The sequence below is a fragment of the Podarcis muralis genome, chromosome W (genome assembly GCF_964188315.1).
Source record: "Podarcis muralis chromosome W, rPodMur119.hap1.1, whole genome shotgun sequence".
NCBI lineage: Eukaryota > Metazoa > Chordata > Lepidosauria > Squamata > Lacertidae > Podarcis > Podarcis muralis.
In genome coordinates, this window is record NC_135674.1 from 2,310,869 (window position 1) to 2,382,713 (window position 71,845).

At 49.7% G+C, this 71,845-nt stretch overlaps 1 long non-coding RNA gene across 1 annotated transcript; it reads right to left on the minus strand.

The window, feature by feature from the left end:
- Positions 1-18,354: 18,354 nt before the first annotated feature.
- LOC144326294 (uncharacterized) lies at positions 18,355-23,056 on the minus strand. The gene is made up of 2 exons (XR_013391476.1): positions 22,729-23,056; positions 18,355-20,396 (listed from the first exon to the last, which is right to left on the minus strand). It is a non-coding gene; the product is annotated as an uncharacterized LOC144326294 (long non-coding RNA).
- Positions 23,057-71,845: the final 48,789 nt, after the last annotated feature.

The window sequence follows — 71,845 nt, forward strand, 5'->3', positions numbered from 1 at the left end:
GCTGGAGAGAAGGAGGGAAACCTTTTTAGACTCTGTCTTCTTGGAGTCTTCCTCATATTGGGGGGGGGGGGAGCATCAAATACATGTCATTCTCTTGAAGTTCTAGTGAATGCATGTGTTAGCTTAAACCACTTTTGACAATCAAGCAGCGTATCAATTTTACCCCTGGATACCTCATGCAACCTCTCCCTCACCGCAATTGCCTTGACGGCCATCTTCTTGGAGTACCTCAACCTGTCCTTTTCTCTCTGGCGGGCCTCCGAGCAAGTGGCCAGCACGCAACAGAGGAACATCTCATCCTTCTCCAGTTGCTGAAATGGCAAGAGTCAGGCTGTCAGTTCATGGCAGGAGGGCTTCTCTGCATCTGAGACCGCCAAAATGGGGGGTGAGGGATTTCGTATGTACTGTGCTGTTTTCTCAAATACTAACCACAGGCGATGCCCAGACCCTGCCAGTCTCTGAACCATCTGCAACAAGAGAAGAAGGAAAGGACATGGGGGCAGGTTAGTTCATTTCTACTTATTTTCCACAGTTGAGTATTAGAGCATTAAGGCCACCCCTCCTTACGCTCCAAAATGAAAAGGAAGCATTTGCTCACGTGGGCCCACAGCAACCCTGGACTTCTTGGGGACTTTGCGGGTCCCCTTCTTCTTGCGGGCTGCCATGTCCCTCAGTCGCCTGAACCTAGAAGAGAAGGAGAGGGGCAGACCTTGTTGTTGTTGTTGTTATACCACCCTATACCCACAGGTCTCAGTTACAACCAGTGCTTTTTTCTGGGGGGATGCAGGGCTACGCACACCCCGAAACATTTTGTGAATCTTTGCACTTTTCTCCATTTACTGTACTGCATTTATTTTCCCCGATTTGAACTATAAAATGGTGATTTTCTTGAGTCAAAATGAGAGTACCCCAAACACTTTTTTAATAGAAAAAAGCACTGGTTCCAACATAAAAATCGCAACCAAAATGGGGTGTGTGTGTGTAAGAGAAGGCAGGGAGTCTTTGCAGCATAGCCATAACACAAATACGGGTGGCCTAACAGTTGCAGGCAGAGCCGTGTCATTTCACACACTACTTCGGCTGCGGGACATCGTATCAACAAGGAAAGGAGCATTTGGTGTTGTTGCATCTCCTCGGGTATTTGTTGATTTGTCGCCACGAGGGGTTGTAGTTGTGGAGGTATAGTTTGAGGAGGTTTCTGGTTATTTGTACCCTAGGTGCCCACTCACACACAACAACAAATCTCCCTGCAGCCAACCAAAGACCACCAACCACACCCTAGGTCACCCCCCAACCTCTCTCACCACCAAGGAAATGCAACAAGGGAAGAGTAAGTGAACCCACACAAGTGATGCTGACACAAAACCCCACACATACAGGGGAAACTCGGGAAATTAGAATATCGTGGAAAAGTTCATTTATTTCAGTAATTCAACTTTAAAAAGGTGAAACGAATATATGAGATAGACTCATGACATGCAAAGTGAGATATGTCAAGCCTTTATTTGTTATAATGGTGATGAATATGGGGTACAGCTGATAAAAAATCCAAATTAACAATCCCAGAAAATTAGAATATTGTGAAAAGGTGCAGTAGCTATTCAATCCATAACACCTGCAATGGGTTCAGTAGGAAGCACTAATCCTGGGGAAGGCTGCTGACCTGACAGTTGTGCAGAAAGCCATCATTGAGACCCTCCATAAGGAGGGAAAGCCTCAAAGGGTAATTGCAGAAGAAGTTGGATGTTCCCAAAGTGCTGTATCAAAGCACATTAATGGAAAGTTATGCGGAAGGGGAAAGTGTGGAAGAAAAAGGTGCACAAGCAGCAGGGATGACCACAGCCTGGACAGGATTGTCAGGAAAAGACCATTCAAACGTGTTGGGGACTTTCACAAGAAGTGGACTGAGGCTGGAGTTAGTGCATCAAGAGCCACCACACACAGAAGGATCCTGGAGCTGGGCTTCAAATGTCATATTCCTCTTGTCAAGCCGCTCCTGAACAAGAAACAACGTCAGAAGCATCTTGCCTGGGCTAAAGAAAAAAAAAAAAGAACTGGTCTGTTGCTCAGTGGTCCCAAGTCCTCTTTTCTGATGAGAGCAACTTTTGCATCTCATTTGGAAACCAAGGACCCAGAGTCTGGAGGAAGAATGGGGAGGCACACAATGCCAGATGCTGGAAGTTCAGTGTGAAGTGTTGATTTGGGGAGCCATGCCATCAGCTGCTGTTGGTCCACTGTGCTTCATTAAGTCCAGGGTCAACGCAGCAGTCTACCAGCAGATTTTGGAGCACTTCATGCTTCCTTCTGCAGACAAGCTTTATGGGGATGCTGATTTCATTTTCCAGCAGGACTTGGCACCTGCCCACACTGCCAAAAGTACCAAAACCTCGTTCAATGCCCATGGGAATACTGTGCTTGATTGGCCAGAAGACTCACCTGTCTTGAACCCCATAGAGAATCTATGGGGCATTGTCAAGAGAAAGATGAGACACATGAGACCAAGCAATGCAGAAGAGCTGAAGGCTGCTGTTGAAGCATCCTGGTCTTCCATAACACCTCAGCAGTGCCACAGGCTGATAGCATCCATGCCACGCCGCACTGAGGCAGTAATTGATGCAAAAAGGGCCCAGACCAAGTAGTGAGTACATATGCATGCTTCTACTTCTCAGAGGTCAAATATTGCTCTATTTGCAATCCTTGTTTTGCTGATTTCATTTCATATTCTAATTTTCTGAGATTGTTAATTTGGGGTTTTCATCAGCTGTATGCCATAATATCACAATCATAACAAATAAAGGCTTGACATATCTCGCTTTGCATGTCATGAGTCTATCTCATATATTAGTTTCACCTTTTAAGTTGAATTACTTGAATAAATGAACTTTTCCACGATATTCTAATTTCCCGAGTTTCCCCTGTACACTAAGTAGAAGAGAAGCATTGCCACCCGACCCCACCCTCCCCCTCTTTCCCCCTCTGATCTTCCTAACCCAACACTGCATGCAACACTAATGTCTCACAACAGATGAAACTGATCTGTAGAAAACACAACTTGACAAAAGAGACAAGGCACGGTTTTTTTGTAAACTAAGAAATCTTTAATCATTTGTTTGTTTGTTTGTTTGTTTGTTTGTTTGTTTGTTTATTAATTATTTAAAACACCAACAAGGAAAGGAGCAGGAAGGAGTTATCCAAGATGATCGTGGCCTTGGAGAGAAAGCAGATGGAGGGAGAGCTTTGAATCAACTCATTTGAGAATGCTGGTAGGAACTTCTTCACATCATGTTTACTCCGTTGCTGAAATTTGCAGGCAGCCGATGCTACAAGGACAAGTAGCCTGCAGGACTGGGAAGCAGATTACACCAATTGTTGGAGGAGAACAACAGCATCTCTTACTATTACTCAGCATAGCAATATAGAGCTTCCAGGAACAGAGGCACTCTACCTCTGAAGCCCACAGCTAGAGGAGAAGCAGCAGGAGTGGGCTTGTGAGTTTGGACTAGACGGGCTTTTCCTCTGATCCAACAAAGCCACTTCCGCCTACAAAGGAGGTGGAGTTGCGGGCGACTGAGGGAATCCCCGGCCGCGTCAGCCCCTGGACAGCCAATCAGCTGGCTCAGGGGGCGTGACCAGCCCTATTTATCGCTGACGTGGCTGGGGATCTCCCTCTTTTGCCGGACTTGGTTTCTCGCCTGGGGGGGGGGGGTAGCGAGTTGATGTGCATCAGCAGGACTCCCCCTACTGGTGGTTAACCCTTCCCGGACCTCAAGCGGACGGGCTGAAGCCGGATAGTCGGTTAGGACCAATGCCTAAGCCAATACCGCTCATCACCTGTAACCAATAAAGTTGTGGCCATATTTAGCCCATTAACCTGAAATAATTGTGTCATGTGTCTTTATTTCCACTTGGGGGCGGGGGGGGGGGCGGGAACTCGCCACACAACAGGGCTCTTTTTGTGTTTTTATGCACCCACAGACCCCAAACGGCTCTCCACAGGAACACAGTGGTGCATCTCATGTATGTGTGTGTGTGTGGGGGGGGGGATTCCAACACTCCCCCCACTCCCAGCAAAGCAAAGATAAGGGAAGCATTTCCAGCATTTAAAAGAGCCCTCAGCATAATGCTTTTAGGACAGCAGCCCTGCCTGGAGAGGGAAGGGGGCTGCTAGGAAGGTCGTCAAAGCATCAAGGCATAGATGAGCCAAAGAATGCAATGAAAACTCTCTTAGAGCCAGAGTGACTGACAGGAAGACTGACAGAAGCCCTGTCTGTTGCAGTTGATGGCTGAAGAGTTGAGAAAGGGAGAAGGGGTAGAGAGAGGGGGGGTGTATAGTGGCTAGAATTCTGGACTAGGAGGACCTGGGAGATCCGAGTGCAAATCCCCACTCAGTCATGAAGTGCACTGTTTGATGTTGGGTCCAGTCTCTCTCATCCTAGCCTGCCTAACAGGTTTGTTGTGAGGGGGAAAACGGGGGGAAAGGCAAGCCATCAATGCCACCTTGAACTGCTTGGATGAAAAGTGGGCTATGAATGTAATAAAAAGCATCCCCAAATAATGATCCTGGTAGGTACCCTGGGGATCATCTAGTCCAGCCCCCTGCAATGCAGGAATATGCAGCTGTACCTTATGGGAATCGGACCTGCAACCTTGGTGCTATCTGCAGCTCCCTCTAACCAGCTGAGCTGCAATGAGATTTGAGGGAGAATGGGAAGGCGGGTGGGAAGAGAAGTTAAGCTGTTCAGGAAAGGGTTGAATTCCATGGGGATGCTGGCCGTGTGGGGGACCCCAAGCCCTCGCCCCAGAAGATTACAAAAAAGAAGCAGACGGAATCCTACTTACAGATTCACGATGCTGGCCATCTCTTCATCTGAAATCCCCTCCTGTTTAAACTCAACTGCTTTAAAATGCTCACACAACACTAACTCTGAACCTTGCCTCTAACCCTATTGCTACTCCTCTCTGTCTAAAATATACAGGAAAATATGTGCACAAAATATACAAATGAAAATGAAATGATAAAGTGAAAGCATTTGCTGAAATACAGTAGAGAACTGACGCCTCCCGAGTTGAGGGAGGCCTTGCTTTGCATGCAGGAGATCCCAGGTTCAGTCCAGGATCTCCACCAGACAGGGCTGGGACTGTCCCCTGTTTGAAAACCCTGCAGCGCTGCTGCCAGTCAGTGTAGGCAGTGCTAGGCTAGATTGACTCTGTCAAGTGCAACTTCCTATGAATGCTCCTCTTATACGATTTCTCGAAACACAAGCAAGCTACCTTATCAACGAGTTGTGAGAGTTCATTCATGACTTTTAACAAACAGCAGAAACCCTTTTATTATTTCTATGTGAGTACAGAAATCCTGAATATGAAAAGAAGGAAACTTCCTGCCTCTGCAATAAAGGCAGCTGCACTGCTAGGTGAGCTGTCCCGATGCCAACTGAAACAGACCCTCCAAAGATTCAAAGGTGAAAAGGGAATTTTGAGCATCTGAGCACAACTGGGCCGTCTTCTGCGTTAACGTGAAGTGCAGGAAGTGATTGCCTTGAGCAGGGGTAGGCAACCGAAGGCCCGGGGGCCGGATGCGGCCCAATCGTCTTCTCAATCCGGCCCACGGACAGTCCGGGAATCAATGTGTTTTTCCATGAGCAGAATGTGTCCTTTCATTTAAAATGCATCTCTGGGTTCTTGGTGGGGCATAGGAATTTGTTCATTCTCTCTCTCCAAAATATAGTCCGGCCCCCCACATGCTGTGAGGGACGGTGGACCAGCCCACGGCTGAAAAAGGTTGCTGACCCCTGGCCTTGAGCCTCCTCAGGACTGGCGCAGGGGCCGTGCATTTCAGGGTGCCAGCCAAGGCCCCTGCCCCAGTACTGATTGCTGATTCTACTGAGTCCATCAGTATATTGTTGTGAAGTGACCTGGCATTTTTAATGAAGTGCAATATAGGCTTGTCTTACATCTTTAACAACAACAGCAACAACACAGTAAATTGCACAGAAGAATTCCATGTTGCCTGTGGGAGCGGCTGGGTAGACCTCTTTGCAGCTGCATGATCCACGCATTTGATCTATAAGCAACTGGTCAATCTTCATAATTGGCTCTGGCTTCGTGTAGGAGATCGAACGCATCCTTCTATTTCTCAGCCCTGTATTCCACCCCCACCCCCCTCCTCCTATACTCGGACGGTGCCGACTACTCATCTCTACAGAGTGAAATGTTTATGAGTCCTGCAGATCTAGTCTCAGACGTCAAACCTCTACCCCAAAGACGGGGGAGCCTGTGACCTTCTAGAGCATACATTTCTTTGGACTGCTATATGCTGAAGTGAACAAATGTTTTGTCTGAAACCCTTGAGAGCTTCTGTGGGCCGCCCTAGAGAACACTGGGCTAGAGGGATCATGGGGATGACTTGTTCCACAACAGCAGATGGCATGCAGAAATTTAAACTGTAGCAAAGGGAGGTAAACTGTCTAGCTAGCTAGCTAGCTAGCTATGTCTTGCTGAAAGTGCATGCACTCCTCTTAGCCAAAGCCCCAATAACTGCAAGCGTCGAGCCACACAAACACGCCTGATCTCGACACTGTCTTGGGGGAAACTCCCGATGCTGGAAAATTCATGTGCTCAATTTCTGCACATTGAGACAGGAGCCAAAGAAAGCAGTTAGCTTCAAGCACACGCAGAGTAGGGGGGCTCATAAAAAAGGTTTCTTTCTCCGATGTGAAAGCTAAAGAGCAGGCCTTCACAGAGAAAGGAGCAGAGTAAGGCGGAAACTACTGGGACCCGTGCTTTCCAGGCACGCTGACGGGAGGGATGAGTCCAGCATTGCATTGTTGGGTCGTATTTCCAGTGACAACTATTTATGACAGAGGTTTACAGAAAATTGATCTAAAACCTCTGCTTGTAAGAGGCTATGGGCATTTGAAGAAGCCCATCATAATCTTTACATGAAATGTATCTTTAGAACACCGGTGGCGTCATGTCCCCATTTGTTGCCTTAGTTTCTCCATCAATGCACCACCCACAATTTGCCATCATATTGGCATCAGGTGTTTTCCAGGCCAGTGAATGTCAGCAACCCCTTCTTCTAAAGCTGCTTCCCCAGTTTCATCCAAAATAGAAAGAAATGCCATTTGGTAGCCCATTGAGAAGCTTTGGGAAGTAATGAAATACATTTCTGAAAGTTATTTATGGATGCACAAGGTCACCACATCTTTGCTTAAGGTGAATGGAAAGGAACATTTCCCCAGGCGGCACACCACTGTCCCCGAATCTCGTCCGCTGCTTGGTCATTTCAACAGATGGTGTGTCTTAGTAAGATTTTGTACATTTCAGAAAGCTTTCCCTTGCCTACAAATGAAGTGCATGATTTTTCAAAAACTTATTAATGCCCCGTGCTTTTACTTCTGGTGTGGTAAAAAATGGCAGAATCTGGCTATCATTTAAAGCAGTGTAAGATGCTGGTTTACGTTTCCCCTCACATTTGGTGACTAGGTAGGGATATGCAGTTTTGTGTTTTGTTTTTTGAAGAGTTCCTAAGGAGTCCTGCTGCTTCCGAGTTTTATTTTGGGGGTTGTTGTTGTTTTTGTTTACAAAAAGGTAATCCAGTGGTAACCTTTTTCTAGGTACAATTCTGTACATTCTGGTACTACCTGTTCACTCCAAATCCCTTTGTTTCTTTTAGCAATGTGTCCTTGTGTATCTGCTACCTGCTTACAGAATTTCCCCTTAGGGGCGCTTTGAACATGTCCCGTAATACATGTGGATAAAAGGAATCGCCTTCCTTAATTTGAAAAGCCATTTTATTTCTTCCATGATTTTCCTCTGTTGTTAATTTATTTTGTAAAAGCAAGTGGGGTTTAGTCACCAGAGAGGTGGATTCTGTGGTTTTGCTCAATAGGTCATGGTCATTTCAAGAGGCATAGGGCCTGAGATGGTTCCAGCTCTAATTTACGTGTAAGATTAGGAGTCCAAGAATGTGGAATCAGTACTGCAGAAGGTCAGTTCTGACATACTTCCCCCCTAAATAGTGGGTGAAGTCCTTTTGGAACGGACTCAAAGGTTTCAAAGTGTCAAGTTTTGCTGTACTGAAGGACTGTCCATATCTAATCTATTAGAACATTGAACCCTCCTCCCCACTCCAGGAATTTTGCTATCCAGTTGCTCATCTCATTTCCATGGAGGACATTCCAAGAAAGAAAAGTGGGTTTGAATTTGGATAATAAAACTTTCCAGTCGAGTAGTGAAGGTTTTTTACTGAATTTTAGTGAAGGTAAGCAACTTAAAATGACCACAGACCCAGTAAAACTCATTACAAAGAGAAGAGAAACAACATTTAAAAGCAGATACAAATAATGAGGCATTATTCTTTTCTCCAGAAGCCAGCAAAATTTCATTTTTCCTGTTTTCTTTTAAGCATGCTTTTTATTCAAGTTTTTAACAAACAGCAAGGTGGTAAGCTGCTGACTATAGGCAGACCATCATTTCTCAAGGGCCATTCCAAATGTGTACAATTGATGGCTCCAAAGTAAGCTGCACCCTGTGAGTCCAGAGGGCAACTGGTGCCATTGTCCCTCTTAGCATTTCCTAAGAAAGGGCACCAAGATTTCACCAAGCTGTCTGCCTTGATGAGACTTGCAGTGAGGATCCCTTTGATAAGCCGTCGGCAATGCATAAAGGAGGGCAGGTGGTTTGGTGAGCAGGGAAAGTCTTTCAAAGATTTGGACCAGCGATGTGCCTTTGCTTCAGGCAAAGGGTGGTGGTGGATGGATCATAGCTACCTAACTCAGCACTGTCTGTACTGATTGGCAGTGGCTCTACAAGGTTCCAGGCAGGTGATGTTTTCAGTTTCACCTGGAGAGGCTGGAGACTGTTCTGGGACCTGCGTCACCAGCGAGCTCTGGTCCTCCCTTAAGGAGTTAGGCGGCTCAATGGTCTGACTCTGTGGAAGGCACCCTGCTATTCCCCTTTAAATTAGCCATTTCGACAGAAGACATGAGAACTGGAATTTTGCTCTTGAATGGATTTTTGGATCGCCTGCATGCCAAGCACATACTTCTCCCACTAGGCCAGCACCCTTCCTCAGTGACTGAGCTCTCATTGCACACAGCCATCCAGCAAGCAAAAAAATGGTCTTGTTAGAAGGGCAGAGTGGGGAGCAAGAGATTCAGGGGCCGGTTTTAGACCCACAGTGCTCGGGTTTATTCTGTTGCCTGCTTGACATTGTGCCTCCTTCCCCCTACCTTTTATTCCTATGAAAGTTTCACAGTGTCGCTGCTTGGGATTCTGGATAATCTATGGTGTGTTTTTTTCCATTTTTTTTATTAATTTCCCCCCAAAAAATTAAGACAAACAAACAAACATACATCCTAATTGTAATTAAACCAATCTTGATAACATTGTTAAGTGACTTCCTCAAATCCCCCTGGTTGAATTTCATTGTATTTCATTTTAACAGTTTTCCAAAATCAATCTTCTTTAAAAAAAAATTAACTTGATCACTTCACATCTTTCATTCTTTCTAATCTAGCTTGAAACATCTTAATTCCAATCCTTACATATTTAAATCCTAAGCCTATCTCATATTTGCAAGCTTTTCCAGTTAGGTTATCTTGACATATTCAGCTAAATAATCTTTGAATTTTGTCCATTCTTCCTGGTACTCCTCCTCCTTCTGGTCGCGGACTCTTCCTGTCAGGTGGGCTAGCCCCGGGATTCTGGAGAATCTATGTGACTAGATGCTTGTAATGTATGCCAGGCAATCTGGCAGAAGTGGGTAGGGTTGCCATCCGCCGGGATTTGGCCGTTGGAAACAAGTGTCCATGCGGGAAACGCTTGAATGTCCAGGAAAATCCAAAGGTATAGCAATTCTGCACATGGGGAGTAGGGACGCAAGCGCAAATCAGAATAAAGCAAAGGCTGGGAAAGTTCAAACAGAAACACACACACACTATTCCTCAAGATTTGTGTTTAAGACACAGGATCATAGAATTGTGGAGTTGGAAGGGACACCGAGGACCATCTAGTTCCGTTATTCCCAATCAGGGGTCCGTGGCCCCATCCCTTGCCTCCCTCCAACTAATTTTCTCTCATTTTTGCGTGGCAATAGCATACATTTTATGGGCGGTCTTGTTGTTTTTAGTATACCTAAAATCCTTTGCTTATTACCCCACATTTTGAACCCGCAGCCCTGAGATTAAGAGTGTCACGCTCTACCAACTGAGCCACCCCACTGTAATTATCCCACACCTCCCCTCTTGACGAAGCTGCCTGCAAAGCTGATCTGCCGAGGAAATGTCCTTCTGCAGGCATGGTTTCAATCCAAACAGCAAATACTCGTGGTCAACTCCAAAAGTGCAGTCAACAAACCCTGTTTGCCAAAGAACAATTGAACGCACCCTTGAAGCTCCTTTGCAGCCATGTCTTTACCTGTCTCCACACCTGACACCACATATGATGCTAGATGTGGGGCCTGCGGGCCTGTCAAGATTCCCCACCTCTGCTCTATCTAGCCAGGCTGATGTTTTCAAATGGGGGTTAAAGCTGTGAAGCTGTTTGGATGCATGACTGGACTTGACTGTGGGCATTTCATTGTGCTGTGTCCCAGAGCCTTAAGGATGGGGTGGCCTAGGAACCTAAGCCACCAGGTATATAAAAGTGAGGTCCAGGGACTTCCGGGATGGTGCCATCGGCAATGGCGGAATCCCTCTGAACTGGAGGGACAAGCTCCGCGTGAAACGGGTCCTTTATGCTACGGCAAAGCGGGGACCCCTTAAAAAATCACAGGCGGATGAAGCCTGTGACCATGGGACTCGGCAGGCACCCTTAGCGCCCCCCCCCATCCGCAAAGGAACCCACTAACGGGCTCTGATGCGAAGAGGGGGAAGCGGCGCGGTGCTGTGAGTCAACTGCTCTTTCCGTGGAGCGAAGCCGCATAGCCGTTGCCGGAGAGCGCTGCCTTCTTTTTGGGACAATTTGGCTTCTAAAAATAATCACCGTGAGTACCTAAACCTTGAAAAATTGGACTTTAAATAAGGATTTGGGAACAGAAAGGAATCAGACTTTAAAATTTATTACAATTTGGTACTGAAACGGGAAGGTCTAAACAGGAAGTCAGCCTTCCGTTTCCCTGTAGACTGAACAAAGCAAAGACAAAGTAAACTAGAGCTTTGAAAATCACCATTAAAGGAGTGGATTTCATCATCTAAAATAGTTGAACCCCCCCTTCGGCAGCAGGAGGAGAAGGGGGAGCTTTCTTTGGACTGTTTTAACCTGCAGAAGTAAGTTTAAAGTAAAGTAATTTTCCACCGTCCTGACCCTGGAGCGGGGTGTCAGGACTGACGTTTGAAGCTCATTGACCAGAGACAGAAGTCTTTTGACAGATAGCTAAAAGAAGAGGAACATTGCGATTCCACTGTTTCCTTTCACATTTTAAAATAGCAACTATTGACAAAGTATCTAAAAAAAAGAGAAAGAAACTTTGGGGTTGGATTTGCAATAGAAGTTTCCCCCCTAGAGGGAGACTGTGAAATTGTAACTAATTCTAGGGAGTTTCCAGCCGCTACAGTATAACCCGTGGGAATTGACTGGTGACCTTGAAGGACAATGCATTCAGAAGTGTTGTTGTGTGTTTTTTTACAAAACAAATGCTCTATTGGAAGAATTACATGATAGAATTAATTTGATGACTGACTTGGTTGGAAATCTTAAGCAGACAGCGGGAAATTTTGGACAGGCAGTAGGAAAAGGTATGGAGCCTACCCAGGAATCAAACCAGGAGTGTGCCCTGACAGAACAGATGAAAGAAGAGGATGCTGCTGAATTTTGGGAGTCAGAAATGGAGCCAGAGATGGAGGAAGTTGCGGCCCTGCAGGAACATGAGCCTTTGGATCTGGCAACTGATCTTTGAAAAAATCAGACTCGGAAAGATAAAGTTTGGACTGGTTTGGAAATGGGGGGTTGGATTGACCCCCCTGAGCAGGGATGTATGGACTTTCCGAGTCTGGCAATGGGCCGTGAGAGGTTTGGAGATATGGGGGCTCTAAATTTTGGAGGGATTTTGAAACATGCTTTTAAGTACTACATGGAGCTCAGTCTGGACTGTGGAAAAGGGACTGATTGGTTGAAAAGGGGCAAAAGCATTATTAAGTTGGAGTTCACACGAGTGAAAGGAGAATATGAAGAAAAATCGTGGAAGGGACATGGAAGAGACTTAAGGGCCTCGGATATAAGATTACCAGGTTAATGTGCTAGTTTAATGGGATAAAATGGACTGACAAACCCGGGACCAGGAGGAAGGGACGCTGGATGAAGATGGGATTGTTTTATTTTTTCTTCTTTATTTTGTTACTAGGACTGTCTTACATAACTGATGAATGTTAGAAGGATGTTTGAAATGAAATTGCCTGGCTTTAGTATAAATGCTTAAAGGATTAGGAAAGAATATAATGGTTATGAGAAGTTAGTAAAAATAAGATTTAGGTTTTGAATTATAAGGTTTTTTATAAGATAATGAGGAAAATAGATTAAGGTAATGCAATGAAAGATTAGGATAAATAAAGTGGGGAAGGATTTGCTGAATTAACAAATTGAATTGGAATACAGGAAAGGGAGGGGTGAGGAAGTCCGGGAAATAAGCAAATGAAAGTTAAGTAAAGGAAGATGGAATTGTTTTTAACTATTTTTATTTTTGTATTTTTTGTATTTTTCTTTTTTATTATTTTTTGTATTTTGTAATATTTTGAAAATTTCAATAAATATCTATGGGGGGAAAAAAGTGAGGTCCACTCCAGCCAAGAGCGAAAGAAAACCACCAAGCAGCCCTGCTCTCCAACAATGTCCCCCAAAGAGGATACGGATCGTCTCGGGAATGCTGTTGTCCAGGCACTCAATTCTCTCCTGCAGCTCGTCCTGCGTGCCCGGGGTCTGGAAGAGGTCCTCCTGAAGCCGAGTATCACCCATGCGTTCGGAAGGGATGAGGTACATCCTGGATAGCATGAAGAACAATCCAGCCCTGGGGTGCATAATGTGAGGTCGAGGAATGCCACAATGGAGAGAAGCCCATCACCAAGAGAGCTGGCACAAGGGCTGAGAATTGTATCCCGCCTGCTTTCCACAGTAGCATTCCTACTACCCTTCTCCTGATTTGGGGCAATGGGAGAGTGAAATCATTCCCCGCTTCTTCTAGTGGCGAGTCTCAGAGAGCCGCTTTGCTAGGGAGAGACAGACAATGGTTGGGAACACTTGGGTTCTTCTGAGCCGCTCTAAGGAAGACCGTATGCTGGATGTCCCACCCGCTGCCGCTCCACCAAGGTGCCACTATACTCACAGCAGGAGTTTGTAAGAGCGAGTCGATAGCTAAGATATAAATCAATTGGGACGTTTGGAACCTGCACCCCCCAAAACTGGTACTGGATTCCAGCCCACACCCATCCTTTCAATGGTACCGTCCCCCTCAGCTCACCTGGTGGCAGGCATTCTTGAAGAGGTGGTCCACCAAAAGCCAGATCTCCTTGGCCGCTCAGTGGAGTCATCACCATCCTGGGGTACGATATCCAGAAACTGCTTCTCCTGGAGGTCCAATGACAAGCGGGGCTGGCATGAGAGCCTGACAGAATGTGTGCCTGTATGCATTCTTTCCTTGCTCCAGCTGGGTGGACAAGTCTTGCCCTCTGAAGCCACAACTAGGGCTGGGCGATAGCTGGCTTTCAGCACGGTGATATATCACTAGCTAAACATTGCAATACACCAATATATCACGATGTCTGAAATAAGATGGAGCTATGTAGAGGCATTGGCTGGCTTCACGGTTTCCCCCGCATTGTGATTTTTGCTGCCCCCTGCAGGAGGGCAGGGGAAAGCTGAACCGGCAGAGTCCACAGGGGCTGCAGGAATCTAGAGAAGCATTGTCTGGCTTCACAGTTTCCCCCCACATGGTGTTTTTTGCATAGTAGACACACACATCATGATTCGCAATATATTGCCAGGTCAGAAATTATGAAACCAGTCTCACTATCTAGACTTCAAGTTGATTTGAAAATATATCTATATTGACGTATTGCCCGGCCCTAGCCACAGCAAGCATCTCAAGGGGGAAAAGAAAAAACAAATTGCTCGCACCCCAAATCCAAGCTCCCCCTCCCCCTATTAATATGCAGCTCGTAATCCTCCCACTCCGGATGTGCAGTTCACCCAAAAGCTTACTGAATATGCAGCTGTGGACATGAGGTTTGGCTAACATTTTATTTAAATTGTTGGAACCTGCCCTGGGACCTTAGGGTGAAGGGCAGGAAATAAGTAAGAAAAACAGCAACAGATCATGGATGGGCCTTCATAGGTTGATGGGCTGCAGCCCCAGCCAGCATGATGAGATGATGGGGTCACATGTTCACCACCCCTTGTCTAGAGCAGTGTTTCCCAACCTTGGTCCTCCAGCTGTTTTTGGACTACAACTCCCATCATCCCTAGCTAGCAAGACCAGTGGTCAGGGATGATGGGAATTGTAGTTCAAAAACAGCTGGAGGCCCAAGGTTGGGAAACACTGGTCTAGAGCACGTTGCAGAGGCAGTGGTAGAAACTGAGCAACAGCTGGAGCCCCAGCCCACGACTTTGTCTGGGCAATGCAGCACACAGCAGCTGGTGAACCATGCCTCCTGCCTCCTTCCCATCTTCCTCTCCAGAAATGTTCAGGGTGGTTAGTTCTATCTCAAGCTACCACATTCAAGAGAAAGAGAAAGAGAGGAGGGGGGAGCAAGAGAGCTTTAGGAGCACAGCAGTGGCAAGCAGCCCATCACTAAAAGGAGTTGGCAAGGATGGAGAATTTGATCCCCTCATCCCCAGGGCAGCTGTTGATTAGGAACCAGTTCATCCCCCCTCCTCCCCCCCCCCCCCGCCAATACTCCCCACCCCTGGAGAGAGAGAGAAAGCGCATTGGTGTGGGGAATGACACATACTGTATCAGAGTCTTAGTGCAAGAGTAGCTGGTGCATGCTAAAGAACACAGGAGCCTTGCTGGGTTAGATCAGCATTTTGTTCCCACAATGGCCAACCACATGCCCTTGGGAGTCCATAGGGACACGGGGACAAGAGCACTCTGTCCATCATGTTCCCCAGAAACTGGCAATCAAAAGCATGTGGTTTGTGATAATAGTGGCAAGAAATAGCCCTGACCGGTAGCCACTGATAAACATATCCTCCATGACTCTAAATGTCTACAGCTGTCCAAATTGACAGTCACCACTGTCTCCTTGTGGCTAGGATAATACACCCAAGTATATCTGATTTCGAGAGGAGTGACATTTCCCTGAGCCACCCCAAAGCAGCCACTACCGCTTCCCAAATGCCAGTGCTCAGGTGGTAAGAGTAAGCCAGAGTGGCATAGCCTGTGCAGCAGTTGCTGAGCACAGAGACAAGGAGAAAACTGGCTCTTGGGGCCAGAGGGGGCTGGCGCCTGCATCATGAGACTGGGCTTTCTGCCTCCCGTGCTGCCAATCGCAAGCGGACCCAGAGCCGAGCAGCGCAAAATCAGTTACAAGCAGTGATGGCAAATTCTGGTTTCGTCTCCGTTCTCCTCTGCCGAGTTCTACAAGGGCCACGTTGAGACTAGGGAAGAGACCAAAGCAGAGAGCTAGAGCCACCACCTGGACTGGATTTGAGTCAGAAGGCAGGCAGGTGCGGGTTGCCTGAGAGGAAAGTCAGGTTGGTGGGGTAGTGCCTGGTTTGCCCTAAGGGACCAGCTGCCACTGCATGGAGCAGCTGCTGATCGTTGACAAGGGCAACTCCATTTACGTGCCTTCGAGGCACATGCACACTGCCGCAAAGCTGGAAGGGGCACTTGAAGGGGCCAAAATGTCCCCCCCAGAGCACAAAAGCGGCAAAGCGGCATGGAAACAGCATCTCGACTCCCTCCCAGGAGCTTTGGCACCGACCTTTCAGGCCTGCGGAGAGTTGGAGCAAGGAGTTTTGCAGGGAGGCTGCTGGTTTTCAAAAGGCCTTTCAAAAGGGTTTCCGGAAGTTTAGAGGGTGTTTGCAGGCTTTTCCAATGCTGTCCCCAATATACGCAATTTCATTTAAACGCACGGTACCTCGGAACGCAACCCCCGTGTCAACGGGGCGTTGTCTGTACCTACAAGAACATCTAGAGGATATCAAACCAGCTGTTACCTTCTCCCTGAGATCAGAGGAGGAAGGCAAGAGCAAAAGACAACCAAGGGTGTTAATGGCCCAGGCCCTGAGAAGAGAAAGAAACAGCCCGTTGGCTGAACAGTATCTGGGCAGATGGCAGGGAAATGCACACGGTTCAGTGGCCCTGCGAAAGGGCAGGTGGGAGGACCAGAACCTGGGATGACTCAGTCAAGGCAAACAAAGGGCATGAACAGCACACAGGAAGCGGATGCACAGCTACAGAAGCTGAAGCTGAATGCAGCGGAGGACCCCCAGCCCCCACATTTCTGAGTGGAAGAGCAGCTGTTTTTCAAGCAGGCAAGCCGAGTGGGAAGGGTAGACATCCAGCACAAGGCTTCCAAGGAGGTCCCGAAGCAGCTTGATAGATAGCTCCCACTGATGGTGAGGAAATAGTCCTTGCCACGGTCAAGGTGAAGGACAAAGATAGCCTCAATCTTCTCTTCCTTGCTGACGTACACATCCAGGGAAATGTCCACCGTCTCACCTAAAACGGGAGGAGGTCAGGTAGATACACTCTATGGCACAGCCAAGTTGGCTTGTCTGTAAATTAAAAGTGAAGACGGTGAAGAATTGAACAGAAGGACACAATGCGAGCCTGCTGGATCAGGCCAATGGCCCATCTAGTACAGCATCCTGTTCTCACAGGTGTATGGGGGAAACCTTAACTTCAAGAATTAGGAGAAGAAGCGACTCAGTTCCCACCCCCACCCCACTTTCCTCTCTAGTCCTCCAAAGCAGCAGAAGATGGTGACAGGATACTGGGGGGTGAGAGAAAGTGATCCTAACAAAAGAATATAAAAAGGGAAAGCATTTATTTGTCTCCTAAAGGATTTTTGCGCCCCCAATGTAACTTTCTTTTTGAGTTTACATTTCATTGAGTTTTTCAAAGTTTGGCTAGTTCTATATGTTCCCCAAGATATTTTTGTGCCTCCACAACATAAAAATACGCATTGTTTTAAAAAAGTAATTTTTGGACGGACTGCTCTCACTGGTTCCCTGCGATGCCAAAAGGTGTTTTGGGACCCTCCAGCATTTTTTGGCTTCAATTCATTTGTGTGTGTGTGTGTGTGTGTGTGTGTGTGTGTGTGTGTGTGTGTGTTTAAAGCTGGTCACACACACTTTTACACTTTGGGCTCAGCTGCTTTGACGTGTGGCCCTTGGAGGCTTGAGCATGGGGCAATGCAGCCCACAAATGTTAAGCCTCCCCTGCTCTACCAAACTCCCAAGGTTTGAGGGAGGAGGGTTGGGAAGAGGAGGGGAAAAGGGGGGATGAAAAGGAAACCAAGGCCTTCCCTAGATGACCCTTGGGGTCCCTTTCCAACTCTACAGTTCTCTGATTCCAGAGAGAGATGCGCTGGGCTCCAAGTATCCCTCGCAGGGCTCAGCACGAAGCCATGGCTTCCAATACTGGCTGTCACTGAGCTTGGGGATAAAGGAGAAGTGGAGGGTGACCTGCCTGTTGTTTGTGATCTGGAACTTCTCCTTCTGCAGCTGCCGGAACTTCACGTTCTCAAACGGAAACTGCAGAGCAAAAGGGGGGGGGGGGAGGAAAGAGAGTGCTTGCCTTCAGCAGAGGCAAGGAAACGTGCTCCAGGGGGAAGTTTGTCCTTGGCCCCGGGCTCTCATTTAGGGGACTGCACATGCAACAGGTCCACGTGGGGCTCTCCAGATCTTGCTGCACTTGCCACTGGCCATGTTGGCTGGGGATGATGGGAGTTGTAGTCCAGCATCTGGAGGGCACCACGCTGGCTACCCCTGGAGTCTTTGCCTGCGAGGAAGAGGAAGAGGCTGCCACTCAGTGGAAGGGCATCTGCCTTGCATGCAAAGGTCCCAGGTTCTATCCCCAGCATCTCCAGGTAGGGCTGGGAGAGATCCCCCGGAAATCAAGACTGAGCTAGATGGGCCAAGGGCTTCTTTCCCCCCTGGTCTTTTTGCAGCAAACCCTCTTTAAGGGGTTGGAGAGGATCCTATTCGTCTTTACCTCCCTCCAGGGAGGGAAGGAATTCGTTCTCCATCCTGTCCATCAACTGAACAATATCCTCAAACACTTTCCGGTACCGTCGGTCAGCCACAACCTTCACCTATTGGGGGGGGGAGCACATTTGTTGGGGCTATGGACTAAAGGGGGGGTATGAGTTAAGAGCAGAAAGGCCTGATGCCATAGACATAGAGAGCGAGTAATATTCCATAATAAGAGAGAGAGCAGCTCATTGAGACCTCTTCTCCTCTCCGATCACATTTTTTATCCTTTGTTCTGTCCAGCCGCATGGCTGCATTCCAAAGTCTCCTGTTACCTCATCCGGTCAAGCTTGACACTCCCCTCTCCTTGTAAGGTAATCATTGCCCAGAGGAATGTCAGGGGGCACCCTGCAGTATTTACAAGCCTCTGCCTTGGCTTTATGACTCCCACATGCCCTCTTTCTTTATATTTTAATCAGAGCCATATATATGGTCATGTCGAGCGCGATAAGCGACTCTTGTGAGACTGGAGAACCATGCAATACATACAGAAATTAAAGAAGGAATACATTGTATATAGCAACACAAAATAATGCAAATAACTACTATAATAATCACTATAATCAATAAATGTCGAAGCCAACTTCCATCCGGAAGCCAAGAATGTAAGAATTCTGATTCCAAGCTGCATGGTAGGCTTCCTTTCTAGTTTCTTAGCCATGCACTGGTGTCACCCCTATAGCACTGAGATTGGTCACTGTATGTTCCTGTAAGAGAACAAGAGCTATTAAATATGAATTTCAAAGTATATTTACAGTTTGGATATATGCCCCATGATTCTTTCCCCTCTTTAATTTGAAAACAAATGGGGGCAGGCTCATGGAGGGTCAATTGTACTGGAGGCCAAAAGGTTTGCTTAGGGGATATGCTATTAGTAAATTGAAAAGATCCATTGACAGGCACACCATGAAGCATTATGCCTGAATGACTGGCAAAGGGCGGCATGTGCATACATAACCAACATTTAGAAGCATGCAATAAACTAGTAAACTTAATCATATCTTGTACAAAAATATTATTCCTCCATATCTTATGATAATTTTCACCCCTAAAAGTCTTATTCAACAACACTGTTCTTCTAGTTCGAGAGTGGCTGAGTCGTGGATACTGCCAGCCAGAGTAGGATTCAGGCGACAGATGCTTGCCAGCCGATAAGGTGAAATATGGTGGTTTCAACTGGACTGGATCGTCTGCTTCTCTTCCTTGTATAACGGTGCAGCAAAAGATGGCAAGGCAAATGGTTAGGAAGGCACTTCCGCAGTTGAAGGGACTCGCCATGGCCGCACGCATCGAGCTGGAACCCATAAAGGCTTGTCCTCGACGTCCACTGCCGCGTACCCTCGTCCCCACGTGATCAGCGGGACAGGTCCATGCCATGCGGGATCAGGCAAGCGTCGGTACACCACCAAGGGGCGAGGGAGTGCCTCCTCCTTCCTAAAATGCAATTCCGCGGGATTATGGGTCCTATTATGTGGATATAAAAGATGGTTAAGCACAAAAAGAACTTGGTGAACAGCCGAAGGGATATCCGCTGTTGGTATGCTTCGGCCGCCAAGCTGTTTAAGCAATAGTGTTTTGAACGTCAGGTGTGCTCTTTCCACTATAGCTTGACCTGTGGAGTTAAAGGGTATGCCATGAGTTAATTTCACATTCCACAACATACAAAATTCCGAAAATGTTTTAGAAATATACGCTGGACCATTATCAGTTTTGATACGCGCAGGTTTACCCATGACTGAGAAACAGCGGATAGTGTGCTGAATGACATGCCGAGCTGTTTCCCCCCTCATGGGCGTAGCCCATATGAATCCAGAGTGGGTGTCCACCGTGAGGTGAACCTTGGAGAGTGGAGCCAACACAGGTGTGTGTGTGACATCCATCTGCCAACACGCCAATGCAGACGTGCCCCTAGGATTGACAGCATCAAAAGGAATGGCCAGCTGAGATTTAGAACAGGAAGCACATTGGGACACAATATCCCTAGCTTGAGCCAAAGGAATAGAAAACTGCTTAGCCAATGCTTTCGCAGGGAGATGAAAGGTGTTATGACATAGTATAGGATCAGAAAAGAGAGAAAAGGCAGAAATGTCCCTCAATGCTGCATCTGCTCGTGCATTGCCTTCTGCTAAATACCCTGGGTGCGATGTGTGGGAGCGAAGATGTGCAACATAATAAGGGAACTCTCTGTGCTGAAGTAAGGCCTGCAGGGCAAGAAACAAGGAAAATAAGTCAGAATCCAAGGAAGGAGTTATATAAGAGATTGGTAAAATAGCAAAAAGGGGATATACATACTGAGTATCCACAATAAGATTGAAAGGTTGAGTAGGAAAGGATTGAAAGGCAAGAATCACAGCCACTAGCTCAGCTCGCTGGGCAGAAGACTGTGGAGGGGTAAATAACATTTCCATTTTCCTCCCTCCTCCCATGTCACCACCCCCCTACTTTTCGTTCCATCCGTGAAGAGGGTTAGTGCAGAGGGGAGAGGTGTGAGAGACAAGGGGATAGCCAAAACATAGGTGACCTGTGTCAAAAATGTCAAACGGTCATCCTTTGGGGGGTTAAAAATGATGACACCTATAAAATCAGCCAAAGCAATTTGCACGGCAGCATTTGTGATCAATAAATGCTGCTGTTCAGTCTGTGAAAAAGGCAAATAAATTGATGCAACATCAAAACCGCTCAGAGCTATCGCTCGTGAACGTCCTTTGATAACAATGTCTGATGTGGATTCAATTACTGAATAAATGTTCTTCGGAGGGGTATGAGGTAAATGTAACCATTCTATAATGCAGATAGTCTTCTTCTTGTCTGTCTGAGCATATTAAATTCCTGTTGGCAACAATGGTGTAGCAAATACTGTCAGATGCAGCTGGTGTTCAGCACCTCTAGGTGGCGCCTGCGGAAAGGTTTCAATGCTTCACCCACAAGATGTTGACAAAGTGTAGGGGAGTTCCGCATGCTGTGAGGCAGGACAACCCACTGATATCGCTGTGTGGGCTGCGAATTGTGATATACTGGCAATGTAAAAGCAAACCGTTCCTGTCTGCTGGGGCCAGTGGGATGAAGATGGTTCAATGTGGCCAAAAGTCAATTGTTCAGAAATAAGCTATTCAGAAACAAGCTGGTGCTACGGATTTTTCTTTTGGTGGAGGCCACCGTTCTACCCACACTGAGGTATCGGTGATCTTGGTTTGCCACGCTGGAAACGTTGTATCGGTGGCTACAGGCTGGTTTTTATTTTGCGCTGCCACCAGCAGATGAGCTGCTGTACGTACAGACTGACAAATGCGAAGCATGGCTGCTGTGTCTGTGGCAGGATTGTGTATGATCGGTCTCAATACAACTTTACAATCCTCATTTGCATTCTCAAAGGCCAATTGTTTGATAATTATTTGTTTGGCTTCAGGATTTTCAATTTGTCTACTCACTGCTGTAATCAGCCTGTCCATAAAGGAAGAATATGATTCTCTAGGTTCTTGTCTGATTGAACCCCACCTAGACTGGATACTGGTGGGTTCCGGGATTTTTCTCATTGCTTGTTGAGCAGCAAGAGCAGTATCCCTCAATAAGATCTGCAGCAGTGTGGCTTGTACTGAAGCCTGAGCAAAGGGGCCATGCCCCATCATAGCATCCATCACATCTGCGAGGGTAAGATTAGGATTATTCCCTCTTGCTTGTTGCTGTAATGCAGGAGCATAAGAACCACAGGCGATTTCCCATTCATAAGCAAACAATACACCAGCTGATGGGGGCAAAACTGTACGTGCCAAAAGCTTGATGTCATCTGGCACCAACAGCTGGGCTAATGTGGCTTCCAAAAGTGCCTGTGTGAATGGTGCTTGAAGTCCATTCGTCCTCACTGACAATTGGAGCTCTTTCAAGATTTTAAAGTCAAAAGGTTGGTGCTGGGCTTGAGTTCCTGCTGGAGCACCAGCAGGGGGCACAATAACAGGGAATGCCATGGTATCCTGAGATAAGGAACAGGCAAGGACTGCACGTTGAAAAGGGCTAGCTGGTTCTGCTGCTGAAAGAGCAGGGTCATTGCCAGCCAGACCACTGTATTTTTGCAGGAGTGGGTCCTCTGGTGAGGAACTGTAGTCCGGAGGTTTGGGATCTGGGGCTGCAGGCAAAGCCAGTATTGGAACAGATGCCAGCACAGCAGGCTGAATTAAAGAAGCTGGAGGTTGTGTTGGCAATGCAGCCATGGAGATATTTTTTGGTGATAAAGAACCCATAGCATATCGAACCTTGCACCAAGCATTTAAAATCCGAGCACTACTGCTGGGGAGCCCATGAAAATGTTCACCAATCTTGTCCCAATGTTTTAATTCACATGTTCCATTCAAAGGAAACCAAGGACAATGTTCATCAATACACAGAATAAGCTGTATCAAATCACCCTCTGGAACTTCCAATTTGTTGGAGGAGAGGAGAAATTTTAAGTCTTTTAAAAATTTCTGTTGCGGAGAAGTCAAAGAGCTGCCCATGTTTCTAAAATCAATATAAAAGAAGGAGAAAAGGGATCGGACTCACCGGGATCTTTTTTTAAAGATGTAAAGCGCTTTGCAATCCTTGCCGGACGTAGTGAGCCGATGATATTCACTGCTTGGATCGAAAATCCTCTCACAGTTTCTTTTAAAATCCTCTTTGTCTGCCTCAGACTGTTTGCTTCAAATCGCTTCTTAGCTCTCTTTTAAAAACCTCAGTCGTATCCTTTTATTCAGCCTCACACGGGGCACCACTTGTCAGAGCCAGCCTTACAAGTGGCACTTCTTTAGTATAAAATAAAGACATAGAGAGCGAGTAATATTCCATAATAAGAGAGAGAGGAGCTCATTGAGACCTCTTCTCCTCTCCGATCACATTTTTTATCCTTTGTTCTGTCCAGCCGCATGGCTGCATTCCAAAGTCTCCTGTTACCTCATCCGGTCAAGCTTGACACTCCCCTCTCCTTGTAAGGTAATCATTGCCCAGAGGAATGTCAGGGGGCACCCTGCAGTATTTACAAGCCTCTGCCTTGGCTTTATGACTCCCACACCCCTGTTCCCAGCCCTGAAAGAGGCAAGTACTGTAACTCTGAGAGCTTCCCCAGGATGGCAGCGGCTGTGACTTCCGGAGCCAATGGGCTGATGCCAAATGCTCCAAGCCAAGTACCACAGAAGCTCCATTGGATGAATGGAGCCAACGGTTAAGGTATACAGTTCAGCCCATGTGGTCTGCCATGCCTGCAGGAGCAGCGTTTACTCAGAAGAGTGGAGAATGGAAGCCTAGGGATTTAACAGAGCCAAAACCTGCCCACTCCTTGCACCGGAAGTCATTGGCCAAGGAGGAGCTCTGTGGAAAGGGGCCTGGTTGTTGGTCAGGGCCTGCCCAGATTCGAGGAGGTGCCACATAGCAGGCAACTAAAAACCCTGAATAGACGATAGCCCTGGCCAGGGCAGGTGTTACCCCTGTGAGGAAGAGGGAGCTGACGGGCTTGTGGTCGCTCCTTTTCAATTCCATGTGGCTTCGGTAGCTGAGCTGATTCACGCTGCCTCCTCTCCAGAGGATTGGCTCACACCATGCTGGCACACGGCACTTCCCACTGCAAGGAGACAGGAGAGACACCAGGACTGTTGGACTGGCTGAGGCAACACACAAGGCTCACACAGTCAAACTTTGGCTCCACACACGGCCTGTGATCTTGACCACGGTCAAGAGCTGGAGATGATGGGGGTTTGGGAGTCCAACTTCTGAAGGGGCGGACCTTGCAGGTGTGCAGGCATTTTGCCTCATGGAGAGAGTTGTCAGGAAATCAAAAGCTGCCTTCTACCAGGTCAGAATGAATTTCTGACCTCCCCCAGTTTGGATTCCTACATTGCAGGGGGTTGGACTAGATGACCCTCGTGATCCCTTCCAACCCCACAATTCATTAATTAAGTCTACTCTGGCTGGCAGCAGCTCTCTGTGGCCCAATCCTTTTTCAGGTGGAGGTGCCTTTCAACTTGAGACTCTGCATACAAAGCATATGGCACACCACCAAATGATGATCCTTCCCCAAAGCAAGGGGCCCCGTTATTCTTGTTCAGACACTATTTTTTCAGTGATCCAAAAGACCCTTTCTGGCACCTGAAATGCTGCCCAAAGGAGCCTGCCGTTTTCCGGCTTCGTCACTACATGTTCCGCCTGTCCTTTTGATTTCCCCATTACCACAGCAAGAGCAATGAAACTAGCAGGCCTAGGTGGCTTCTGACAGTTGTCAAGAGCCACAAGAATATGCCAAATCCTGGATGGTGAGGCTCAATGGCTACTAGCCATAATGGCCACAGACCATACTCCACCAAGAGAAGCAGTATGGCTTGGAGGAGGGGAGCGTGCTGTTGCACTCAGGTCCTGTTTGTGGGCTCCTCGAGAGGCATCTCATTGGCCAATGTGAGAACAGGATGCTGGGCCAGATGGACCAATGGCCTGATCCAGCAGGGCTGCTCTCATGCTCTTATGCCCTGGCAGACTCATCTTGAGAGAGCACCAAGTCTCATTCCCAGACTTCCTTGACACAAAGAGGATTCTCTGCTTATACACGCCATGAAACAGAGGATGCTGGTTATCAGGACAAATGTGGGGGAAAGGCTGCTTGTGGAAAAGGAGCCAAAACATTTCCAGAGACTTTGAGCAGGGATGGCTTGAGGAAGACAACATATCACAGCCTTGCATTTCACAACTCGCCTAGCAGCCTTTGGCAACCCGGAATTCCATGCAAGCAAAGTGAGCAGGTGAAGGAGAGCTGGATCTCTCTCTTCCTCCGTGGCTTGGTGTCCATTCTGGCTGCAGAGGAAAGGAAGTCCGCCCAGCCCTCAACTCTAGCCCTCCTCCAACAGCTTGCTTAGCAGAAAGCCATGTTTAAAATATATGTTTTACTAGCCTGCTCAGGAGGATGGAAAGGCAGGACACTACTAGCATCTCAGCCGACTAGGAAAAACAAACAAGCCTTGCAGAAGAATGATTGAGAGGACTTACTTACAAAGGCTCAACTATCAAGCAGGCGCTTACCTAGAGTCCCAGCAATCTGTTTTAGAGTCGAATTTGTACGTCGGGATGAACTTGATCTCTCCCTCTGTGAAATCAGCAAAAGCTGTCTTTTGGGTACGCTGAATGTTTAGCTAAAGCCAAAAAGAAATCGCTTATAAGCAGAGAAGCAAAAGACCCCCTGTTGCCTGACAATGGAGTCTATTAACAGCCACTGTTGTGCTGGAAGACCAAGGTGAAGTACTAGTAGGTTAAAGGTAAAGGTAAAGGGACCCCTGGTTGGACAGTGTTCTCGAAGCTACAAACATGAGTCTGACCAAACTGCGGGAGGCAGTGGAAGACAGGAGTGCCTGGCGTGCTCTGGTCCATGGGGTCACGAAGAGGCGGACACGACTAAACGACTAAACAACAACAACAAAGGGACCCCTGACCATTAGGTCCAGTTGTGACCGACTCTGGGGTTGCGGCGCTCATCTTGCTTTATTGGCCAAGGGAGCCGGCGTACAGCTTCCGGGTCATGTAGCCAGCATGATTAAGCTGCTTCTGGTGAAGCAGAGCAGCACACAGAAACGGCGTTTACCTTCCCGCCGGAGCGGTACCTATTGATCTACTTGCACTTAGACGTGCTTTCGAACTGCTAGGTTGGCAGGAGCAGGGACTGAGCAAGGGAAGCTCACCCCGTCGCGGGGATTCGAACCGCCGACCTTCTGATCGTCAAGCCCTAGGCTCTGTGGTTTAACCCACAGCACCACCCGCTTCCCTACTTTGGCTTTTGGATAGCTATTGGACCGGGTCCAGTAGGCTTCCTCGCGCCTCACTGCTCTTCGCGAATAGCTCTCCGTCAGCTACTTGTAGCAGAGTCGACACAGCGGTTGAGAAACTGTTGCGATGTGTGTGTAATAAATCAAGCTGCACGCAAGCGTTCTTGCTTATCTCCAAAAGTCTTTAATCGTGTAGAAAAACATCATAGATCACCCGGTGAGAGAGCACACATCTTGCTTCCTCACCGCAGAAACACGGAAGAACAAAGCACACAGAGAAACACTCCCTTCTGTGAACAAAGCCACGCCTCAGAATGTGAGACGTCACTCAGAACTGCTTAACCCTGTAAGTTCTGATTCTCTCCACACCTACTAGTAGGTTAGCCAGGTGTAAAAAAAGGGGTATACCTGCTGAAATCCTATCTTATACACATTTATTAAAGGTACAGGATGCTTGTGCAGTTTTGCCCCATGTCATCTTAAATTACTTTGCTGCATCACACGGCAAGAAAATCCTCTAACTCAGGAGCAGCAGACACGTGGGCCTCACAATGCTGCAGAACTACAATTCCCTTCATCCCTGATTACTGGCCATGATGGCTGGAGCCAACAGGAACTGCAGCTCAGTAACATCTGGCAGACCACAGGTTAGCCATACCTACAATATGCAATGTTGTATGTACCAATAATCCATACAAACTGTTAACAACCACCAGAATACACCCCCGACACTATGAGCAACTGCAAAACCATCCTTTTGCATCCTACATTGGCTCCCAGGACGTTTCCGAGCACAATTCTCAGTGTTGGCGCCAACCTTTAAAGCCCTAAATGGCCTCAGCCCTGAAAGAGTGTCTCCAGCCCCATTGTTCAGCCCAGGCATCAGGGTCCAGCACCGAGGGCCTTCTGGCGGTTTCCTCACTGTGAGAAGCGAAGTTACAGGGAACCAGGCAGAGGGCCTTCTGAGTAGTGGCACCTGCCCTGTGGGACACCCTCCCGTCAGATGTCAAGGAGATAAGTAACTATACAGCCTTTAGGGAAGTTTTTAATGTTTTATGATGGTTTTGCATATGTTGGAAGTCTGAGGCTGCCCCCCCTTGCCTTCCTTGCAGCATCCTTCTCAAAGGGCTAAGGCATGACTACGCTCACAGAGTTGAAATCCACCGTAAGGTGCAGCAATCAGGCCTCTGTTTCAACACAAAATACCGATGATCCTTATGCCAAGTGGGAGAAAGGTCGTCAACATGATGAACACACAAAGCTTGGAGAGAAAAATGTAAAACAAAAAGCACCAGCAATTTAATTGGACTTAATGGAAGTCTCTGCTGCTAAGAACATGTGAGCAACGCAGATTTTCCAGACAGATGCAAAACCTAGAGCAGGAAACCTTAGACCTTTAGATATTGCTGGACAGCAGCTATGCTGGGGCTGATGGGAGTCCAACAACATCTGGAGCGTGTGCTGAGCTAGGAAAGCCCTCTAACTGGGAAATTGCAGAGCAGTCCTACTTATTCCAAGGCAACCCTCCAACTTAATTGGGACTTGCTTCTAATTCAGGTTGCACAAACCTGCAACCTTAAAAAGCATTTGTAGAAGTCACAGTCATCCTATGTTCTTTGCTCCTAACTGCCTGAAAGTGGTTTCTCTAGCCTAGGCTGGGGTATCCCAGACAAAGGAAATAAACAGGGCAATATCCTAAACCACCACATATAACACAAAGATGTCTCTCACCTGGTCGTAGGTCAGAAGTCTCTGAAGCTCATTTTTAGTGATCAGATGACAGTGTTGGAAAAAAGCAAAGAAACCACAGCTACAGGCTAGCTCACGGGGTCGGGGGTCGGGGGGCAGCCTGCTGCCACTTCCTGCAATATGTAGTAAGACTGATAACTAGGATTGGGCAGTATGATCATATTAGGCTAGTGCTCTGTGAACTAGACTGGCTCTTGAACTGCTTCCAGGCCCAATTTAGAGCATCCCATTTGGCCTTTAAAGTGTTTCAAGGTTTGGGAAAAGGGTACCAGAAGAAGGCCCACTTATTTTTGCACTGCCTCTCCACTTTAGCAGGGGCAGCCCTTTCCCAGGGAACTCCTGCTCTTTCAAGCATGGCAGGGCCTTTTCAGTCATGGCACCCGACCTTTCAGAATAATCTCCCAAAGAGGTTCACCTGGCCCCTGCTTTGATGTCCTTTCAGCAAAGACTTTTAGAATTTCCCCTGGTTCTTTAATTCATGGGCAGGGCGCTTGTGGCCCTCCAAACCCTGCTGTAGTACACAGGAACATAGGAAGCTACCTTATACTGAGGCAGACCATTGACCCATCAAGCTCAGGACGGACTACATGGACTGGCAGCAGCTTTCAGGCAGAGATCATGCCCAGCCCGATCTGCACACACTGGTGACTGAGCCTGGAACCTTCTCCATGCAAAATGGCCGCTCTGCTTTCGCGTTACTGCCCTTAACAAACTGCAACTCCCACCCCGATCACTGGAGAAGTTGCCCACATTTGCTATAATCTAATCTAATACATCTCTGCCACTCGGTTTATGTTGCTCTCTACTGGCTGCTCTAGTAGAAACCTTAGTGGAGCAGCTGCAGCAGCAGGGATCGCCGACACTGCACCCTCCTGGTGTTGCTGAAGTGGAACTCTCATGAGCCCCAGTCAGCAAGGCTAATTCTTAGCGATTATGGGAATTTTGGTCTATCAACATTTGGAGAGCACTATGCTGCCTGCCATAAAGAAGGCTGATCACTGAAGAATTGATGTTTGAGACTCTTGAGAGTCCCATGGACTGCAAGAAGATCAAACCTATCCATTCTGAAGGAAATCAGCCCTGAGTGCTCAATGGAAGGACAGATCGTGAAGCTGAGGCTCCAATACTTTGGCCACCTCATGAGAAGAGAAGACTCCCTGGAAAAGACTCTGATGTTGGGAAAGATGGAGGGCACAAGGAGAAGGGGACGACAGAGGACGAGATGGTGGGACAGTGTTCTCGAAGCTACCAGCATGAGTTTGACCAAACTGCGGGAGGCAGTGGAAGACAGGAGTGCCTGGCGTGCTCTGGTCCAGGGGGTCACGAAGAGGCGGACACGACTAAACGACTAAGCAACAACAAATGCTGCCTACCCTGAGCTACACACAGGCAGGAAAGTTACAGAAACATGACTCAATTTGCTTATCCAGATAGCAGAGACCAACAAGTTACATCTTTGTAATCCTGGTTTCGGCGCTCAAAGTCTTCCACGTGGGCAGCAAGGTGGGAATTGACCATGCAGAAGCTGGTATTGTTGAAGACAAACCTCACGGCCACACACCCCTTGTTACCCTGCAAGGGGGGAGCAAAGATGGCTCTTAGTGAGCAAGCAGGAAAGAGGGGGAAACTGGTTGGCAGAGATTATAAAAACAGATAGAAAGACAGAAAGATAGACGTAGGGAATTCCGCTGTCAGGGTCTACTCCCCATCTTCCCCATGATGCCTCTGCCCACTGTCTCCCTCATCACTTCCTTGATGCGGCTGAGCTGGTCCTTCCTGACAAAGATGAGCAACATCATTCCGACTAGACGCACCAGCTGCACCTAGAAGATGCAAGGTACTGGGATGTCTACCAGCTCTGTTCATTGCTTGCTGTCCTGGGCCGGCTGGATGCAGATAGGAGTGGCAGGGGGAACCAACTGGGGATCCCCCAAGGGAAGAAGGCTCAGAGCCAGGGAACTGGTGGGGGGTCGTCCGAGGGAGAAGAGGGAGCAGACTGTGAGCAAGAGGAGGTGTTGGAAACTGAAGAGGCAGGAGGGCAGGAAGATTCTGTGGCAAACAGCAGCCCAGAATCCCAGGCAGAAGTGGAGGCTGGAGGCGGGGGTCAAGAGGCAGAGCTCAGGCAGGCTGCTGAAGAAGCCAGGGGGTCTCCCCATCCTGCTGCGATCAGCTCCCCTCCCTGCTGGTCTCCCAGAACACAGAGAAATTAAGAGGAGGGAGCAAAGACAGGCAAGGTGTCAGAGTCTCAGGTTGCTTGGGAAGGACCAGGGGGAGGAGGAGACTTCAGAGAGTGGTGGGAGGGTAGCAACCTTCAGCCTTCACAACTACCTCACTGGGGCAAGACCTGTTGGGAAAGGTTTCTGTGATCACAAGGCCTGCACGGTTTGGGTTTCTTTGAATAAAGAATGTTGGCTTCTTTTGAATAAAACACCACTGACACCAGGTGTTTTTTCTTGCTGACCTCCTCCTCCTCACTCCAGCTCCTGACAGCTGTCTGGCTGCTGAAGAAATGGGTGGGGTTGGACTTACTTTCTTGTACTTGGATTTGGAACGCAAAGCCTTTTCCACAGCTGTCAGCCACTCTTGCTCCTTTGTCGAGTCCAAGTAGAAGAAAGCCTCTGCGCTCAGGTCCAGCTCCTGGAACCGAATGCCAAAGTGCCAAAGAGAAGGATGTGGAACTGCAGGAATAGGACTCCAATCATGCTGGCCATGAAGGAATGGGCATTCCCCACTCTGAAAACAGCACAGAAATACAGCCTGTCTAGTAAAGGGGTAAAAAGAGCAAGCTAAACAGCCTCTGTAAAACAGATTTTTCTATTCATGACAGTAGGAGGGCAGTTATATGCAAGACTGTATTCAGTACTGTTCGTGCCTGCAAAGCTTTCGGGACAGACATACTCCGACCCTTTCAACCAGTGCCCCCTAACTTCCAGCTGAAACCAGGTACCTTTTTCATACCACAAATGTTCTTCAGTGGTGAACCATGGCATCTCAAATTCCAGGGGAGCCCTGTACCATGCCAAAATTCAGTGCCCCACGCCTCTCAACGTCTATTCAACATCATAGTTGCGGTGTCCCCTGTGGGGCCCACAAGGCTTCACGCCAGGGTGACCAAACCAGTTGCACTCCCCTAAATCCATCTAAATGTTATGGGGGGGGGGATTTGTCCCACTTAAGTTGCACTTTATAGCTCAAGAGGGCCCCTCTGGCTGATAATAATATAGTAGCACAGGGGACGCATCACAGAACAAAATGACATGTAGTTGGTCCACCACAATTGCAAGATTATTGCATCCTTCAGGAATGGTGTGTCCAGCTCCATCTGAGTCATCATCCAGGCACGCTGTGGAGCTGCATGGATGAGAGATGGGCATCTTTGGCCAGTCAGGGGTGAAGAGCTGGCAAGATCCCCTGTACTGAGCAGAAAAGCAAACTCTTTGGCCTCCAAGATCTCTCCCAAGTCTCAGCAGCCCTCACTGTGAGCCATACTAGAGGAATTTTGTCCTGCTTTTGCTGAGCTACAACACAGGAGCGCACCCCCAGGGGGCCATGATGTGGTAACCCTGGCGAAGCATTGCAGAGCAACTGAGAAAGCAGAATGATGTTTGCGTGGACAGTCCATTAGAAAGCTGCACTATTCTTGCATCGATAGCACATTGCAGAATACGGCCCCCCTCCAGGCAACAACATCCGCCTGGAGGCACAGTAGCTTTCATTCCGGAGGTTGTGGTTTTACATCTTCCTATTTATTTATTTATTTATTTATTTATTTATTCAAAATTATTGATTTATTTCATAAAAATTATACACTACCAGATGGTAAGAAACATCAAAGCCGTTTACAGAAAGATAAAACCATAAAATCAGGAAAAACCTACAGTACATTAAACGCTGAAGAAGTGAATACCAGAATAGATCAGAACTCACTCCCAAGGTAAGGGGAAGAGACATGGCTAAGATGGCAGGACAGCTTACTCTATGGTGTTAACCCCTTCATGCACTAATTAGACGGAAGCATGTTGGTTATATGAGACTGGTTATTCCGCACAACATGCTCTCACGCAACCCATGCCCTCCAACTGAAAACCCATTTCCTGGACAATATCAACATTGTGTTTTGTGCCTGTGAACTGCACAGTGAATATTTTGATTAGAAAAGAAAACAGCCCGGTGTTTCAGCTTCTCAGAGTTGTTTTATTCAGTGCGCTGCTACAGCTTGTCACACCCAAATCCTCCAAAGGAATCTGCCAAAGTGCTTTTCCAGGCAAAAGGGGGCAGAGGGAGAGAAACCAAGAACCTCAAATTCACTAGACCAGGGATGGGGAATTGTGTGGCCCTCTAGATGTTGTTGAATTCAATCACCCCTGACCGTCGGCCATGCTGGCTGAGGCAGAAGGCCATTGGATCTGGCAATATCTGGGAGCCCACAAGATTCCCAGCCTCCGCCCTACACAAACAACCAGGCACTCAGCTGTGCGGCACACCTCTTACCGGAGGGAGGATCACTCCAGAGGCAGCTGTGGCATGAGGGTGCTGGATCATGCCTTTGTGGGCACACCTGAGGATTAAAGAGGACCTCCTAGGAAGTGTGCTTGGAGATCTTCCTTACCACGTGGCTCTCTGGCAAAAACACAACAGTACTAACGGCCATATGGAACCACACCTCAAAGCTGGATCAGACTTCCCAGATCCTGTAGCCTACATCAGGAGGAAGACTGGGGCAGAGGGGCCTAGAGTGGGAGTCAGAGCTGCTCTTAGGGCTGCATGTCTGAAGCATGGGCAGAAATCTTTGGGTGTGAGGTTGCATGGGGCTGTCTCTTTGTGTTTTGCTGGTGCCAAGCCGCCAGCCAGCCAGAGGCAGGCAACCAACTGGCTTCAGGGGCAAGCTCCTTTGCAAAGCCAGTCTGACTTCACCAAATGCAATGGCAGAGTGACCATTCGGCCCGTGTTCTGCTTCGCTGTGAAATGGCGTGTGTTCCTCAACCCAGAGAACCTCTTTTTCAACCTCAAGCTGGTCTAAGGAAGAAAAGCATAAGAGTTAGTCTTGAATCCCCCCACACATGTGCTGGGAGATGCCTGCACACCGCACATGTAAAGCACATCTCCTCCCACCCACACCCAAAAAGTCCTGGGAACAATGGTTTGTTAAGGGTGCTGGGAATCGTAGCACTGTGAAAGGAAAAGTAAGGTTCTTAGGATGCTTTGGAGGGGGTGGAATGTTGAATACACAGCGGCCACATGGACAGACGGACACACCCACACACCCCAGCATAGCTTCAACTTTTAGCACAAAAAGTCTTCAGCCAGATGTCATGCAACCCTTGGGCAGGGGCAACTTATCATTTTATTGATTTTCCATAACAGCAATTAAAAAGGCGGACAATCTTGCAAAGGAGTATTGCCATTTAAACTGCTGGTGTGACGTAGGAACCTGAACAAAGAGAAGGAACCAACTACCCAGAGTCTGCTTCCGATTGCCCTTGTTCTCCACCTCCCTCTATGCTAATCAGCCGCAAACAAGAGTTCAGATTTGAAAGCCTTGTTATCACCTCATTCCCTTCAATTAGCCAGCTGCTCTGGCAGATGACATCAGTTCCTTCCCGCTCCCAATATTCCTGCTCCTAACCTGGTTAGCCATAGCCCAGAAGCTGAATCTCAGGGGAACGTCTTTGGGCTGGGAAGGGCTCATCTTTTCTGGGCCTCTTCTCCCCCTCAGGAAGGGGTGCTTGGCTCCTGGCCTGTGAAATGCGCTCAAAATGTAAAGATGCCTTCTTTCCAGGGAGCCAAGGAAGAAGGGGGGAATCTGAAATACCTCCAAACCTTCCCATGTCAGAGATGCAGGAGTTGCGTCACCTCCAACTTCCTCAGGGATGAAGCAGCTACGAAAAACGAAACATCTCACCTGGGCACGGTTTCTGAGAGAGGAACAGCAGAAGACCCAGACTCTGGCAAGATGAGCATTTGCCCAGTGGATTCTGGCCGGTCCATGAGGGCAGACAGGGGATGGCTGCGGTGGCCACCAGCCCCTTCCCACTCCATCTCAGATACAGAACGCATTGGCTCTGCCATTCCTTGGCTCTGGCGCCACCTACTGTTGGCCTCCTTGCCTTCCACCCTCCCAGTCCCAATGAGCACCATCCACCCCTGGTCCAGAGGCGCAGAGCAGTAGTTAGGTGATCTTGAGCCCCGGCAGAACCATCCAGATTGCGCCCCCCAGCCATGGACAAGTTAGCTCTTCTTTCTGCCTCTCCTCCACCCCCCTCCACCCATTCAATTCACCCTGGAAGTACAAGTATCGAAAAGTAAAATGTTAGAGGTTTCCCCTCCCCCCCCCATAGCAATATAATTGGATTCAGCTAGCTGGTCAGTCTACTTTCGGTTTCACTCCTGGCTCCTTGTTAAATTAATACTGCATCAGAAACCTCCCAAGCAGATATCCAAAGTTCTTTGGCATTAATGAGATGTCTCTTCTAGTCCAGGGGAGTCTTTTGATCTTCTTCCAGGAAAGCAAGAGTCGAAAGCCTTGATTTTCCTTTTTTTCTTTTTGCAGTCATTTCCACAGAGTTAGTCATTATTAGAGTTATTAAAACCTTATTTTATTAACAAATGCAATTTTTTTAGTCTCCCTTGCTTTCCTGCTGACCTTCAGCTTAAACACAAACTGCTCTGGAGTGAGAAAAACCCATCACACTCAAAAAGCCCAGCTGGAGGGACCTGGAAGTGTGCGGGGAAGAGCAATTTTGTAGTGGGTTTGTTGCACAGGAGCACCAAGTTCACTAACTGGCTGATTCAGATTGAATCCCATTCAAAAAGAGTGCAATGGTGTGTGTTTCAGCCAGCCATCCGGCTGCTGCAACTATTCCCTGGGTGCCACCACACTGTCCTGTCTGTGTGTTTAGAAGGGAATGGGAGCTATGCTCCCCCCGGAGACACGCCACTCCTTCTTCCTTAGCTGTGCTGCTCAACAGTTGAGGCAACCTTCACAGTTCTGGGATGCCGAGGAAGCGAACCAATAGTCACGTTCATCTGTACTGGCTCAGTATGACCTATTCTGACAGATGCTGCCTTTCATATTCACGCCCAAGAGCCTTTCTGCTCCAGAGATCTGGGGCTGAACCCGGGATCTGCACACCAAGGCTGGAGTAAGAAAGAGCCCCAGTTGACACGCCGGGCATCCCTGGTTCCCCCTCGGCAGTGGCAGCAGTAGCGGCAGTCTCAACAGCCCGGAGCCAGCCTGGTAGTGCACTTGGCTCTGGCTGGCTTCAGGAGCTGCTCATTGCCCTGGCACCCGCCATTTTGCCTCGCCGGAAGTCCCCATATGATGTGTCTTGGGCCGTTGAACCAATCACGCAACATTCCTTCCCTACTAATAAATCTACAACACTTAAAATATAAATCTGGGGACCTTATATGAAATCCGGGGACATTCCGGGGACGGATTTTGTTGGGGACAGATTTGTAAATCCGGGGACTGTCCCCGGGAGACGGGGACATCTGGTAATCATTCCGTCATAGGGCTTCTCCTGCCTTTGCCAGTATGTCAGCCTTCTCAGCCTTCAGATGCACTTGTACGTCTGGCCATATGGGATTGTGAGTGGAGAAGGTGGCGCAGTCTGGATGAGTCCCTCTGTCTTGCTCTTTGGTCACTGTTACCGAGCACCATTTTGGGCCGATCAGGATCTATGGGGAAGGGGATCCACCCAGAAGTTGTGGAGGGAACGGGAAGAGAAGCTTGGTCAAGAGACTGGCTCATGTCAGAAGGAGGCCTGACTGCATCCTTGGCGAAGCCCAGGGCAGGGCAGGAAGGCAGCATTGACCAGCGGGAAGGCATTTGGAGGCAAATCATCAGCAAGGAGCAGAAAATCCCCTCCCCTTCCCTCAAGAAGACTGAAGAATCTCTAGTCGGCCTTCAGGTGAGTTCAGCATCCCAGGTCTCTGGGGTGTTCCTGTCCATTACAAAGCTGACTCGAGGCTCCGTCAACTGAGCCCCTACACTCCTTGCATACATGAAAGGGGCACAGAAAGGATGGGAGGCAGCCTTTTCCTGGAGCCGTCTTACCTGCAGCAGTTCAGTCGCTGGCTGCTGACCCTTTTCCTCCATCACCTGGATGATCCTCTCAAGAGAGGAGAGTTTCCTGCAGAGTCTGGCCAGCTGCTCATCCCTTCTCCCTGCAATCTCCTTCTCCACCTCTTCCACATGATTCAGCAGACGCTTTTCTTCTTCTTCTTCTTCCAGGAACTGGCGCAGTTGTCTCAACTTCTCCACAGTCTTCAGCCTCTCCGGTTGTGAGGAGGTCGGAGGAGGAAGATGGTCAGCCTTCAAAATATCAACAAGAGAATTAGGATTTGAATTGAACTGCTTCCACCCTCTCAGCTCACAAGTCCTCAGGCTTCTCCTTGACTGCTTTTCACATAATAAACAACAATGGGAAATAAACTCCATTTAGCTGCATTCAAAGGTGAACTTACCTAATTCGCAATTCTTGGAAAAATATGGAGACCAAAACAGCAATCTTTTGAAATTCACACCTCTGACTTTTTCAGGGTTGACCCAGCCAGGTATTGTTCACAAAAAATGTATTTATGAGGGTGTCAGGGGCTCAGGAGCAGAGGCACAGGGGAGAGAGGAAATGGAGAGCGAGGGGGAGGAATCTGAGGGCAGCGGAGGGCAGAATGACAGTGACCCGAGAGATTCCATGAGCCTCTCCAGTGAATCAGAAGATTCCCAGAAGGGGGCGCCGATGGCCAGGGCAAGGGGGGTCCCAGGGGGGACACACCAGAAGCAGGGGGCCAGTGGAGACTCCCAGAGCAGTAGCTGGAAATCAGGGCCAGCTTCCCCACCAGAGCGTAGTGGGGGGGGAAGAGTCCCATAGGTCAGAGTCAGCGTCTCCTCCGGCAAGCAGGGAGGAGGAGTCAGGCCCAGCTAGCGTCCCCGAAGAGGGGAGCAGCGACAGGAGCAGTATAACGGTCAGAAGGAAGGTGGCAGGCTGGACGCGCGCGCCAAGTTCAAATGTACAGGCGCGCGGGACAGCAGGAAGCCCGGATTGGGAACCAGGTCCTAAAGCCCGCCGGAGGGAGGGGGAAGACTCGGGGGAGTCAGCGTCAGAAGAGTCTAGAAAGGGGAAAACCCCGGCGGACAGGCGGACCCAGAGGAAGAGGGAGCAGAGAAAGAGGTGGAGAAAGGCTAGGGTCTTAAACTTGTCTCTGGGGGGAGGAGACTCAGATGGAGCTTCAGCGGTCTAGGGTTTAAGACGTAGAGCTGCGCGCCGTGGCTGTAAATGAGAAACTGAACTTCAATAAAGACTATTTAATATAACAACGGACTGGCGTTGGTCCTCTGTGAGCTGGGACCTGAGGCAGCTCTGACAGTAAGCTCCGTCTCACTAATTTAACCCTCGCAGCGTGAGTTGGCGCAGCGAGGGGCAAAACTTGGTGTTTTGCGAGCTCACGAAGAGAGGGAAAAATGACTACAGAGGTGAAGGTGCAAGAGCTGGAACAAGCTGTTCAGACACTTTACGCACAAGTGGAGCTTTCCAGGAAGAGAGAAGAAGAAGCAGCAGCGTTCTGCGAGGATCTGCGGACCAGGTGGGAAAAATTGGGCAAGGAGGGACTGCCAGGACCCAAACCGGAGGGAGTTGGCCTCGGGAAGAGGGGGGGCAGCATCGTAGCCCATTTTGACGGGAACCTGCAGCAGTATCCTAACTTCAGAGCAGACATAGTTTTCGCGCTCAAATTGCTTCGGAAAGACTTTAGAGATGAGGAGGAGAAAGTGGGCTTCATAATAACTCATCTGCATGGGGAAGCTAAATCGTGGCTGCGCACTTTATGGCGCGAAAATGACCCCGCCCTCAATGATTCAGACGCATTTCTCAAAGCTATGGACGCTTGTTTTAAATCGACGGTAGATGTGGATGTCGCCAGGAGGGAAATGCATGGGTTGAAACAGGGCAAAAGCACTGTAAGACAATATCACTCCCACTTTTTTGGATTGGTAAATGTGCTCGGGTGGGAGAAGAATTCCGCTGCCGTGAGAGATCTGTTCTGGGAAGGACTAAATGGGGCTGTGAAAGACGAGCTGGGAAGGGGGGAGAGACCCACCACCACCACAGAGGTCATACAAAGAGCCCTAGCGGTAGGCGTGCGCCTGGAAGAACGCCCTTGGAACAGGAATGAGGGAGGTTTAGGGCGCACACAAGCCAGGACAACTCCTTTCCTACACAGAGAGACGGGACGCACGGAAACCACGCCTCCAGTGGGGAGGGGAGAAGAACCAATGGAGATAGGTGGTGCTGGGGCTCAGACAGCAACCAGAGCCCAAACACCAGGAGCAGTCAAGGCGAAGACTCCTAGAGGGAACAGGAAGTGCTACATCTGCGACAGTGCGCAGCACATGGCCAAAGAGTGTCCCCAGAGGATCCAGAAGCACACTGCAGCCTCAGCAACAGTAAGGGGGGCAGATCGACAGGAGGAACAGGTACAGGGAAACGACGAAGCCTGGTTGGAGGGAGAGGCGCTGGGGCCCAGCCAGGCAAGTCAGTGAAGCAGTCCCCAGAGATTTTACAGCCCACAGATCCCCTCCCACCCAAACCAGTGGTGCAACTCACCGCATCGCTCCAACTGCCAAATGGACTCACCCTGGAAGTTCCTATTACCATTGACTCTGGCAGTAATGCAGATTTTATAGGAGTGGACTTTATCCGGCAACATCGCATAGCGCTCTTACCAGCCACAATGCCCCTGAACGTAGTCACGGTCGATGGCAGGGAGCTACTGGGAGGACAGGTGGCACAACAAACGCCCCCTATGGTGATGCAAATTGGAAATCACCGCGAAGTCATAAGCTTCAACGTCACCCACCTGTCGGACACACCCATAGTGTTGGGCATGAGTTGGCTGGATAGGCACAGCCCGGCATTGGCATGGTACCAGCGTCAATTGACCTTCGGCTCCTCCTACTGCGCGGAACATTGCATCCAGCCCAGCCAGGAAGGGGAGGGGCAGGAGGATGAACCACAGCTACACCTAGGCATGGTGCAAGCAGTACCGAACAAGTACAAGGCGTTTTTGGAGGTCTTCTGCGAGAAGGAAGCGGACAAGCTGCCGCCCCACAGGCCCTACGACTACAAGATTGACCTCCTGCCGGGGGCGAAGCTGCCTACTGGGAAACTGTATTCCATGTCTGAAGACGAACTACAAGAACTCAGGGAGTTCATAGATCACAACCTGAAGCGGGGATTCATCCAAGAATCCAAAGCAGTGGGGGGCAGTCCCGTGTTTTTCGTCAAGAAAAAGGACACGCCCCAAAAAAGGCTGATAGTTGATTACAGAATCATAAATTCCAAGACAAAGCCCACAGCTTTCCCCATGCCCAAGATAGACGACCTGCTCGCTACGGTGAGGAACGGACGGAAATTCACCAAGTTGGATTTACGAGGAGCGTACAACCTTATACGTATGGGGGAAGGCGATGAGTGGAAGACGGCCATGTTTACACCTTTGGGCACCTATGAATATCGAGTTATGCCATTTGGTCTCCAAAACGGCTCTCACTGCTTCCAAGCTTTTATGCGCCACGTGTTAGCGGGACTCCTCTACAAGAAGTGCGCCTGCTTCCTGGACGACATCCTGATCTTCTCGGAATCGCAGGAAGCTCACGAGGGAGACGTCAAGGAGGTCCTGCAGAGACTACGGGAGCACAGACTTTACGCCAAGCTGGAGAAGTGCCAGTTTGACATGACGGAGGTGGATTTCCTGGGCTACAAGCTATCCGACAAGGGACTCGCCATGGACAGCGCCAAGGTCCGTTCGGTGTTGGACTGGAAGAGCCCGCGCAATAGGAAGGAGGTCCAGAAGTTCGTCGGCTTCGCCAACTTCTATCGCAAGTTCATCAAAGGGTTCGCGATGGAAACGGCGGCCATCACGGACACCCTCAGCTCCAAGAAGAAGAAGTTCACCTGGACGGACCAGGCGGAGCAGTCCTTTCGGAAACTCAAGCAGCTCTTCGCGTCCGAAGAACAGCTGCTGCACAGCTGCTGCACGCAAACCAATGCGGGTTGAAACGGACGCCTCGGACAGAGCGGTGGGGGCGGTCCTGTTGCAGCAAGACCCGCAGGGGGATTGGAGGCCGTGCGCATTCTACTCCAGGAAACTCAGCAAGTCGGAACAGAACTACACCATCTGGGACAGGGAGTTGCTGGCCATTCAAGCAGCCTTCAAAGCGTGGCGGCACTTCCTCATCGGAGCCAGACACACAGTGCAGGTCCGCATGGACCATAAGAACCTGGAGTACTGGCGCACGGCGCGGTTCCTGAACCAGAGACACATACGCTGGGCGGAGTTCTTTGCGGATTTCGACTTCCGGATAGAATACATCCCGGGAGACAGCAACGTCATGGCGGATGCACTATCCAGGAAGCCGCAGTATCTCGAGGAAGCGGCACCGGTGGCGGCCAAGCACATTTTCGCACCGAAAGCGTGTGCGTGTGCTTCAGGCACAGTGGACCTGGACGCGGTGCGTCGCGCGCTGCAGACGGACTCATTCGCACGATCCAAGATGGAGGAGGTGCAAACCGGCACAGCGAAGGACGGAGAGTTCCAGATACGCGACGGACTACTCCTCCGGAGAGGGGCGCTCTACGTGCCGGGGGACGACCTCCGCGCGAAAGTCCTGCAGCAGTTACACGACGCGCCCAGCGCTGGGCACTTCGGCAAGGACAAGACAGCGGAATTAGTAGCCAGAGACTTTTGGTGGCCCAAGATGAGGGGTGAAGTTGAGGATTACGTCGCTCGGTGTGACACATGCCAAAGGGCCAAACCAGTACACAGGGCGCCGGCGGGACTGCTGGAACCGCTTCAGACGCCGTTTGAACCGTGGGAGAGAGTGGCCCTGGACTTTGTCACAGATCTGCCCAGCTCGAGAGGCAAAACAGCGGTGCTCGTGGTCGTAGACCTGTTCACCAAGATGGCGCACTTCATTCCTTGCGCGAAGGTTGCCACGGCGGAACAAACCGCCAAGCTGTTCATAGACCACGTGTTCAGAGTTCACGGCTTGCCGAGGTCCATCCTATCCGACCGGGGGCGCCAGTTCGTCTCAAGTTTCTGGCAGAAGCTGCTGGGCATCCTGAACGTCAAGATCAACTTAGCATCGGCACGACACCCGCAGACCAACGGACAAGCGGAGAGGGTCAACGCCATCATGCAGCAGTACCTGCGATGCTACGCGAACCAACAACCCTCGACCTGGGTGGACTACCTACCGCTGGCCGAGTTTGCCTACAACAACACGAAGCACGCGTCTACAGGGGTGACGCCGTTCTTCGCCAACAATGGGCGGCATCCCAGAACCTTCCCGGGGTTAGAGACGAAGGGGGAGGGGGAGCCACAGGGGGCAGAGCACTTGGCAGCAGAGTTGCAGGAGGTCCACGAGCAACTCCGAAGGAACTTAGAACTAGCAAAACACGCCTACAAAGTGCAGGCAGACAGGCACAGGAGAGTCGGGGAAGACATCCAGGTGGGGGACTGGGTATGGTTAGCAGCCCAGGCAGTGCCAGCCAGAACGTTAGCTAAGAAGAAGCTTGGACACAAGCAGCTAGGGCCTTACCAAGTCGAGGCGCAGATCAATCCAGTGCCCTTCCGGTTGACGCTCCCGGAGGGTTCCAGAATGCACCCGGTCTTTCACAGGTCGGTGCTCACACCCTACAAGGAACCCCACAGGTTTCAGACCCCAAGGGCCGCACCAGACCCACTCAGCAAATCACCAACAGGGAAGGGGTCACCGAGGGTGGCACCACTCAACGAGGTCACGGAGATTTTGGACTCGAGATGGGGGGAAGAGGGAGTTGAATATCTCCTCGCCGAGGAAGGTACCCCAGCCAGCGCCAACAGGTGGGTACCGGACTATGCCTTGGCGGAGCGATACCTCAAAGACGAGTTCCATGCACTCTTCCCTCACAGACCTATGCCGGCAGATTTTTTCGACGACTGGCTTTTCACACCCACACTCTCCGCCAGCACGTTCCAGGGGTTCTCATCAGCGGAGGAACCGGCGCCAGACACAAGCTCCCCAGAGGGATCGCTCTCGGGGTTTGGCACGGACCGCTCTTATTGGTGGGACAATCAACCGGAAGTTGGGTGGAGCAGGGGACTCTTACACGCAACCTCGCCCGAGGTGCCAGGGGGAGAGACGGACATGGATGGGTTGGGGGAGGATCCTGCATTCGAGCACAGCTGCAGAGAGATGGAAGCAGAGGAGATCGACGTCGACGAGCCTATTACGAGCTGGCCGGATCCAGATGACCGGCTGCGCACCAGGGGGAGAGAACGGTATCCCGCATTCACCCCAGCAGCACTGGAGCACCCAGAACCCGCCCCCGAAGAGAGGGAGGGGGAAGGGGGGCTTCGAGGGGGGGATGGATGTCAGGGGCTCAGGAGCTGCGTTTCTCCGCTGTCCCGGACCGCTTTTGAAGGCAGGCAGGGGGGAACAAAGACTTTCGCCCCCCGCCCGCCTTCAGAAGGTGTTCCCTCCCCACCGCCCGGCTTCGGAGCATCGTTCCGAAGCTGGGCGGCGGGAGCAGGTGTTCCCGCCCCGCCGCCCGGCTTCGGATCATCGTTCCAAAGCTGGGCGGCGGGGGCAGGTGTTCCCGCCCCACCGCCCGGCTTCGGAGGAGCCTTCCGAAGCCCGGCGGCGGCGGGAGGAGGTGTTCCCGCCCCCCCGCCAGGCTTCGGAGGAGGTCCGAGGACAGTGGGGAAGACGCGCTGCGCTTCCCCGCTGTCCCGGATATTTCCCTATGGGCTGTCGTCTTGCGAAGCAAGCCCATAGGGAAATTCGTCTTGCGAAGCGCCTCCAAAACGGAAAACCCTTTCTTCTAGCGGGTTTTCCGTCTTGCGAGGCTTTCGTCTTGCGAGGTACCACTGTATAGAACACATACATAAATACCGTAAGTAGTTCTCATCACAAAAGAATATCCAGGTTAATCCATGAACAGCCAGGTAAACCCATCAACAGGTTTCCTGCCAGACAGGAGTCTGTTGTAGGCCGCCCCTTCTGTGATGCATGTATGATGTATGGAGGAGTGGTCTTGGGCTCCAGGGTGGGCAATTTCAAATGTCTATATAAGGACTTGGTTCGGGGTCTCCTCCTCCCTCCTGCGTGGGGGGGGGGGTGAGCACCCTGTTGCAACAGTTAATAAAGTTCTGGCTTACTAGCTGCTTTGCTTCTCAATATTCTCTGGTTGGCCTGTGTTATTTTCTCCTACGGATAGAGAAGCTACCAAAGGACTCTATATGGGCTCTGAGGTACCCCAGAAGGGAAAAGGAGCCCCCAGTCCCCACCCCCTTGCAGCTGACCCCTTGCTGCTCTCTGCTTGGCAGGGTATTGAGGAGGCATCCTGCTAGCCAAAGGAGACATGGACTTAGTTGTGTATGTGCAATTCACATTTGTAGTGTTCTAAATATGTACAAAGCAACCTTGCTGGGGGATGTGGATGAGGTTAACCCTTTCTCTCCCTGCCATGGTCCCATGAAGCTGCTGTATTTCCAGGGAAGATCCCTTGCCCCCCCCTGGCAGAGAGAAAGACTTTGACTCCCTCCTCCCAGCCATCCCAGCAGCCCTCAGGCTTCCCCTTGGCTGCTTCTAAGGTAATAAACAACCACCAATGAATACCATGCCTACTTTGGATCTGAGAATTAAGAAGATCACCTGCCAAGAAGAATACACAGCTATTTCTCCCCCTCAAGGTACCTTGTATTCCTCGACAGCCTCTTCCAGAGGAATCACCTTGTGGTGTTGGTGCTTCTTGGATCTGCCCCAAACCACACAGATGGGGGCTTCATCCTCCTTGCAAAAGAGTTTCAGGGGCTCCTGGTGCTTCTCACAGACTCCTCCTTTCCCTCTGGAAGACTGAGAGTCTTGGCTACTTCGACAAAGGTAGCCAATTGCCGATTGCGGACGAGGCTCCTTCTCTGGACTCCAACTCGGCCTTGAGGACAGGAAGCCAGCCTCCTTTTTGCCCCGCTCCACTGGATCAGGCCGGACCGACAGAAGTTGTGCCCACACTCTGGGATGGTCCCTGTGTCGTAAGAGAGTCAGGGTCAGAGAGGGGAATGAAGGAGAAGGACCCTACCAATATCAAATAGATCACATTCTGCCTTCACACCCTACAAGAAGGTCAACGGTGCCTTGGGGAATGGATCCTTTTTCGCTGTATCTTTCTCATTGACTTTAAAAATGGATCTGAATGTATTTTTCGACTCAAATGAATTTTTCCTCAAAATGCTGTACTTTTCTAAATGTATCCAAATGTATCCGAATGGGTTTTTGTATTTTCCCCCAATCTCATCGCCTAGAGCAGTGTTTCCCAACCTTGGGCCTCCAGCTGTTTTTAGACTACAACTCCCATCATCCCTAGCTAGCAAGACCAGTGGTCAGGGATGATGGGAATTGTAGTTCAAAAACAGCTGGAGGCCCAAGGTTGGGAAACACTGGCCTAGAGAATGTTCCTTAAATGTAACAATCACTTGTTCCAAATGTATTTGATACAAATGTATTCGAGTAATAATAATAATAATAATAATAATTTATTATTTGTACCCCGCCCATCTGGCTGGGTTTCCCCAGCCACTCTGGGCGGCTTCCGTAAAAACCAAAGGTACAGTAAAATATCACAGATTAAAAACTTCCCTGAACAGGGCTGCCTTAAGATGTCTTCTGAATGTCAGGTAGTTATTTATCGCTTTGACATCTGATGGGAGGGCGTTCCACAGGGCGGGCGCCACTACCGAGAAGGCCCTCTGCCTGGTTCCCTGTAGCTTTGCTTCTCGCAATGAGGGAACCGCCAGAAGGCCCTCGGTGCTGGACCTCAGCGTCCGGGGAGAACGATGGGGGTGAAGACGCTCCTTCAGGTATACTGGGCCGAGGCCGTTTAGGGCTTTAAAGGTCAACACCAGCACTTTGAATTGTGCTCGGAAACGTACTGGGAGCCAATGTAGGTCAAGACCAGTGTTATGTGCTCTCGGCGGCCGCCCCCAGTCACCAGTCTAGCTGCCGCATTCTGGATTAGCTGTAGTTTCCGAGTCACCTTCAAAGGTAGCCCCACGTAGAGCGCATTGCAGTAGTCCAAGCGGGAGATAACTAGAGCATGCACCACTCTGGCGAGACAGTCCGCGGGCAGGTAGGGTCTCAGCCTGCGTACCAGGTGGAGTTGGTAGACAGCTGCCCTGGATACAGAATTGACCTGCGCCTCCATGGACAGCTGTGAGTCCAAAATGACTCCCAGGCTGCGCACCTGGTCCTTCAGGGGCACAGTTACCCTATTCTGGACCAGGGAGTCCTCCACACGAGCCCGCCCCCTGTCCCCCAAAAACAGTACTTCTGTCTTGTCAGGATTCAACTTCAATCCATTAACCGCCATCCATCCTCCAACCGCCTCCAGGCACTTTTATGGGAAAACGTAGCTAGGACAATGTGGATATATATATATATATATATATATATATATATATATATATATATATATATATATATTGCTTATAGTGCCTTTGAACGGTCAACGTTCCACCCTCTATCCTTTCACGAGCTGCCAAAAACACTCTCCACACCACACTGCCATCTACTGGGTCTACAAATAATACCATGAATACACACAAATACAAGCTCTAAAATAAATTAGTTTTATTTTCCCATAAGTATGCAAACATAAGACTATCACACCCGAATTGATAGCTATGCAGAACAGGATTCCCCCCCCCCCTCCCTCCATCGGATAGCTGCCTGCGCGGCTGTCTTTGAGGGGGGTGGAGGGAGGAACGGGTGGGATCGACATCAGATAGCTGCCTGCCTGCCTGCCTGCCTGCCTGCGTGCCTGAACATGCCGTGCCCCCGGGGGGCGCTGCGACCGGCGCCCATTGGGAAAGAACAAGACAGGAAAAGGAAGGAAATGGGAGAGGTTTTTGTAAGGCCCCACTTTTCACATGGTGTCCTGTTGTGTGTTCGGAAAGTACTCTTTATTGTTTGATTTGGGTTAATGTCAGAATAAAAGCGAGTTCCTTCAAAATAACACATTCCTTTTTATCTTACCAATTTCTCATATTGTAAGAAGCGGAAGAAGAAACCATAGAGAGCCTTCATATTTTCCTTCTGATCAATGAAGTCAAACGTTACAATTATCCATTTTAGAATGAGCACCTATAGGGAGAAGACAGATCTCAGTAAGCCAAAGCAAGGCCAAGACAACCAAGCCCTTCTGGAATATGGTCAGCGTGTAGAACATCTAGCTGAATCATCACCAGGATAACTAAGTCAGACTGGGGGAAATATCATTCTTCAGAACCAAGACATCATTACCATGCTTTCCAAGTTACCTGAAAGTCACTACAACACTTGTGAGCACAGAGCCAAGACACAGCTGAAAGAAGAGAATCCTACAAACTTCGGGGTTTGTAGATGGTTGTAAAGTTTGCTGAAAGGTTTCTAGTTCACTAGTTGGAAACAGCTTCCAGGCTAGGCAGGACCAAGGTTGCTTTGTAACTGTTCCTGTCTGCCTGCTTGCCATCGTGCATATTTGTAAACCATTTCTGCCAAAATATCTACATCTGCAATAGTAGCTTCTGGAAGCAGACCCTGCGAGAGTGCACACTCCATGAAGTCCATATGAAGAGTGTTACGGAATGGAGGGGGGGCATATGAACGAAGTCTTACTCCCGAGTAAGAGACGTAGAGCCCGAGGCGATGACCTCAAGGGAACCCTGCCACACTAGGACTCCCCTCGCCCCGTCACAACGTTGCACCAAGCACCGCACAAAAGTCCAAAACCCCGAGAAGAAAGCGACATTTCTGACCCCGTATGCTATGCACGATCGATGTATTTTATGAATGAACAATGTATTTGCATGAGGATGCGCTCTAGCCAATCAGATGGCGTTGAATGTAGCCCTTCAGCCAATCGCAGCAATGCCATGGCTCTGCAGAGGCAGCTCAGCTCCAGCTGTTTTGCACGCTACACTGAGCGCTGACAAGGTGATGACAGCTCCCGCTGCGAGAACAACGGACTGAGTCAATCGAAACTTTGTTACCCTGTTAATCCAATCAAAACTAGATGTTGTTTAGTCGTTTAGTCGTGTCCGACTCTGCGTGACCCCCTGGACCAGAGCACGCCAGGCCCTCCTGTCTTCCGCTGCCTCCCGCAGTTTGGCCAAACTCATGCTGGTAGCTTCGAGAACACTGTCCCACCATCTCATCCTCTGTCGTCCCCTTCTCCTTGCGCCCTCCATCTTTCCCAACATCAGGGTCTTTTCCAGGGAGTCTTCTCTTCTCATGAGGTGGCCAAAGTCTGGGAGCCTCAGCTTCAGGATCTGTCCTTCCAGTGAGCACTCAGGGCTGATTTCCTTCAGAATGGAGAGGTTTGATCTGCTTGCAGTCCATGGGACTCTCAAGAGTCTCCTCCAGCACCAGAATTCAAAAGCATCAATTCTTTGGCGATGAGCCTTCTTTATGGTCCAGCTAGATACAATGTAGCAATGTCAGGCCAGGCCACTTCCGAAAAGAACCGTCTGTATTAAAAAAGCCTAAAAACACTTGGAAATTCATAGAAAACCACTGGTTTCACCGATTCTCTTCAATCCACCGCCAGTCTGCGTCGTTGGCCAAGGACTTGGGAACCCCTCGGTCCCCGCCAGAATTCCCCAAGCGGGAGGTCACCTACTCACAGGAAGGTACTTTACCCGTAGGTGACAATCGCTGGGCAAAAGCTCTCCTCCAGACTTACCCAGGCGGCAGACTATGCAAACCAAAGTTCTATTGTCCTCTTCCAGTAGGTGCTTAGAATGTACTTGGGTGTTGAGACCCCGCAGCCACCCCCTCGTTGGAAATGACTCACACAAGGACACGGATATTAGGTTTATGTTACTGGGCAAATTTTGGCCACAACTTTATTGAAATTAAAGAATGTGAGCGGTATTGGCCAAGGCATTGATTGGACCTGACTATATCTGACTCCTGCCCATTGTGCAGGAAGTCCCAGTAAGGGTAAGTGAGCCAAAGAGGAAGTTCTCTGGGGGTTTGCTGGCCGGGCTCTGACGTGGCCGAGATCCCATAGGCAATGGGGGACAGAGTCCCCCGCCCCTGGTGGGGAGTGGGTGGCCACGTGGTCCACCGCAACTCCTCCCCACTGGGAAGTGGAGCGGATTTCCCAAGACATATCCTGTATTTGCATGTTACCCCAACACATTCCTCCTATGTTAATCATGTATAACCCTCCCCTATTCTGATGGAGTGGTGATGTTTAGCGAACTGTCTGCTGGGATAAGATAGGAACTTTAAAAAGTCCTTGTCACCCCGTTCTCGGGGTTCAATTCCTCTCTGAACCTGTTGCGCAATCAACTTTGGTCTCCGCTATTTGCTCCGGTTGGTGGCTGGACTCCTTCTTTGTTCCGCAGGGACCCACGGGCTCTGAGCAGCCTCCCACCTGGATTTTTCCATAACAACAGAAACTCGACTAACCCTCTTGAGAGAAGAAAGGTGGCTTTTGCTCCCACCGCAATGTTGTAATCTAAATAAGCACATCTTCCTACAAGTGAATAGTAGCCACCTATCTGGGGGGAAATAAAGTGGTATGCTGAGAGACATGGTTACGGTGGAGAGCAAATCTGTGTTCCACAATCTGAACATCCCGAGAGAAACCAGATGGCAGCTTTGTTTTACTGTGTCCACAGAACTCAATGAGAGCCAACCAATGGTTTGCGTCAGGTGAAGTAGAAGCATGTTGAAATCTGCAGATGGCACAAAGTTCAGCGGCAGTAAATCAGAAAGAGGGGCAGTCCTTAAACAGCTGAAGAGAAGGGGATAAACCTCAACTGAGCATCCAAGTATTAACATCCTGACAGTAAGGACCCTACCCAACCCTAGTCACATGTAAACACCATTTTAAAGTATGGCTTGATGAGCTAAAAGATGAAGAGGAATACCCATTCAGAAGCACATCATATTGGAAACAATGCAGTTCAGTACTAACACTCCGATATGCACCAGCTTTATTCCCAGTTCGTGATCCAGCAAGAGACAAACGTACTGGAGCTGATTTACATGTCTTGTTCTTCTCTGCTGGATTGGGGCATAAGCACTGAGCCCTATCTTTGTTCTTACCTTTATTCAAACGGGTCAAGGCTTCTTCAATGGAAAGTCGGTCATCTTCTGTCTCTTCTGGTTTGTTCACTACCAGTAGCCAGCAAAGCTTGTTCTGGCACCTTAGAATTCTCATGTCTCTTCATTTTTTTCTTATTCCAGGAAAGAAACACAAGACAAGGTCAGCTTTCCCCCCCTTTTCTTTTGCTAGTATTTTCCTGTCCTAAAGGGAAGTTTTCCTTCTGCCCATACCTGCTGCATTTTGGGGAAGCCTTGCTCCTCTTCTCTTGCATTCTGGGAAGTCTTGCTTATAGTCTGCTTCTGCACACACTGTACAAACCTGTCCCAAACACTAAGACATTCCCTCCTTGTTCAATCATCCTAAGCCCATGGAAAACAACATGACCTGCTCTTTATGCCTAGCTGACCACATCTACAGAACTTGATTGTTATATTCTTCCATGCTATGATCAATCATTAGTAATTGTTTGTGCCATATTAATCTCTAGTTACAATTTAATTAGGAGGTTTCATGCCTGTCTGGTTCCAACCTCGTTTCCCAGCCTTTAATCTATCGATGATAAATGTTCACATGTAATTCCCACCTCTCACATGTAATTCCCGCCTTATGCTTATGTTAACCAATCAGCAACAAGTTTCTTTGTGTATGTATCAACCAAACAGCCACAAGCACACCTGTGGCAATGTTTGTAATATTCAATAAAGGAGGGTCCCCAGGGCTCGCCCTGGCCAGACGCCTCATGTTACACCTGCCTCTCGCTTGCCGTGGATTCATTCCAACATCTGGTGACCCCGACGTTTGCCAGATCCCTTTACGCAGCCTCATACTTCACTCGACTGGAAAAGTCTCAGCGCGCTATTTCGTGAGTATGGGAGAGGAATTGACTAAACTTCAAAGACAACATGCTAAAGAATTATTTTGTCTAGTTAGGCAGCGAGCGGTGGGTGTTCATATTTCTTTAAAAGAGATTGAACAATTGCTTTGTGAGATCGCATTTCAATGTCCTTCATATCCTGAAATTGGTTCTCTGGAAGTAGAGACTTGGCAAAAGATCGGAAAAACCCTTTTTGCAGAACCAAGGGCTCCGATTCGTTGTCTGCTAACTTGGCAGAAATGTGCAGATGCCGTGGCTAAATTAGGACCTCAGGCGTCCCAGGCGTCTCCCTCGGCCCCTGCATTTCTGTCTGTTGGAGACAACCCCCCTCCTTATCCTAAGCTTCTGCCTCCCTCACAACCCTGCCTGTCCCCCCCCTCTTGCCTGCGTCTGCTCCTCCAGGAGCTGTGTCTCAGCCCACATCCACCACCCCTATCCCCCCTTCCCCCCCTCTTTCCTCCCTCCCTCCTTCCACCCCTCCTTCACCTGCTTCAGCTCCTGCATGTTTCACAGGAGCTGTACGCGCTGCACTTTCTCAGGCTAGGCAGAAGGGTCTCCTTTCCTTAGAGGAGGAATCTGAGTGGGCTGGTGAAATGCCATCAGCTTTCCCTATCTCCTGCACAACCCCATCAGCTTTCCCCATTTCCTACACAAACCCAGGCACTGCGCAACAACAGGTGTTGCATGAAACCCTTCCTTATTCTGTAATGAGGGAATTGAGAAGAGCCATTGCTGATTCCGGTTTAAAATCCTCCTATGTGATAGGCATGTTGGAAGGAATAGCAAATGGTTATACAATGCTACCTCAAGACTGGAAGGACCTGATGCACATGCTCCTGTCCCCGGCACAGTATGTGGTTTTTGACAGTGAATTTAAACATAATGCCTCAGCCCTGTATGACCCACAGCATACAGCCAATGAACTTTATGGTGCTGGTCCGTTTGACAATATAACAGCCCAGGCGACGCTGACACCTGCACATTTTAGTCGCACCGCGACCTGTGTACAGCGTGCCTTTCGGAAAGTCCCTGTCTCAGGGCAACCACTGAGCTCCTTTGTCAATATTAAGCAACAGCATTCAGAGCCTTACCATCAATTTATAGATAGATTAAAAGAAGCAGTTACTCGGCAGATTGATAACACCACAGCTCAGAATGAGTTGATGAAAAAATTGGCTTTTGAGAATGCTAATACAGATTGCAAAAAGGCTTTACAGTCCGTCATCCAACGCGTTAAATATGACCTGGCGGATATGATAAAAGCATGTGCGGATGTTGGAAGCCAGAGTCATGCAATGTCTTTGCTCGCTGGCGCGATCCAAGCTTCCAATAGGCCTACAGGTAATTGCTTTAACTGCAAGCGCCCTGGCCATTTTGCAAAGCAATGCAGGGCCCCTGGCAGGGGGGCCAACAGGAATGGGGCTGCCAACCAGGCTAGACCTTCCAAGAAATGCCCTAAATGCAATAAAGGCTATCATTGGGCAAATCAATGCAGGGGTCCGGGAAACTCCATTCCGGCCCCACTCTTGGGCCCGGACAATTAGAGTTTTCCACCTTTGGTTTCCGCTGCTGAAATTTTTTTAAAAAATAAACCCTCTGAATTTGCCATTGATTTGATCAATCAAGAGACCAAAGACACTGTTTTACCTGGTGAAATTGTGCTCATGCCTTCCCAATTGGCAGGACCACTACCTCCTAAAGTCGCAGGTTTAATTTTACCCAAATTTTCTGCGGCGAAAGAAGGGATCCAGGTTATTCCTGGTGTCCTGGATCCTGACTATGTGGGCACAATAATGGTTCAATTTTGGAGCCATATGCCCATGCAGTTAAAAAAGGGTGAGTCTTGGGCGCATTTGGTGGTGCTCCCTTCTCATCCTACTGCTTCTATTATGGATAGTAATTTGCACGAGCTCTCTTCTTTTCCTCCACAGCTGTTAGCCGTGGTCCAGAGGATTGGAGGAAAGAAACCTCTTTGTAAGTATAAAATAAACGGCAAAGTTTTGGAAGGTTTGATTGACACAGGCGCAGACATTTCTGTAATTTCCAGTAATTGCTGGGACCCCACGTTGCCCCTTGAGTCTGCCTCTGCAGTCTGGGGTATGGGTGGCCCCCAAAATTCTTCCAAAAGCGTACAGTGGCTGCCTGTTTCTCTGCCTGATAGCTCTGAAACCATTGCATACATCCAGCCCTGTGTGCTGAAAATCCACCTCAATTTGTGGGGACGAGATTTATTGCAACAATTACAAGCTACCATTCAATTTGATGAGTAAGCTTGCGCTCCCCCTCAGCTGGAAATCTACTAGTCCTGTATGGGTTGAGCAGTGGCCCATTACAGGAGAAAAGCTGCTCGCTTTAAAACAATTGGTGAATGAACAATTATTGGCTGACCATATAGAACCTTCCGTTAGCCCCTATAATACCCCTGTTTTTGTCATAAGAAAGAAAAGTGGGAAATGGAGATTTCTCCAAGACTTGCGGAAAATAAACCAGATCCTTGAACCCATGGGGCCTTTACAGTGTGGTCTGCCTAATCCAAATATGATTCCACATTCTTATCTGTCAGGGCTGCCTCAGGTCCCAGCTCACAAGAGACCAACGCCAAGTCCAGTTTATATACAAAGATGTTTATTGAAGTGCATTGTACGTTCCACAGCCGAGGCGCGCAGCCCCACGTCTGTTACGCTTAGACCGCTGAAGTCCCCTCTGAGTCAGTCCCGCCTCTGCACCACTTTAAGAGGCTTGTGCTGCTCCACCTCTTCCTTTCTTTCCTTTTCCGCAGGGTCTTCCTGCCCCCTGGGGTTTCACCCCTCCTGGATTCCCCTGACGCGGAATCCCCAGACAGCTCTTCCCCCCTCCTGCGTGCTTTGGGACCTGGCTCCTCCTCTGGGCTCCCTGCACTTCCGCGCGCCTCCACATTTGAACTTGGCGCGCGTTCGCAACCTCTAACCTTCCTCTTGACAGTTACACTACTCCCTGCACTACTTCCCTCCCCTTCCGGGAGGATGTCTTGCTCCGATCTCCCCTCCCTCTCTGCTTTCTGACCTGCTTCCCCTGTCACTCTGGAATCTCCACCCCCTTCACTGCGCTCTGGCGGAGAAGCCGGTCCCGACTCCCAGCTCCCACTCTGGGTTCCCCCGCTGGTCCCCTGCTCCTGACGAGTCCCCCCTGTGACTCCCCTTGGCCTGACCACAGGCGCCCCCTTCTGGGAATCCTCCGACTCACTTGAAAGACTCATGGAATCCCTCAAGTCATTGTCATCCTCTTCCTCGCTGCCCTGGGATTCTTCCCCCTCGCTCTCTGCCTCCTCCCTCACCTGTGCCTCTGTCCCTGAACCCCTGACATCCATCCCCCCCTCGAAGCCCCCCTTCCCCCCTCCCGCCGCTCGGGCGCAGGTTCTGGGAGCTCCGTCGTTGCGGGGGTAGATGCTGGACACAGGTCGTCGACGTCGATCTCCTCTGCTTCCAGTTCAGTGTATGTGTGCTCGAACTCGGGTTCGTCCCCCAACTTGTCCGCGTCCTCCTCTCCCCCTGTTACTTCGGGCGGTGCTGCTTGCCAAGGACCCCTCAGCCACCTCCTGCGCCAGTCCTCCTCTGGTTGATTGTCCTACCAGTAAGAGGGGTCCGTGTCCACCCCCGAACACGATCCCCTTGGAGGGCTCGATTCTGGCGTCGTCTCCTCTGCGGAGGAGAACCCCCGGAAAGTGCTGGCTGAAAGTGTGGGCGTAAAAAGCCAGTCGTCGAAATACTCGGCTGGCATGGGCCTGTGCGGGAAAAGGGCATGGAACTCGTCTTTGAGAAGAGGTTCCTCCAGAGCGTAGTCCGGCACCCAACTGTTGGCGCTGGCCGGGGTACCTTCTCTGGCGAGGAGATATTCTACTCCCTCTTCCCCCCATCTCGAGTCCAGAATTTCTGTGACCTCGTTGAGTGGCGTGGCCCTCGGTTACTTCCCCCCTCTTGGTTACTCTCTGTGTGGGTTTGGTGCCGTCCCTGACTCCTGAAATCTGTGTGGGGCCTTGTAGGGTGTGAGCACCGACCTATGAAAGACCGGGTGCATTCTGGAACCTTCCGGGAGGGCCAACCGAAAGGCTACGGGATTGATCCTGGCTTCAACTTGGTACGGCCCTAGCTGCCTGTGTCCTAGCTTCTTCTTAGCTAACGACTTGGGAAGCTAACCCCGGGAAGGTCCTGGGATGTCGCCCATTGTTGGCGAAGAACGGTGTCACCCCCGTTGACGCGTGCTTCGTGTTGTTGTAGGCAAACTCGGCCATCGGCAAGTAGTCCACCCAAGCTGCAGGTCGTTGATTGGCGTAACATCGCAGGTACTGCTGCATGATGGCGTTGACCCTTTCCGCTTGGCCGTTGGTCTGTGGATGTCTTGCCGACGCTAAGTTGATCTTGACGTTCAGGATACCTAGGAGCTTCTGCCAGAAACTGGAAATGAATTGGCGCCCCCGGTCGGACAGGATGGACCGTGGCAAGCCGTGCACCCTGAATACGTGGTCGATGAAGAGTTTGGCGGTTTGTTCCGCTGTCGCCACCTTCGCGCAAGGAATGAAATGCGCCATCTTGGTGAACAGGTCTACAACCACAAGTACCGCCGTCTTGCCTCGGGAGCTGGGCAGATCAGTAACAAAGTCCAGCGCTACCCGCTCCCACGGCTGTAGTGGCGTCTCCAGCGGTTCCAGAAGTCCCGCTGGCTTCTTGTGCACTGGCTTGGACCTCTGACAGGTGTCACACCTGGCGACGTACTCCGCGACCTCTCCTCGCATTTGGGGCCACCAAAAGTCTCTGGCTACCAAGTCCGCTGTCTTCTCCTTGCCGAAATGACCCGCGCTGGGTGCGTCGTGCAACTGCTGCAGCACCTTCGCGCGGAGATCGTCCCCCGGCACGTAGAGGGCACCCTTGCGAGTTAGCAGACCGTCGCGTAGCTGGAACTCGTCGTCCCTCGCTGTACCTCTGCGCAGCTCTTCCATCTTGGATTGTGCAAACTGATCCGTTTGCAGCGCGCGACGCACCGCGTCCAGGTCCACGACGGCTGAAGCGCACGCCCACGCCTGCGGTGCGAAAATGTGCTGGGCTGCCACTGTTGCCGCTTCCTCGAGATATTGCGGTTTCCTGGAGAGCGCATCTGCTATGACATTGGAGTCTCCCGGGATGTACTCTATTCGGAAGTCGAAATCCGCGAAGAATTCCGCCCAGCGTATGTGCCTCTGGCTCTGGAGCTTCGCCGTGCGCCAATACTCTAGGTTCTTGTGGTCCGTGCGGACCTGCACGGTGTGCTTGGCTCCTATGAGGAAGTGCCGCCACGCTTTGAAAGCCGCGTGAATGGCCAACAACTCCCTGTCCCAGATGGTGTAGTTCTGTTCCGACTTGCTGAGCTTCCGGGAATAGAAGGCACAGGGCCTCCAGTTCCCTTGCGGATCTTCCTGCAAGAGGACGGCCCCCACCGCTCTGTCGGATGCGTCAGTCTCGACACGCATGGGCCTGCCAGGATTCACGTGTAGCAGCTGTTCCTCGGATGTGAAGAGGCTCTTAAGTTTCCGAAAGGACTGCTCTGCCTGGTCCGTCCAGGTGAACTTCTTCTTCTTGGAACTGAGAGTGTCCGTGATTGCTGCCGTTTCTTTCGCGAAACCCCTGATGAATTTGCGGTAAAAGTTGGCGAAACCGACGAACCTCTGGACCTCCTTCCGATTGCGCGGGCTCTTCCAGTCCAACACCGCACGGACCTTTACGCTGTTCATGGCTAGTCCCTTGTCGGATAGCCTGTAGCCCAGGAAATCCACCTCCGTTACGTCGAACTGGCACTTCTCCAGTTTGGCGTAGAGCCTGTGTTCCCGTAGTCTCTGCAGGACCTCCTTTACGTCCCTCTCGTGAGCTTCCTGCGATTCCGAAAAGATCAGGATGTCATCGAGGAAGCATACGCACTTCTTGTAGAGGAGTCCCGCTAGTACATGGTGCATAAATGCTTGGAAACAGTGGGAGCCATTCTGGAGACCAAAAGGCATAACTCTGTATTCATAGGTGCCCAACGGCGTGAACATGGCCGTCTTCCACTCATCGCCCTCCCGCATGCGTATGAGATTGTATGCTCCGCGTAGATCCAACTTGGTGAAGATCTTCCCCTTTCTCACCGTCGCTAGCAGGTCGTCAATCTTGGGCATGGGGAAAGCCTTGGGCTTTGTCATCGAGTTTATGGCCCGATAGTCCACGATGAGTCTCTTTTGGGGCGTGTCCTTCTTCTTCACGAAAAACACAGGACTGCCCCCCACTGCTTTGGATTCCAGGATGAATCCCCGCTTCAAATTGTGCTCTATGAACTCCCTGAGTTCTTGCATCTCATCCTCAGACATGGAATACAGCTTTGCAGTCGGCAGCGTCGCCCCTGGTAACAAGTCAATCGCACAGTCGTAGGGCCGGTGGGGTGGCAACTGGTCAGCTTCCTTTTCGCAGAAGACCTCCAAAAACCCCTTGTACTTGTGGGGGACTGCCTGCACCATGCCGAGGTGTAACTGCCGCCCTTCCTCCTGGCCCTCCTCCTCCTGGCCTGTCTGGATGCAATGTTGGGCGCAGTAAGATGAGCCAAAGGTGAGCTGCCGCTGGTACCACGCTAATGTTGGACTGTGTCTATCCAGCCAGCTCATGCCTAACACTATAGGCGTGTCTGACAGGCGGGTGACATTGAAGCTAATGACTTCGCGATGATTCCCAATCTGCATCACCATGGGTGGCGTCTGTTGTACAACTTGCCCGCCCAGCAACTTCCTGCCATCGACCGTGACGACGTTCAGGGGCAGTGTGGCTGGTAGAAGCGCTATGCGATGCTGCTTGATGAACTGCACCCCCACAAAGTCCGCGTTGCTCCCGGAGTCGATTGTGATGGGGACTTCCAGGGTGGTTCCATTAGGCAGCTGGAGCGTTGCAGTGAGCTGCACCACTGGCTTGGGTGGTAAGGGGTCTGTATGCTGCAAAATTGCTGGGGACTGCTTTACTGACTCGCCTGGCTGAACCCCAGCATTTCTGCTTCCAGCCAGGCACTGGCGTTTCCCTGAAACTGCTCTCCGTGAGGCACCTGTTCTGTTACTGTTGCTAATGCTGCAGTGTGCTTCTGGAGCCTCTGGGGACACTCTTTGGCCATGTGCTGCGCACTGTCACAGATGTAACACTTCCTGGTCCCTCTAGGAGGCTTCGCCTTGACTGCACCGGACGCTGGGGCTCCGGCCGCTGTTTGAGCCTTAGCACCACCAAGCTCCATCGGTTCCTCCCCCTGCCTCAGCAGGGGCGAGGGATGCGCACGGCCCAGATCCCTGGGAATAAAGGGAGGCGCTTTAGCTGGTGCGCGCACCTGGCGACCCTCCTCACTGTGCCAAGGACGTTCTTCGTGCCTCACTCCAATCGTGAGTGCCCTCTGCACGACGTTTGCTAGGGTCTGAGGTCTGTCTCCCCTGGCCAACTCATCCTTTATGGAGCCATGGAGCCCTTCCCAGAACAAATCTCTCACTGCTTTGGAGTCCTTCTCCCAATCCAGTACATTCAGCAATGCAAAAAAGCGAGAATGGTACTGACGCACTGTAGCTTTGCCCTGCCGCAATCCATGCATCTCCCGACGCGCCACATCAACGTCCACGGTGGATTGGAAGCAAGCGTCCATGGCTTTGATAAATTCGTCAGAATCTCTGCGGGCAGGACCATCTTCGCGCCACAAATTGCGCAGCCAGGCTCTAGCTTCCCCATGCAAGTGGGACACAATAAAACCCACTTTCTCCTCCTCATCTTTAAAGTCTTTTCGAAGCAAATGCAGCGCATATATGACGTCTGCTCTGAAACTGGGATAGTGCTTCAGGTTCCCATCGAAGTGGGCTACTAAACTGCCCCCCCGCCTTCCGAGTCCGATTCCCTCTGATCTGGACCCCGGGAACCCCTCTTTGCACGCACGTTCCCACCTGACTTGCAGATCGTGGCATCGCGCCTCCGCTTCTTGACTCTTCTTCTGGGAGATCAGTACCACAGTGGAAAGCTCGGCGACTGTGTTTCGGAGGGCTGCTAACTGTTCCTCCGCATTCATGGCTGCCAAACTTCGTGAGCTTTGCCAAAAAAAAATTGCGTTCTTTGTAAGAGGGGACTTACTGTCAGGGCTGCCTCAGGTCCCAGCTCACAAGAGACCAACGCCAAGTCCAGTTTATATACAAAGATGTTTATTGAAGTGCATTGTACGTTCCACAGCCGAGGCGCGCAGCCCCACGTCTGTTACGCTTAGACCGCTGAAGTCCCCTCTGAGTCAGTCCCGCCTCTGCACCACTTTAAGAGGCTTGTGCTGCTCCACCTCTTCCTTTCTTTCCTTTTCCGCAGGGTCTTCCTGCCCCCTGGGGTTTCACCCCTCCTGGATTCCCCTGACGCGGAATCCCCAGACAGCTCTTCCCCCCTCCTGCGTGCTTTGGGACCTGGCTCCTCCTCTGGGCTCCCTGCACTTCCGCGCGCCTCCACATTTGAACTTGGCGCGCGTTCACAACCTCTAACCTTCCTCTTGACAGTTACACTACTCCCTGCACTACTCTCCTCCCCTTCCGGGAGGATGTCTTGCTCCGATCTCCCCTCCCTCTCTGCTTTCTGACCTGCTTCCCCTGTCACTCTGGAATCTCCACCCCCTTCACTGCGCTCTAGCGGAGAAGCCGGTCCCGACTCCCAGCTCCCACTCTGGGTTCCCCCGCTGGTCCCCTGCTCCTGACGAGTCCCCCCTGTGACTCCCCTTGGCCTGACCACAGGCGCCCCCTTCTGGGAATCCTCCGACTCACTTGAAAGACTCATGGAATCCCTCAAGTCATTGTCATCCTCTTCCTCGCTGCCCTGGGATTCTTCCCCCTCGCTCTCTGCCTCCTCCCTCACCTGTGCCTCTGTCCCTGAACCCCTGACATTATCAATTGGCAATAATAGATTTGCAAGATTGCTTCTTCTCCATCCCCCTACAGGAGAAGGATCGTAAATTCTTTGCTTTTACTGTTCCTGTGTTAAATAATAGTCAACCCACAGAACGGTACCAATGGAAGGTCTTACCGCAAGGAATGTTGAATTCCCCTACCATGTGCCAATATTATGTGAATCAAGCCCTTCAGCCCTTCCGTTTGCAGTATCCACACCTCTTGATTTTCCATTACACAGATGATGTGCTTCTTAGTGGGCCACGCCTCCCCCCCCCCACTGGAAACGTGATTTGATAAATTGTTTGTCGCTTTATGGTTTGAAAATTGCTCGAGAAAAGATCCAGGAATCTTCTCCCTTTCATTATTTGGGACACAAAATGATAGCTAGCTATTCTATTCCTATTGTTCCTGAACTTCATGTTCCAAAAACGATGAAATATGTCCAGTTGCAGCAATTGCTGGGCAATATCAACTGGATAAGACCCTATTTTAAGATCCCACTTGAAGTTTTACGGCCGCTTTTTTCAGCCTTAAAAGGCCATCACTCTCCTGGCACAAAAATCACCTTGACCTCTTCTCAACAGCAGACTGTTGCCCAGTTAAAGGAAATCATGCGTCTCCACTGGGTTGATCGAGCAATCCTTAATGTTTTGCCCGATGTGGTCATAATGACAGATCCTGCCCAACCCTTTGCGGCCATCATTCAGTTAGGCCCATCGAAAGTTCATATAATTGAATGGCTGTATTTACATCATACGCCAAAGAATACGGTGACTCCTTTAGTGGATCTCCTTGCTCAGCTCATCAGCAAGGGACGCCGCCGCTGCAAAACCCTTTTTGGCGTTGATTGCCATCAAATTATTGTGCCCATGCCCTTAGAACAATGGGAAACTGCTCTCTCCACTAGCATGGATTTGCAGTGTGCTTTATCCGACTTTGTTGGCCAAGTGGGTTGCCATTTTCCAGCCGACCCTCGCCTGCAAATGAGCAAGCAAATTTCCCGGTCTTTTTCTTCCATATTATCTCCTGTCCCTTTGGATGCCCTTACTGTCTTTACTGACGGTGCCCCCTCTAGAGGGGTGGTTGCCTGGCAACAAAATGGGGAATGGCACAGCCTCTACACTCTTCCACAAAAGTCTGCCCAGCGTTCTGAGTTAGCAGCTGCTGTCAAAGCTCTGCACCATTTCTCCAAACAACCCTTTAATTTGGTTGTGGACAGTCTCTATGTTGCAAATGTCATAACCCGCCTACAAGGCAGTTATGTGAGTTCTTTATTGGATGACAACTTATTGAGCCTTTTCCTCTCCTTACAATTGCTTCTTTCCAATCGCTCCCACACTCTATTTGTGGTGCACATTCGTTCTCACCAACCCTTCCCAGGCTTTCTCACTGATGGCAATGCAAAAGCAGATTCCTTGCTTAGAGCTTTGCCTGTTTCTCGTATTGAAAGTCATGCTTTCCATCATCAAAATGCAAAAGCCCTTAGCCGCCAGTTCCAAATTCCGTTGGAAGCGGCACGTGCAATTATCCAGCAATGCCCTCAATGCTCTAATCAGATTGGCCATCCCAGCCCTGGTGTAAATCCCCGCGGGCTGGAAGCCAACCAATTGTGGCAAATGGATGTAACTCACTTTGCCCCTTTTTCACCTTGGAAATTCATACATGTTTGCATTGATACATTCTCGGGCTTTATTTGGGCCACCCCTCAAAGGGGTGAGCAGGTTAAGCATGTTTGCAACCATCTAGTTCGTACCATGTCAGTCATGGGCAAGCCCCATTCTTTAAAGACTGACAATGCCCCAGCGTACTGTGCAAAATCCTTTGCTCAGTTCTGTGAAACTTGGAATATCCGCCACTTATTTGGCATCCCCTACAACTCTCAAGGCCAGGCAATTGTTGAACGCGCCAATCGCACTTTAAAAACTGCCTTAATTCGACAGGAAAAGAAGGCCGGAGTCCCAGCCTCGCTCTCTGGAAAGGAAGGCTGGTTGGGCAGTGTTCTCTTTACTCTCAACCATTTGAATCTTTCCATACAGGATCATCAATCTTATACTCGCCTGCAGAAGCATTTTCAACAAACAGAGATACTCCCAGCCCCACTGGTCCGCTATAAGATATTGCCCTCCAACGAATGGAGTGAACCTGTAAAACTGATCACCTGGGGAAAGGGTTACACTGCAGTTTCTACTCCACAGGGTGCTCGCTGGGTTCCTGCACGCTGCATTCGCCTGCACCATGGCGTGGCGACAGACCCTTCCGGATCCAATACCGCAGTTCGACCGCAAACTACAGATCGCCCAGGATGCGATGTCCAGCCCCCCCCAGGATTCGCAAGCGGGGACAGCGTAATGGACCTGTGACATGGGGCCAAATAAAATCACTTTCCTTTCAGGCTGAACAGCTTAGGCAGGAAAAGCAGCTTGAAGCAACCCCTGAGAATTTGCTTTTGTGCGTTCTTTCTTGCCTTAACATTAATTCAATGGTAGTAATCATTCTCAGCGTTTTGTTTTTGCCTTTTTCTGCCTCCATTCCTATTAGCAATACCCACACACCAACGAATGTGTGGGAATCATTTGCAAAAACCCTCAATGTTTCTTCCTTTTGCCAGGTATCTATAGGGGAAATCCTTGGCTCCTGCCTTATCCCTGTTTGCCATGACCCTTTAGATCTGCAAAATGATACCTGGTTTTATTCATCCCTACCCCAAAATGATTCTCTCCGCACCCTTGGTTATTATGGTTACTGTCAGGGGCTCAGGAGCAGAGGGACAGGAAAGGGAGGAATTAGAGACCGAGGGGGAGGAATCCGAGGGGGAAGTGAGCGATGAGAGCCGCCCGAGGTCTCTAAGTCTCTCCAGCGAATCGGAGGATTCACAGAAAGGGGCTCCCGTGGTCAGAGCTAGGGGGTTGCCAGAGGGAACACCTCAGGAAGGAGGGGCCAGAGGGGACTCAGAGAGCAGCAGCTGGAAATCGGGACCAGCTTCCCCACCGGAGAGCAGTAGGGGGGAGGAGTCCCAGGCATCGGCATCAGGCAGCCTTCCGTCAGCGGAAGGACATGAGTCAGGGTTAGCCACGCCTGCATCAGAGAGCGAGGAAACGGTCAAAAGGAAGGTCGGAGGCAGCGCGCGCGCGCCAAGTTCAAATGTACAAGAGGGTGGCGCAATGAGCAGCCCGGATAGGGAGCCAGGTCCTAAAGCCCGCCGAAGGGAGGGGGAAGAGTCCGAGGGGTCCGCCTCCGAAGCGTCCAGGAAGGAAGGGACCCCGGGGGGTGGTAGGACCCAGAGGCGGAAGGAGAGACGGAAAAGGTGGAGTAAGGCTAGAGTCTTAAGCTGGTGTACAGGGGGCGGAGACTCAGACGGAGCTTCGCCGGTCTAGGGTCTAGACGTAGAGACGCACGCTAGGGTTTGAAAATGGATAATGTACTTTAATAAAGACTTTTGTATATTACCGCTGGCTAGCGTTGGTCCTCTGTGAGCTGGGACCTGGAGGCAGTCTCTGACAGTTACCATAACTGGGGTAGCCAAGCGCGCCGACGCCCACCTCTGGCCATTGACTTATCAACCCCATACGTGGCTTCATTTAATGTCACTTGTGCCCGTATGGTGAATTGCACAAAATCCAACTGTGTGCAAATGGGCAAGGATAATTTTAATTGCTCTGATTATGTAAATATTTCATATGTATATAAATACACTGAGCTGCCTGCAGGCTGGTTCTGGTCGTGTCCCGGCTATACATTTAATTACATTCCAGCAAACATCAGCCATGGAACACCTTGCTGTTTAAGCCGTTTGTCCATCGTGTTACCTAAAAAGCATCATTTGACTCGCTCTCGAAATCGCCGTTCTACTCAACTAGCTAACGATTGCGATGATTCAATTTCTCTTCCCAGTAGGTCTGAATATATCTCTTTAGCTGTTTCTCTCTTAGGAGTTCCTGGATTAGCTGTACGCAATAGTAGGAATATTAACGCTTTAGCTTGTTCTGCAGCAAAAGCACTGAATTACACTTCTCAAGCCCTTCACCTTTTGAATAAAGAACAAAGTGAGCTCCACTATGGACTTTTACAGAACCGGGCCGCGATAGATTATTTGCTGATGCTTCATCATTACGGCTGAGAACAAGTGGATATGTGTTGTTTTAATATTACAGATAATTCTAAAGCCATTCAAAGCCAAATCTCTCATTTGCAAAATCTTACACACCACATTAAACAGGACGTTGGCTTTTCTGGCCTCTGGGATTCTTTCACCCAGTGGCTTACTGCTTGGCTACCTAATCTTGCAGAAGCATTTGTAATCTCTTTCAATATGCCCTTGTCATTATATGCATCTTAATTTTGTTATGTTGCTTCCCCCAATGCGTTCCTGGCCTCATAAGTCTTTTCTCTCGGCTTCTCTCTCCCCCTCAACCACCCAATAAACTCCTTGCTGCCTACTTTGCGAAATGGCAACACCAACAGTAAACCTGAGGTGAGATGTGGACGGATTTATTTTGGGCATGCGCTGGCAGACCACGTATCCCGAAATATTTTTGTCCCATCGACCCTGGCAAACTTATTTTGGGCATTTGCTGGCACACCACTAATCCCAAAATATTTTTGCTTTATTTACCCAGAATGCCTCGCAAACAAGAAAAGAAAGGGGGAGATAAAGGGAAGTTTTCCTTCTGCCCATACCTGCTGCATTTTGGGGAAGCCTTGCTCCTCTTCTCTTGCATTCTGGGAAGTCTTGCTTATAGTCTGCTTCTGCACACACTGTACAAACCTGTCCCAAACACCAAGACATTCCCTCCTTGTTCAATCATCCTAAGCCCATGGAAAACAACATGACCTGCTCTTTATGCCTAGCTGACCACATCTACAGAACTTGATTGTTATATTCTTCCATGCTATGATCAATCATTAGTAATTGTTTGTGCCATATTAATCTCTAGTTACAATTTAATTAGGAGGTTTCATGCCTGTCTGGTTCCAACCTCGTTTCCCAGCCTTTAATCTATCGATGATAAATGTTCACATGTAATTCCCACCTCTCACATGTAATTCCCGCCTTATGCTTATGTTAACCAATCAGCACCAAGTTTCTTTGTGTATGTATCAACCAATCAGCCACAACACTGTCCTCCGATAATCAGGTTTGGTGCAGAAAAGGAATGGAGAGCTTTGTTGTTGTTGTTTAGTCGTGTCCGACTCTTCGTACCCCCTGGACCAGAGCACGCCAGGCACTCCTGTCTTCCACTGCCTCCCGCAGTTTGGTCAAACTCATGTTGGTAGCTTCGAGAACACTGTCCAACCATCTCGTCCTCTGTCATCCCCTTCTCCTAGTGCCCTCCATCTTTCCCAGCATCAGGGTCTTTTATAATTCCTCATAGTAATCCCATCAGTTGACGGAGCCTCAAGTCAGCTTTGTAATGGACAGGAACACCCCAGAGACTTGGGATGCTGAACTCACCTGAAGGCCGACTAGAGATTCTTCAGTCTTCTTGAGGGAAGGGGAGGGGATTTTCTGCTCCTTGCTGATGATTTGCCTCCGAATGCCTTCCCGCTGGGCAATGCTGCCTTCCTGCCCTGCCCTGGGCTTCGCCAAGGTTGTAGTCAGGCCTCCTTCTGACATGAGCCAGTCTCTTGACCAAGCTTCTCTTCCCGTTCCCTCCACAACTTCTGGGTGGATCCCCTTCCCCATAGATCCTGATCGGCCCAAAATGGTGCTCGGTCACAGTGACCAAAGAGCAAGACAGAAGGACTCATCCAGACTGCGCCACCTTCTCCACTCACAATCCCATATGGCCAGACGTACAAGTGCTTCTGAACGCCCTCTTTAAGGAGGCGGAGAAGGCTGACATACTGGCAAAGGCAGGAGAAGCCCTATTATGGAATGATTACCAGATGTCCCCGTCTCCCAGGGACAGTCCCCGGATTTACAAATCTGTCCCCAACAAAATCCGTCCCCGGAATGTCCCCGGATTTCATATAAGGCCCCCAGATTTATATTTTAAGTGTTGTAGATTTATTAGTAGGGAAGGAATGTTGTGTAATTGGTTCAACGGCCCAAGACACATCATATGGGGACTTCCAGCGAGGCAAAATGGCGGGTGCCAGGGCAATGAGCAGCTCCTGAAGCCAGCCAGAGCCAAGTGCACTACCAGGCTGGCTCCAGGCTGGCTCCGGGCTGCTGAGACTGCCGCCTGCGCTGCCACTGCCGAGGGGGAACCAGGGATGCCCGGCGCGTCAACTGGGGGAACCGCTGACACCCCCCTCAGGACCCAAATCGAGGCGGGAGCGAGAGAGCCCGGACACGTGGCCGACTGCCCAGCGGTGCTCCAGGGCCAGTAAAAACCCCAGAGCCAACCCAGGGAGAAGGAGGAAAGGAGAAGGAGAAGGAAGAGAGAGAAAGAGGAAGGAGAAAAAAGAGGGAAGCCCCGACCTTGCGGCCACTGAGGAAGAGAGGTAGGAGAGCACCAGGAGGGCAAGGACACGGGGCTGAGCCCAGTCCCGACCCGAGCCTACTCCACGGCAGATAGCACTCCAAGAGATCAGGCTGGGGCCCAGAGGAAGGCCACGCGACAGAGGAGACCCAGAAGAGAAGGTATTACTTCTTATTTTTTGAAAAAATGATTTTTAAAAAATAACATTTTTTTCTCTTTTGGAAAAAAAAAGTCTCCCCAGATTCTTTGAAAAAAATCTGGTAACCTTACCTTAAATCCTAACCTTCTGATTCCAAGTCTCTTCTTTCTCAATATCCCCATTCCGTTAACCACACCAAGCAACAAGCTGTCAAATGCAAGTTTATTTTATTTTATTTTATTTAAAAGATATTTATTAAAATTTTCAAAATATTACAAAATGAAAAAAGAAAAAAGAAAAATACAAAATAAAAATAGTTAAAAAGCAATTCCATCTTTCCATCACTTATCTTTCATTTGCTTGTTTCCTGGACCTCCTCACACCTCCCTTTTTGTATTCCAATTCAATTTGTTAGTTCAGCAAATCCTTTCCCTCTTTGTTTATCCTAGTCTTTAATCTTAAAATATTGTACCATTAAATTTTTACCTGTTAATAATCCATTTTTTTCATATTCCTTATAACGTTATAGCTAAGAACCACTTAACTTTTTATCCAACATCAATCTAACATTCATTAATTTTACAATATTTCTGTAGATAGTCTTTAAATTTCTTCCAATCTTCTTCCACCGACTCTTCTCCCTGGTCTCGGATTCTGCCGGTCATTTCTGCCAATTCCATATAGTCCATCACCTTCATCTGCCATTCTTCCAGGGTGGGTAGATCTTGTGTCTTCCAATACTTTGCAATAAGTATTCTTGCTGCTGTCGTGGCATACATAAAGAAAGTTCTATCCTTCTTTGACACCAATTGGCCGACAATGCCCAGGAGAAAGGCCTCTGGTTTCTTCAGGAAGGTATATTTAAATACCTTTTTCATTTCATTATATATCATCTCCCGGAAAGCCTTAATCCTTGGGCACGTCCACCAAAGGTGAAAGAATGTACCTTCAGTTTCTTTACATTTCCAACATTTATTATCGGGCAAATGGTAGATTTTTTGCTAGCTTGACTGGGGTCATGTACCACCTGTATATCATTTTCATAATATTCTCTCTTAAGGCATTACATGCTGTGAATCTCAAACCTGTGGTCCATAACTGTTCCCAGTCAGCAAACATAATATTGTGTCCAGCATCTTGTGCCCACTTAATCATAGCAGATTTCACCGTTTCATCCTGATTATTCCATTTCAACAGCAAGTTATACATCCTTGACAAATTCTTAGTTTTGGGTTCTAACAGTTCTGTTTCTAATTTTGATTTTTCCACCTGGAAGCCAATTTTCTTGTCCAAATTATATGCCTCCATTATCTGATAATAATGAAGCCAGTCTCGCACTTTGTTCTTTAGTTTCTCAAAACTCTGCAATTTCAGTTTATCTCCCTCTTGTTCCAAAATTTCCCAATATTTCGACCATTTGGCCTCCATATTGAGTTTTTTCTGAGCCTTCGCTTCCATCGGTGACAACTACCTTGGGGTTTTGTTTTCAAGCAAGTCCTTATATCTTATCCAGACTTTAAACAGTGCTTTCCTGACAATATGGTTTTTAAATGCTTTATGTGCTTTGACCTTATCATACCACAGATATGCATGCCATCCAAATACATTATTAAAACCTTCCAAATCCAAAATGTCTGTGTTTTCAAGGAGTAGCCATTCTTTCAACCAGCAGAACGCTGCTGATTCATAATAAAGTTTAAGGTCTGGCAGGGCAAATCCACCTCTTTCCTTTGCATCCGTTAATATTTTAAATTTTATTCTTGGCTTCTTGCCCTGCCAGACAAATCTAGAAATATCTCTCTGCCACTTCTTGAAACAATCCATTTTATCCAAAATTTGCAATGTTTGAAACAAAAATAGCATTCTTGGCAATACATTCATCTTTATTGCAGCAATACGGCCTAACAATGAAAGCTTCAAATTTGACCAAATTTCTAAATCTTTTTTCACTTCCATCCAGCATTTTTCATAATTGTCTTTAAATAAGTTCCCATTTTTAGCTGTCATATTAATCCCCAGGTATTTCACTTTCTTAACCACTGTTAAACCTGTCACATTCTGAAACCTCTCTCTTTCAATCGCTGTTAAGTTTTTCTCTAAAACCTTTGTTTTTAGTTTATTCAATTTAAATCCTGCAACCTGGCCAAAATCTTGAATCAGTTCCAAAACACTTTTAGTACTAGATTCTGGCTCCTGTAATGTCAGTACTACATCGTCTGCAAATGCTCTCAATTTATACTGTTTAGCTCCGACTTCCACACCTTTAAACAACTGGTCCCTTCTAATCATATTCAACAAAACCTCCAGGACTGATATAAAAAGCAATGGGGAAATTGGGCCACGCACGTCTAATACAGTGGTTCTCAAGGTGCGCATTTACTCTGATTTTATTTACCACAAATATCCAAGCCATCTAAGCCTGAAATCCTAACCTTCTAATTCCAAGTCTCTTCTTTCTCAATATCCCCATTCCGTTAACCGCACCAAGCAACAAGCTGTCAAATGCAAGTTTAAAACGCAAGCTTTCCTTTGCATCTCGCAGAACTTTAAATGTAATTCGTGGTTTTTTTCACATGTCCTCCAAACTTTGGTCTTTTTGCCATCCATTAAATGGGAAATCAGTAGTCAAGCCATACTTTTTGGTAAAACGTTCCTCTGGATCCCGGAAGTCCTACCTGAGAAGAACAATGGGAGTGTCCGCTAGCGCCAGCCACTTCTCCTTCTGCAAGCAGCGCTACCCGAATTCCCACCTGGGATGAGCCGCTAAACTGAGCCAGCGGAGAAAGACTAGGGCTGGCGGCAAGTGGGAGGGGGAAGTCGTGCGCTTCTGTCCCTCGAGAAAAGTGCTGCTCCTCCCAGGAGGCAGCCTGCTTGCAGAAAGGGGGGCTGGGCTGCCTCAAAGCCCATCAAGGCCACAGGCTGCTAGCATGACTCATCCCGGCTTTCTCATCTGAGGGGAAAGGGTGCGCGGTCTTAAATGCTGGCCTTGGCAACTTGGCTGAGCTACCTTGGGCCAGTTCTTGGGCCAGTCCTTGGGCCAGCTTAGCCTCCCTCACAGAGGGTTGTTCTGCAGATACACTCAGGAAAACACCCGAGGCATGAAGAAGAAGAATGAGGAGAGTCTGGAAAGGGGGGTGGGGAGCGCTCCCACCCCAGCCGCTCCAGGATGGGAAGTGCGTCCCAGGGGAAGCGGGATTCAGGCGGAGGAGGACGGAGGGTTGGGTGGGGGTTGCCAGGAGCAGCACGATGTCCCTCCAACCCCCGGCTTCCACTCTCCAGGCAGGCGCCCAACGTGGCCAGCTGGCAAGGGCTCTTTCTTACTCCAGTCTTGGCGTGCAGATCCCGGGTTCAGCCCCAGATCTCTGGAGCGGAAAGGCTCTTGGGCGTGAATATGAAAGGCAGCATCTGTCAGAATAGGTCATACTGAGCCAGTACAGATGAATTGGTTCGCTTCCTCGGCATCCCAGAACTGTGCAGGCTGCCTCAAATGTTGAGCAACACAGCTAAGGAAGAAGGAGTGGAGTGTCTCCGGGGGGAGCATAGCTCCCATTCCCTTCCAAACACACAGACAGGACAGTGTGGTGGCACCCAGGGAATAGTTGCAGCAGCCGGATGGCTGGCTGAAACACACACCATTGCACTCTTTTTGAATGGGATGCACTCTGAATCAGCCAGTTAGTGAACTTGGTGCTCCTGTGCAACAAAGGCACTACAAAACTGCTCTAATGCGGGGAGGGGGGTTGGAGGAGCAGAGGAAAGAAGAGCTAACTTGTCCGTGGCTAGGGGGCGCAATTTGGACGGTTCTGCCAGGGCGCAAGATCACCTAACTACTGCTCTGGGCCTCTGGACCAGGGGTGGATGGTGCTCATTGAGACTGGGAGGGTGGAAGGCAAGGAGGCCAACAGGAGTTGGCGCCAGAGCCAAGGAGTGGCAGAGCCAATGTGTTCTGTATCTGAGATGGAGTGGGAAAGGGGCTGGCGGCCACCACAGCCATCCTCTGTCTGCCCTCATGGAGCGGCCAGAATCCACTGGGCAAATGCTCATCTTGCCAGAGTCTGGGTCTTCTGCTGTTGCTCTCTCAGAAACCGTGCCCAGGTGGGATGTTTCGTTTTTCGTAGCTGCTTCATCCCTGAGGAAGTTGGAGGTTATAGAATCATAGAAGTGTAGAGTTGGAAGGGACCACAAGGGCCATCTAGTCCAACTCCCTGCAATGCAGGAATCTTTTACCCAATGTGGGGCTCGGACTCACAACCCTGAGACCAACAGTCTCATGCTCTACCAAGTGAGCTATCTCTCCCCGCAACTCCTGCATCTCTGACATGGGAAGGTTTGGAGGTATTTCAGATTCCCCCCTTCTTCCTTGGCTCCCTGGAAAGAAGGCATCTTTACAATTTGAGCGCATTTCACAGGCCAGGAGCCAAGCACCCCTTCCTGAGGGGGAGAAGAGGCCCAGAAAAGATGAGCCCTTCCCAGCCCAAAGGCGTTCCCCTGAGATTCAGCTTCCGGGCTATGGCTAACCAGGTTAGGAGCAGGAATATTGGGAGCGGGAAGGAACTGATGTCATCTGCCAGAGCAGCTGGCTAATTGAAGGGAATGAGGTGATGTCAGGGGTTCAGGGAGAGAGGCACAGATGAGGGAGGAGACTGAGAGCGAGGGGGAAGAATCCCGGAATGAGGAGGAGGAGGATGACAATGACTTGAGGGTTTCCATGAGTCTTTCAAGTGAATCGGAGGATTCCCAAAAGGGGGCGCCCCTGGTCAGGCCAAGGGGAGCCACAGGGGGGACTCGTCAGGAGCAGGGGAGCAGCAGGGAAATCCTGAGTGGGAGTGGGAGATCGGGGCCGGCTTCCCCGCCGGAACGGAGTGAAGAGGGTGGAGTTCCCAGTGTGACAGACGAAGCAGAGCAGGAAGCAGAGAGGGGAAGGAGATCGGGGCAAGACGTCCTGCCGGAAGGGGCGGAGAGTAGTACAGAGAGTAGTGTAGCTGTCAAGAGGAAGGTCAGAGGTAGCGAACGCGCGCCAAGTTCAAATGTGGAGGCGCGCGGAAATGCGGAGAGCCCGGAGGAGGAGCCTGGTCCCAAAGCACGGAGGAGGGGGGAGCAGGCGTCTGGGGACTCAGCGTCAGGGGAAAGCAGGAGGGAAGGAACCCAGGGGGGCAGAAAGACCCTGCGGAAAAGGAAGGACAGGAAGAGGTGGACCAGCAGAAGCCTCTTAAACTGGTGTGGAGGCGGGACTGATTCAGAGGGGACTTCAGCGGTCTAAACGTAACAGACGTGGGGCTGCGCGCCTCGGCTGTGGAACAAACAATGTACTTCAATAAAGACTTTTGTAAATAAAGTGGACTTGGCGTTGGTCTCTTGTGAGCTGGGACCTGAGGCGGCCCTGACAGGTGATAACAAGGCTTTCAAATCTGAACTCTTGTTTGCGGCTGATTAGCATAGAGGGAGGTGGAGAACAAGGGCAATCGGAAGCAGACTCTGGGTAGTTGGTTCCTTTTCTTTGTTCGGGTTCCTACGTCACACCAGCAGTTTAAATGGCAACACTCCTTTGCAAGATTGGCCGCCTTTTTAATTGTTATGGAAAATCAATAAAATGATAAGTTGCCCCTGCCAAAGGGTTGCATGACATCTGGCTGAAGACTTTTTGTGCTAAAACTTGAAGCTATGCTGGTGTGTGTGTGTGTGTGTGTGTGTGTGTGTCCGTCCATCCATGTGGCCGCTGTGTATTCAACATTCCACCCCCTCCAAAGCATCCTAAGAACCTTACTTTTCCTTTCACAGTGCTACGATTCCCAGCACCCTTAACAAACCATTGTTCCCAGGACTTTTTGGGTGTGGGTGGGAGGAGATGTGCTTTACATGTGCGGTTTGCAGGCATCTCCCAGCACATGTGTGGGGGGATTCAAGACTAACTCTTATGCTTTTCTTCCTTAGACCAGCTTGACGTTGAAAAAGAGGTTCTCTGGGTTGAGGAACACACGCCATTTCACAGCGAAGCAGAACACGGGCCGAATGGTCACTCTGCCATTGCATTTGGTGAAGTCAGACTGGCTTTGCAAAGGAGCTTGCCCCTGAAGCCAGTTGGTTGCCTGCCTCTGGCTGGCTGGCGGCTTGGCATCACCAAAACACAAAGAGACAGCCTCATGCAACCTCACACCCAAAGATTTCTGCCCATGCTTCAGACATGCAGCCCTAAGAGCAGCTCTGACTCCCACTCTAGGCCCCTCTGCCCCAGTCTTCCTCCTGATGTAGGCTACAGGATCTGGGAAGTCTGATCCAGCTTTGAGGTGTGGTTCCATATGGTCGTTAGTACTGTTGTGTTTTTGCCAGAGAGCCACCTGGTAAGGAAGATCTCCAAGCACGCTTCCTAGGAGGTCCTCTTTAATCCTCAGATGTGCACACAAAGGCATGATCCAGCACCCTCATGCCACAGCTGCCTCTGGAGTGACCCTCCCTCCGGTAAGAGGCGTGCCTCACAGCTGAGTGCCTGGTTGTTTGTGTAGGGCGGAGGCTGGGAATCTTGTGGGCTCCCAGATATTGCCAGATGCAATGGCCTTCTGCCTCAGCCAGCATGGCCGACGGTCAGGGGTGATGGAATCCAACAACATCTAGAGGGCCACACAATTCCCCATCCCTGGTCTAGTGAATT